This window comes from Glycine soja, chromosome 15 (genome assembly GCF_004193775.1).
Source record: "Glycine soja cultivar W05 chromosome 15, ASM419377v2, whole genome shotgun sequence".
In the NCBI taxonomy this organism is placed as follows: domain Eukaryota; kingdom Viridiplantae; phylum Streptophyta; class Magnoliopsida; order Fabales; family Fabaceae; genus Glycine; species Glycine soja.
Window position 1 is genome coordinate 7,982,966 of NC_041016.1, and position 72,089 is coordinate 8,055,054.

General features: G+C 32.7%; 7 protein-coding genes and 1 pseudogene across 9 annotated transcripts; 1 reads left to right on the plus strand and 7 right to left on the minus strand.

Moving 5' to 3' along the window:
- Positions 1 to 1,172: 1,172 nt before the first annotated feature.
- On the minus strand, positions 1,173 to 4,186 carry LOC114387936 (guanylate kinase 3, chloroplastic-like). The gene is made up of 2 exons (XM_028348221.1): positions 3,106 to 4,186; positions 1,173 to 1,591 (listed from the first exon to the last, which is right to left on the minus strand). Exon 1 carries the CDS (start codon positions 4,012 to 4,014, stop codon positions 3,121 to 3,123), a length of 894 nt encoding a protein of 297 aa, XP_028204022.1. The 5' UTR covers positions 4,015 to 4,186; the 3' UTR covers positions 1,173 to 1,591; positions 3,106 to 3,120.
- Positions 4,187 to 4,792: 606 nt separating this feature from the next.
- Positions 4,793 to 11,054, minus strand: LOC114387935 (mitogen-activated protein kinase 15-like). 2 transcript variants are annotated; one of them, XM_028348220.1, is made up of 10 exons: positions 10,789 to 11,054; positions 8,999 to 9,407; positions 8,781 to 8,908; positions 8,628 to 8,687; positions 7,913 to 8,062; positions 7,674 to 7,829; positions 7,378 to 7,589; positions 6,451 to 6,552; positions 6,144 to 6,304; positions 4,793 to 5,662 (listed from the first exon to the last, which is right to left on the minus strand). In XM_028348220.1, exons 2-10 carry the CDS (start codon positions 9,105 to 9,107, stop codon positions 5,379 to 5,381), a joined length of 1,362 nt encoding a protein of 453 aa, XP_028204021.1. In that variant the 5' UTR covers positions 9,108 to 9,407; positions 10,789 to 11,054; the 3' UTR covers positions 4,793 to 5,378. The 2 variants fall into 2 exon arrangements, with proteins under 2 accessions (XP_028204021.1, XP_028204020.1); XM_028348219.1 differs by having other exon boundaries at positions 10,245 to 11,054.
- A 6,232-nt stretch (positions 11,055 to 17,286) lies between these two features.
- On the minus strand, positions 17,287 to 19,674 carry LOC114388559 (40S ribosomal protein S15a-1). The gene is made up of 4 exons (XM_028349103.1): positions 19,536 to 19,674; positions 18,852 to 18,989; positions 18,602 to 18,762; positions 17,287 to 17,596 (listed from the first exon to the last, which is right to left on the minus strand). The coding sequence occupies exons 2-4, from the start codon at positions 18,982 to 18,984 to the stop codon at positions 17,498 to 17,500; spliced, it is 393 nt and encodes a 130-aa protein (XP_028204904.1). The 5' UTR covers positions 18,985 to 18,989; positions 19,536 to 19,674; the 3' UTR covers positions 17,287 to 17,497.
- A 4,385-nt stretch (positions 19,675 to 24,059) lies between these two features.
- On the minus strand, positions 24,060 to 24,590 carry LOC114388130. Its single transcript, XM_028348462.1, has one exon. It carries the CDS (start codon positions 24,588 to 24,590, stop codon positions 24,060 to 24,062), a length of 531 nt encoding a protein of 176 aa, XP_028204263.1.
- An 8,794-nt stretch (positions 24,591 to 33,384) lies between these two features.
- Positions 33,385 to 42,975, plus strand: LOC114387497 (mediator of RNA polymerase II transcription subunit 33A-like). Its single transcript, XM_028347696.1, has 12 exons — positions 33,385 to 33,722; positions 34,865 to 34,975; positions 35,353 to 35,700; positions 36,018 to 36,337; positions 36,435 to 36,526; positions 36,691 to 37,054; positions 38,308 to 38,518; positions 39,100 to 39,214; positions 39,343 to 39,504; positions 40,308 to 40,962; positions 41,184 to 41,390; positions 41,646 to 42,975. The coding sequence occupies exons 1-12, from the start codon at positions 33,475 to 33,477 to the stop codon at positions 42,761 to 42,763; spliced, it is 3,951 nt and encodes a 1,316-aa protein (XP_028203497.1). The 5' UTR covers positions 33,385 to 33,474; the 3' UTR covers positions 42,764 to 42,975.
- Positions 42,976 to 50,197: 7,222 nt separating this feature from the next.
- Positions 50,198 to 52,605, minus strand: LOC114385709 (pentatricopeptide repeat-containing protein At5g19020, mitochondrial). The gene has a single exon (XM_028345748.1). It carries the CDS (start codon positions 52,511 to 52,513, stop codon positions 50,363 to 50,365), a length of 2,151 nt encoding a protein of 716 aa, XP_028201549.1. The 5' UTR covers positions 52,514 to 52,605; the 3' UTR covers positions 50,198 to 50,362.
- A 1,278-nt stretch (positions 52,606 to 53,883) lies between these two features.
- LOC114387104 (uncharacterized protein At5g19025-like) lies at positions 53,884 to 59,762 on the minus strand. The gene is made up of 2 exons (XM_028347236.1): positions 59,103 to 59,762; positions 53,884 to 54,141 (listed from the first exon to the last, which is right to left on the minus strand). Exons 1-2 carry the CDS (start codon positions 59,711 to 59,713, stop codon positions 54,096 to 54,098), a joined length of 657 nt encoding a protein of 218 aa, XP_028203037.1. The 5' UTR covers positions 59,714 to 59,762; the 3' UTR covers positions 53,884 to 54,095.
- Positions 59,763 to 63,656: 3,894 nt separating this feature from the next.
- Positions 63,657 to 68,368, minus strand: LOC114388272 (annotated as a pseudogene). Its single transcript, XR_003661474.1, has 6 exons — positions 67,938 to 68,368; positions 67,315 to 67,478; positions 65,832 to 65,943; positions 65,574 to 65,748; positions 64,335 to 64,574; positions 63,657 to 64,162 (listed from the first exon to the last, which is right to left on the minus strand). The product of XR_003661474.1 is annotated as a probable serine incorporator (transcript).
- Between the last annotated feature and the right edge of the window lie 3,721 nt (positions 68,369 to 72,089).

Here is a 72,089-nt window from a genome sequence, read left to right on the forward strand (position 1 = left end):
TATGTTCAATACATTTGCCACAATAGTCAACGGATATAAATTACCTAAAATTAGAGAAAGGAAGTTTTTTTTTTAATAATAGGAAGTTTTTCTTTTACTCAAATTTTTTTCAATTATATGTATTAAATTCCTTATGTGTTACATATGTGAAATTTTATAAAAAGAATTAGTAATATTTTTTGTTGTTGTACTCCTCCCCCTTAAATTAAAGTTCTGGTTCTCACCTTAAGCAAAACAATTCGGGTCCATAGTCAAGCCTTATTGACACATCATTCGAACAAGAAAACTCCTGTCAAGACAATAACCTTTGCAGTTTGCACCTGCAAAAAACCAGAAGAACTATTGTAGAAGTTGCAATAAGCCTCATTTATCCAATACGTTAGGAATGTGATATCAGATATCAGCTACGGTACTTTAAAATTAGGATGTAATATAATCTTTTACCAACCCACCTAACCCTTTTTTTGGTGAATATGGGAAGTAGGTAACTACACGACACGCCAAGTCAAATTTGCATTCCATCATTTCCTAATTTCGAATATGTGGAGATTCTGGAGAAGACTCACATGCTTGAGCAAAGTTTTCGATCCTATCCATTCCTCTAATAACTTTTAATTTCAACAAAAATCATCTTCTACCATTTCAATTTGATATGAAGTCACGACTTCTACGGCAAAAACTTCTTAACAAAGTGAAGACGGTGAGGGAAAAATAATAAAACTAGCAACATTCTATAATTACAATAATTTATACAGAGGATTTAGGCCTAAAAACTTGGACAAAATACTCAATTTTTACATCGCTAACACGTTTTTAGTAACTTCAAGAATTAAACGAAAAAATAGGGATAGGATCTTCAACCCAGATCATATATGACTCGGGTAATTCACGGATTAGATAAGAGCAAACTTATACCAGTAAAATAGAAAATCGAAGAAATAATAGCAAATGTGACATAAGAACGACCAGGATCTTTATCTCATCGTTCACAAACTCTAAAGTTGTAAATATACAAAGAAAAGATGGAAAAAAATTCATAACCATCTTATTTTCCACTTTCTTTATTAAATTAGAACAAGTATAAAAATTGATTCATTCCTATCTGTTCTCCAAGCACACCTAAATATTGCAGTTTAACCAAGAGTAAATGAGAGGAGGGGAGAGAAAGGAAAAGAAGTACAACCCAATATAATGCATAAAAACCTATTGGGATTAAGTTTGAGCCACTGGCTTTTTGAATCAGTTCATAAGAAGGATTACACGAGGTATCAAAGCTATCTGTGTCAGTTCAGTTCACTGTTTCATCCACTAAATTCAATTTGCTTCCTACATAACTATTTCCAACCAGATCACCGAATAAAATAAACAAATGATATTTGGCATTGTAATTAAAATTTCTATTCACCAAGAACAAACACTTGTACTTCATTTAAGGCAGTATTGGAAGAATCACCACTAGAACCATTACCCCCAACATGTCTTCCCATGATGACATCAGTCGTAGGAAATGAGCATCAAGCTCGTCACTGGCAAGCAGAGCTCACAAATAATATTTTTACGATCATCCCCAGTTTATCATCCATCATAAAACCTACAGGGAAAAGGCAATATTAACAGTATAGTCAGTTATGCCATGCAGGTTGCAAGTTAGAAAGCACAGATACAACATGATGCTGACACTGAAATATGGCAAATTTAAAATTATAGGACGAGTATGACTAAAATACAACAAATAAAATAGTTAAATTTCAATTAAAAAATCAAATATTAGATCAACAGAGATAAACGATGTTAGAATAAATCATTGTTAACATAATAAAATATTATCATTTGTCCAAATATTGTTGTAGTCTTGTCTATATTGATATAGAAGTTAAAAAAATAGAACTGAAAAAACTGTAAACCGAAACTAGGATTATCAAGTATCTGTAAAGTATTGGTGCTTACCTTTGGTTACAAATACCAGAAACACAAGGTTCAAGTCACTTATGTTAGCCCAGAAAATAAAAGGAAATAGAAATTCACGAAATATTAATGATTAAGCATATAAGTAAGTTCTTTATAGTACAAAGAGCTACATAATCAACACAATATCAAAATGAAAGGAAAAATCAATTTTATTAAGTAAATAAGTAAATATAGAAAATACTGTTACTTATAATCAAGAATAAGTAGATCCAGCAAAAAATAAACTCACCCCTGTATAGCACGCATCTCCATAACAAAAAGAATCTCACTCTGAACTGAGACAATCTCAACTTTGAATTCATAATGAAGTGACCTTCTCCATTCACAAACTATGTGCAACTTATAACAATCCAATTTTAGTGAATGTAGCATGCCCCCAAATTTAATCTAAGTCTGTCAACTATCTAAACTTCACCATTGTACAAGGCGCATAAGCAAATATGATGCATTACCAGGTACACACGCTCACACGAGTACATGCCTAATACCTTTTTGTTTTGCAAATTTCACTATCAAATACCTTTGGGCACAATCTCAATCAAGCATTGCAATGGGCTGATATCACTCACGTACAAGCTAGTCCATGCAAAATACTGAATTTTGTTGGTACATTGTATGGATAACTACTAAATGAAACAAACAGCTACTTCATATGTTGTGTGGATATCCCTCTTTAGATATTTTTGCTTAATTGAGATATTTTGAGTTTTGAGGAGAACTTAGAACATAATAAACCATGGTTTGAATATTATCCTACGATTCAATTCATTGTCAATGTTCTGCATATTTCAATATAATATATCCTGCAGTATGTCAATCTCAACACAATTCATTTTTTAGCACAAACTACATATTGGGATTAATATTAACAACTTAACATGTTAATCCAGAGTTAGTATGATGTGAAGGACATTGACATGTTACTCCAAATTTGTTTCACAAAGAATGGATATCGCAGGTTGCAGAAACACCAATCCTTTCCACAACGAAACACACATTAGACAATTTCATCTTCAATGACCTCACCGATAATTCAAATCAGTCAAGTGCAAACAAATCCATTCAACTGAGCACGAAAATTTCACATAAAAAACGAGTCCTCAATAGCAAACCCAGAAAAAGATAAGAACAAATTACCATGTTGAGCGTCCATTATAAGTGAGGAGTCCTCTGAGAAACCCTAGCTTTCTCGGCATCAATAATAGACTCCATCAACTTGACCGCATTATCAAGCTTCCCTTTCGCATTGACCACAACATAATCAAAATTCTTGACATGCTTCATCTCCTCCCTGGCAGTACCAATCCTCACCAGCAACGACTCCACGGTCTCCGTCTTCCGGTCCACCAGCCTCTCCACCAACGCCATCTCGCTCTCCGCCGCCACAAATACAAACACCGCCGACTTCCCGAGCGCCTTCTTCAACGTGGCAGCCCCCTGAATATCAACCCTCAAAACGACGTCGCAGCCTTGCGCGAGACACTCCCGAATCTGCTGCTTCGGCACGCCCTTGTAGTCACCGTAGACCAGCGCGTACTCCAGCAGCTCCTCCCGCTCCACCATCCCGAGAAACTCCTCCTTGGAGACGAAGATGTAGTCCTTCCCGTCGACCTCGGCGGGGCGGCGGGGGCGCGTGGTGGCGGTGACAACGAAGTGGAGGGCGCGGCGGGAGTCGCGGAGGCGCGCGATGAGGGTGTCCTTGCCGACGCCGCTGGGGCCGCTGATGACGATGATTAGAGGGTTAGGGTTTGGAGAGAGAGGCTCGGAGCTGAAAGGGGAGCCCATGGAAGCTTCTAGGGCGCGGAGGAGGTCGGAGCGTTCTGCTTTTTCCAAAGTGGGGATTGGGACGAATAAGGGTCTTCGCGCGTCCCCCATTTTGGAAGAGGAGAAGGATTTGATGGTTTGGGGAGATAAGGGCTTTTGTTTTTGTTTTTGGGTGAGTGAGGAGTTGAGAATGGTTAAGGAGCTTGAAGATTGGGGTTTTGAAAGACGGGGAAGAGAGGTGCAGAGGAGCCTGCGGAACATGGAGCACTCGCTTGTCCACATGAGATAGATAGATTGATGAGAAGAGGTTTAGTAAAATAATATTCAAGACCATACTTTCTACGTCTTCATATTTATACTCATACAGCTATTCTCCTAACACATCGCAATTTGATCTCTCTTCATTGGATGATATATACAACACAAGAAATGGAGAGAGACAAAATGTGATTTTGATACAGACATACAGGATACAGGATACAGGATTTTATGTCATCAATTAGTTAGAAATCAGCCTGAACAATAACTTATTAAATAATTACACTCAAATTCAACAATCTTATTGAATTGAATTACAGTATGAAAAACCTTAATTATAGTTGAAAAAAATGGCATTTGACCAGTCAAAGTGTGAATGTTTTGACTTTTGAACTTAAACATGACTTCTACTCGTGAAAAATATCTATTGCTTGCTGCAGGGCATCGAATGAAATGAAAAGTTTACTTCTTCTATTACTGTTCTTGTCTTGGTTTAAGACCTCTTGGCCAATAGAGTCTGGTCAAAAAAGATGTCATGAATGAGACTGATGAGTTAAAGTGCTATGCAATGCATTTGAGCAACGAGTTTGCTGCATTTGTATTCTAAAATCTGAATGGCAGAGGAACTGAACCCCTCCATCCCCCAAATAGGGCCTGCATAAAAAACCATCTCCTTATCTCTTGCATAAATTAGTGTGTTGTTTTCTGTGAGACGGCATAAAAGTGTGCACCCACGTTCACCCATAATAAGATACGACAAGCACTTATGATTCATAGGCTGAGGAAAATACTTGGAGGAAAATATCAGAGTGCACACGTGGAATTCAGTAAGCAAACATGTGAAACAAGGAGTTACCATTCATTGGGAACCAACACTTCATTTCTTTTGTTACACCAAATTAAGTTACTAACCCCAAAGATACCCCATGGAGAAAGGGACAAGAGAATATGACTTTGGCAGTTTGGCTATAAGTTCTTTTAAAAAAAAAATACATTATCTTGGTATTGGTACTCAAGTAATACTATAGGGTAAAAGTAACAACTTCCCATTCTGCAATGAAGCAACTGGTGGTCTGCCTTCAAGTTCATGGCTTTTCAGATCTTTCATGTACTCTGTTATTAATAAATTAGAGTGCAAGAAAATCATCAATTAGACCACGAGAACCCTTTAAATTTGACCATGCAAATAGCGTGAATTAGAAATCATCCTCTAGATACTTCAACATTAGGACTTGAGTCCCTTGAGCTCTTCCCTTTGTTACTTCGAATGTGAAATTTCAGTTCAGATGATCAAGATTAGGTGTAGCACATGAAACTCGGGTATTATCAGAGTTTCATGGCACAACACAAGGCTCTTGTTGGCCACATAGATTCAATGTAATTCATTATCAATACCACTGACCACCAGGTCCAGCTTGAGCAGCAGCCACTTTTCTTGCCATGTACTTTGGCTGCAGTCCATTTGAACCTTCAATCCCATCATCCTCTGCCCCCCTCTCATTTTTATAGCCTGGGTTTCTCCTAGGATATGAACAGCTCGATGCTGCATACTGAGCTGAAACAGATGGATTCCTGACCACCCTCCGCTGTTCAGCCTCGGCCGTCACTGCTACCCCACAGTTGTTGTAACGCATTACTGAACCAACAACCTTTCGGGGCCTTGCAGCAACACCTACAGAAAGTGAGCCACAAATGTAATGTACATTGGATTACAATAGCATTATGATACTTTAAATCTATAGGTAATATTAGAGGAGAATTATATTGTACTACCTTAAATCTATATGTAATACTACCATATTCTATAAGACAGTTTTTTCTTCTTTTTGGAAATAACAGTACATATATGCAGCTAGAATAAAGAATATGATGACAAAAAACATCAAAACAATTAAAGAATTCCACAGCTCTATTTCAGAATTTCTTCTATACAAACTTGTTCCTATCAGCCATTCACACACAATTCCCACCATGTGGCTGAAGAAAGAAGTACATGTTTGCAAAGATTAAAAGAGATGAATTAAAATGAAACAAGCTTCAGGAAGGCACAACACTCTTTATCAGAGAATGTCAGCCATGTGTATACCATAGATAAGAAGAACAAAAGGGAGACAGAGAAGGGGCAAAATATATACGAAAGTCAATCATCACACCTTGAATATTTTGCGGTGCTTGTAAAGGAAGCCTAGACATAGGGATAGCACTACTCCTTTCTATGGGTTGTTTCTCAACTTCTTTGATGCAACATTTGGATAGATCATCTGCAACCTCAGATGTGTTCTGCATTGAGTGGTCTGAATACAACACACAAGGTCTGCATGCACAGCAACAAATCAGCAGAGTTGGCAATTCCAAAGCAGATAAAGGGATTTTTCTATATTGGAATTTGACAAGATAAAAGAACAATGGACAAAGAAGAAAGGAACAATTCAAAAAAATAGTAACAGAAAATTGGGATACCTCGGTAATGATGCATGTTGCCTCTCAGGCGGAGCAACAGTTCCCCCTTTGCCGTAATGCTCCTCAAGATATGCAAATTGTTTCTTGAAGTGATCCACAGCACTATTCAAAATACAATTTGGAAAAAAAAAACAAGGGGGAAAAACCAAAAGCTAATGTTACACCTAACAGAAATTAGAGTAACAAAACTAGGCAATTCTAAAATACATCAATTAAAATTAAATATGCTTGAAACTCACAAATTTACAATCCCATAAATAATGAATTTGTAGTTAAAATTACATCTCAACAAACATATGATGTAATTTATTTCAAAAAAAGAAAATTAGCAAGCACACCAAATCGTAAGTATCCATATATCAATATTTTTGTATATCTATCTATGAACTTAGAGGGCGAGCCCTGGTGCAGCGGTAAAGTTGTGCCTTGGTGACTTGTTGGTCATGGGTTCGAATCCGGAAACAGCCTCTTTGCATATGCAAGGGCAAGGCTGCGTACAATATCCCTCCCCCATACCTTCGCATAGCGAAGAGCCTCTGGGCAATGGGGTACGAAGTTTTTTTTATCTATGAACTTAATATGAAATTTGAAAACCATGTGGCTTTTAACCTTGAGAAAAAAAGCCATGGAGATTGTTTTGTTCATATATGTTGAAGCTTGTCATGGCATTTTCTTTTGTACTTCTTCAATAAATTTGATAATTTTAGCCATAGCTCTACATTCAGAATATAGGAGTTACATCTAACTAAAAAGATACTGTATATATAGGCTCCTTAATGAGCAAAAATGAAAATTGTAAAACCAACAAGTGTCCAAATTTATGAACTGTGAAGTAACAATATCAGGTGAAAGCAACAACCAAATATGTTGTTCATGAAGTGCTAATGCGGTGCAAAACAAAAATTTGGATAGAGATTTAGACAATACCTTGGATACATGAAACCTGTTGGCTCTGCTCCTTCTAGAAATTCCTTCAACATCTTCGGATGGTACTCCAAAGTCTCTCGGTATATAAGCTCTCGTACATCTTCCTTTGTTATCCGGCGTCTCTCAAATTCAAACTCCATCTTGGTAACTGGCTGAGCAGATGGTTCTCTCTCAACCTTTGCCAAGCCTTTAAAATATGGATCCGCTAGAGCCTAACATTATTATACACACGATAACCTATTAACCAGATGTAACAGAGAAAGTGAACAACAGATAGATGGACATCAAGATCTAACCTCTTCTGCAGTAGGCCGATCCTTAGGCTCAAATGCCAACATTCTTTCTAACAAACGAAGAGCACGGGGGTCTGCATGAGGAAACTTCTGCGAGAAAGGAACTGGCTTCTTCTTTCGCATGCTGCTCAAATATCTCCGAGCTTTCTCATTTCGTACCTATTAGTATATACCAAGGTTTCATTAAGTAACAAAATAGAACAAACAAAATTGCTAAAAGGAAGGGAAACTGAACAACAGACCCTAGCAATGGCTTCAAGAGATGGAGTTCCAAGAAGATCAGTCATAAGGTCTAGTTGATGAACAACATTCTTCCCAGGGAAAAGAGGTTTTCCGGTCAAAAGTTCAGCAAAAATGCAGCCAATGCTCCATATGTCTATAGCTGGTGTATACTGAAAAACAAAAGTTTATGACCAAATATATTTACAAAGTCCAGGATAAGATAATAAATCATTAAGGTACACAGAAGCATAGAAGCATTGTCCAACTTCATTTCACAAACAGGATCAACTTCCTGGCTACTGCTTTAAAATATGAAATAAACAATGATAGGTACTGATTCCTATTGTATATTTAAATATTACAACCAACCAGAATAGACTTTATAATGTAATTAAGAGTAAAAAATGACCCTAAACCAGTTGCTGATGTCTAAAGCATCAGTCCTGTATGAAATAAGAACCATTAAGAAGGATATAAAGGTCAACGGCTTGCCTATAGACACAACCCATAATAGAACATTACAACATCATTTCATCTACGTGGCCAACCTACTTAAGTGAGAAAAAGTGGTTGTACATATATTATTTAGTACAGTTAAAATTTAAAATTGCTATTTGAAACATTCATCATGAAAAATCAAACTTTTTAACTTAGTAAATCATATCAAGCAGGGGCAAATCATATTGGATAAAATTGACCAACGATCTTAAATAATAGTCATAACTTATATTGCACCTTGGAAAAAAAGGATCCACACAACTCAGGAGCCCTATACCACCGTGTTGCAACATAATCCTGCAAGCAAACAAACGGAATTAAGAGGTGATGAACTGAGAAAGAGAGCTATGTACAATTGAAGGTGATAGTTTCAGGGAAAAAGATTCATACTGTCCAGAAAATAGCAGTGGGAGTATCATTGAAAGCCACTCTGGCAAGACCAAAGTCACAAATCTTCAGTTTGCAGTCAGCATTTGCTAAAATGTTTTTTGGCTTTAGATCACGGTGAAAAACATTTGCTACAAGTCCATTAAGAAATTCAAAATCAGCCACAGTGATCATATAATATATGCTACAGCAAGCAATCTAAGAAAGATTCCCTAACTAACCTGTGTGTATATACTTCAAGCCTCGTAGAAGCTGATACAAGAAAAACTGGTAATGTTCTGGTGTCAGATCATCATTAGCTTTGATGACCTGATGTAAATCAGATTCCATGAGTTCGAAGACAACATATATATCTTTGAATTCCCTTCTAGAAGGAGGCAACAGAATATGTTTGATCTCCACAATATCTGGATGGCGTAAAAGTCTAAGAAGCTTAATCTCGCGAAGAATGCGAGTGGCATCAGAAACATGTTCAAATATGTCATTAATTTTCTTTATTGCAACCTTTTCTCCAGTGTGTGTATCATATGCAGAGCAGACAACACCATAGCTTCCTTTACCAATTACTTCCTCTATTCTGTATCTGCTCCCTTCACCGTATTCAGTAAAGAAGTCCACCTCTACAGATGACTGCAAAAACACAACAAACCAAATTATTCTAATGAAGATACTAAGCAAACTCAAAGCCATACGTATGGTTAAAATGATCTGCAACATCCATATTTTTAATGAAGGAAACATAAGATTAGTGTCTAATGTTTGCATCCAACCATGAATAATAGAGGATAAAGGTAGCTCCAAGTTTTTAAAGATGAGACTGTTACTTTACCGTTAAACATAAGATAAGAGTCGTATTACAAAAAATACGGAATGTAAATTTGACTTGATCCTCTCTAAAAGTAATGAATCAAAACAAACATATTTTTGGAGGTTTTAAATCCCACATGTAGAATTTGCAAGGTATAATTAAATTTCAGAGGGATAAAAGATGAATTATGAAAAAAGACACGAAATTCGATATTAGTAATTTAGTAATATTAAAATGAAATGAAACACAAAAGGGGAGATGCGGGGGCTAAAACAATCAACTGCAACAGTCTGCAGACACCATGGAAACCAAAATAGTAGACAACCAAATCTTAAACGACGGAAAAATTTCTGCAGAGTCTCTCACAAACCAAACACTACAGACTTAGGCATATGGCAGAGAAATATAGACATTTGCAAGACACTTTGTTTCTTCTTAACTAGAAACGGTTCTCATATCCACAAGCAAAAAGGAGAGAAAAAAGTAGTGTCAGAGAAGAGTAAGAGCTCCACACTCGATGGGATAAGAAAACAAAAATTTTCAATCATGAAGAATACAAACACTATCCATATCTTATAGAAGCAGAACTCACAACAAAACACAGATTAAGCTACATATATACACACACATCTACATGTACATCAGTTAAGTAACTTTACCTTTTTTCTCTGATCAGGAAGCATCTTTGCAACTAAGCATAAAAACCCTTCAAATGATTTAAGCCAATAGGTGCATCCAACAAACCCCTTACCTCAACTCAAAACCCAGATCACCCAAACTCCCACTTCCACTCCGAAATCCCCAAAAAGAAAACACTAAAACAGAGAACCACACAAACACCAGAACGCCCCAGATCAAAAGGGGTGCTCAAAATGCAAAGCAAGAAAAACCAAATCAAAATGAACAAGTAAAGGAGAAAACTTTCAATTCAAACTTGAACGAAGCTCAACAAAAAAAAAAAAAAAAAAACAGACCCAGAATAGTTTAGCAGCGAATACAACAACTGCAATTAAAACAAAAACAAAAACACGTACTAGGATATCACTGTATTAGAATAAAAAAATAGGGAACAAAAAACCCCCAAAAAACAAAAAGGAAATGAAGAAGCTCTTGAAATGTAGCTGAAAAGGCCAAAGTCACAGATCAAGTTGGGGTGTGAATTGGTACAAGGCGTTGAGCTTAGAATCAGCGGAAAAAAATAACCTTGGAGAATTTGCTGCGGCGATAATCACTAACTCTGCCAAAGAAGACGAATAAATAGAGACACCGAACAAAGGGTGGAGCTTAGGATTTCAAAGCAGAATAAGAATCTTGAAATTGGGGAATTGAAGAAGCAGATTATGATGGAAAATTGAGAGTGAATAAAGGAACATAAACTTTTGGATCCCACACAAACCGCATACTTCGAGTTCAAGTTGAAGAAGGTTGTGGTGCAGAGCTTTAAGAAAGTGTTCGAGACATAAAAAAGGGATGAATAATAATATAGAGGAAAAATGAATAAATAATAATAATATTCTATTATTATTATTATTATATGAGAGTAATTTTAAAGGAAGGGTATTATTGCAGAAAAGTTTTTTTTTTTTTTGGGTGCAGTATTGCAGAAAAGTATGAATGTGCCCTTGCCACTCAATTTTCCACTTCTTTTTTCAATGTATTTTTTCAATTTTTAGTTTCCTCTCTCAACGAAAGATATCGGATAAGATATTATGTGGAAGAGGGAGGAGAGTGTTCCAGCTTGTGGCATTTTGTCTCTCAAAGTCAATAATTCTTGCTTAACTGGCTTGTGATTGATTCATTGAAAGAAAACATGTGGCTTGTGATGGTTAATTAATAAATAAATGATAAATAATGTAAAAGAAAAGGAAATTAAAATAAATTAAAAATAATGTCTTAGTTAATCTGTAAGAAAAATTATTAGTGATGGCATTAAGATAATTAACTTTAGCCATGAAGTCATGGGTTTAATTTTTAGTGTAGACTTCTGTGGTCATTATATATAAAAAATAACTAAATGGAAAAACTTATTATAAATTTTCAGTAATAATTTAAGTAGATTTTTTTAAAAATATATATATAAATAATAACAATATAAAAAGTTATAATTGAGTTCACTATTAACTTCATTTTATATGGTTGACAGTATAACTGTTTTTTTTTTTCGGAGAACAACAGCGTCTCTTTCCTTAGAATTGAGTCTTGGATGTCTTCATCAAAGTCATTTTCAAATTCATGTTGCAAACTTATGAAAAATAATAATCATAATCCTACTTATTAGAAGTCAAATGAACCAGCATAAATTTATGCTAAAAGTGATTTTCTTTTCATAAAAAAGTTTAACAAACAAAACTATAGATATTATTGAATTTCCGAAAGAAAGTACCAACAACGTAGGAGTTGTATTAGTGCATTTTTGGAATGTTGCATGTTCAAAGTCATGTTTTTCTCAAAGCCTTTGAATATATTAAAAAATTAAACATACACATACGTATATAGCATATGAATGATAAAAAAAATATATAGCATATGGAATTACTATGGTCACTGTTATATGTAGCGGAATTACTTTTTCATTCGTTTTAGTTTTAGGTATAATCTCTACTTTGAAAAGGAAAAAAAAACATGGACTAATTTAATAAAGATATCCTTCCATCCGAGGCACCATATTTCAAAGCGAAAATTGGAAGTGACAAATAATCGGGACGAGAATATTGTTGAAGGCCAATATATATATATATATATATATATATATATATATATTGGGCATAAGGCTAGTGTTTATCCATTTGATCGATATTCATGTTAAAACATATGTTAGGATTTACTAATTCCAAAGGGCATGTGCGTCACATGGGTTGGAGAGTTCTCTAACTGCGAATCGGTGCTTTTATTTTAGGTATAAAAAAGTAATATGGAGACTCAGTTCTGCCAAACTTTATCTTTTATACTCAGCTAAAATGCCTAAATCCAAATAATAAATAGGATTTTTACCTTTTTTTTCTATTCGTGTGTATGTTTTAACCGAACTTGGGTGACATTTTTCGCCAAGTTATTGACTTGGATCCAAGTAGCTGATAAGTTTGATCCTAATGAGTGATGGTTTATAATACCAGAAAAAAACTTATTTATTTCTACATAATTAAAAATGTGTACTATTACTTTAAGTGTGTATTTAACTTGGTTCACTCAAGATAATTACGTAAGTTTTTCGATAGAGATTAAAACGCATTTGACTATTTGCATAGTTATTGGAATTGTGATCACGTTCAATTCAATGTACTTCCACTGCAGAAGTAACAAAAAGTATACTTCTACAAATGATTATTGGAATTACAGAAACCACAATCTAAACGCACACTTAATCTTGGATGATATGGAAGTAGGTGATAAAGAAAAAATGTTTGTTTATTCTGCCCAAAAAATTGTGTCATGTTCGGTTATTAGTTCCCAAAGCACCAAAAATCTTAGCGGAATCATAATGGCTATCAATTCATTTAGTCAAGATTTTTCTATCAGCCCAATCCTTAAGAAAAACTTTAAAAAAGGAAAGGAAAAAAGACGGCCAGAAATCATTTTCTGAAAAGAAAAAAGTTTCTGGTGGGGACGAAAATATGGGTTTCTTCTTACGCACTATGGTGTTGCAAGAGATGCCATGGCATAGTGGCAAATTCCCTAGGGAGAGATCAACGGATTGGTGAATTAGTTAGAGCCTTAGAGGGATTCCACGATTCCTACAAATACAATCAGGTACACCATCACTATTTTTTTCTTACTATTTTGAAATGTATATTAATTAGAAGCATTGTGAAGAACAACATAATCAATTTAATTCCAAAGAGAGAGAGGACAAGAAAGAAGTTCATTAAACGGTGATACCTGGACAGATTTAATATATGTAGAGATAGATAAGATTTCCCATGCAACAATGATAAATGTTTGTATTTCCGTTTGTTTCACATCATCTTTTATGTTGAACTATTTTGGAAAATGAACTACTAGCAGAAATCAAACAAATTATGAATGTCTTTTGGAAAATTGTAAACCAACATTGAACATGCACGCCAGTTGTCTTCAATCCAACACTGATGGCATCTCTTTGTTTGCTGTTTCTTGGAATTAGCAAACAGATTTTATTTTATTTTTTGCTTTTAAACAGTAATATTAACACATTTTATGTATACAGCTTTTTCCGGCTAAGTTTTTTAAGAAAATTTGTCTTTTCTTTCATTTATACCACCTAAAATTTGGGTAAATTTTCTTTAATTTATAATATATACTTAAATGTTTTTGTCTTCATTAGAGATATTTTTTTGCTTTAGTGTTTATAAGAAAATTATTTATTTTCAGACCCCAAAATTTATAAAATTCATTCACTTTTAATCTCTAACAAAGAACTACGATATTTGTTAAATGTAAGAAATAAAAATAAATACATTTTTTTAAAAAAAAAAAGCTTAAAAGATGTATTTTTAAATACCAAAAACATATTTCTACCTTTTATAAGAACATATTGACTCCCTTAAATAATTTCATGTGTTTAGTCCCATTGATAAGAATAAAAAAATGGCTAGCTCTTCCCTGCAATAATGTTTGTTATTTTATTTGGTCAAAGTATTAATGTTATTTTAAATTTGCCAAACTGGGTTCAGATTTATGCGTACAATGGAACGTCGTGATCAAGTCCCCACAATTGTATTTGTAGTTTGAAAAAATATTCGTATCATTTTCCTCCATTGATGATAACTCTCACGTGCTCTCCCAGATCCCTTTTTCGGCCAAATACTCAAGATCCCATGCATAATGAAAACTATAATTATTATTAGTTCCCAACTTGCTGGGTATATATATGTCAAACTTTTAACCAAGGCCAGAATAATAAAAGAAAAGGAAAAGCTTTTGAGTTGGACGTTGAAACATCAAATTAAAACCAAAACTCAAATGTTTGTTTTGTTTTGATTCTTCTTTTCTTGTTTTTGTTTTTGCCGGAGCCAAACAACATAAGTGATAACTAATGTGCACGGTTTTGTATAAATCCTCGTACATTCCATACGCATATTTTTGTGAATTGAGAAATCATATTGCATGTCCATAGTTTAAAGAGAATTTCTTGAATTTAGCATTAAGATTAAAATGCAAAGCCTTTATATGTCTCCATTCGACTCCTTATTTGCATACTGTGATCCTCTCTACACATGAAGAAATATATTGAGCTTTGTACTATTAGCAGAAATCAACTGAACAAGGACGTAAAGCTATATTATCACTTAAAATGTATACTTGCACAGATTACCATTAAAATAAGTTATAGTTAGATCAAAATATATCATCCATTCACTTGCACGAGAAGATAATTTCTAAAGACCAATAGTTCAATATATTGTCATTTACCACATGATTTGGATGTGAATGAAAATAGAAAGAATCAAAATTAAAGAAAAAATGGATAAATTTTATATTATTTAAAATAATAGTTTAATAGTTATATATCAACCGGGTAAAGTAGTTTTATATTGTCAATTAATAATAAATTATCATTAATATAATAATAAATTTATCATACATAATAATTTAATTTTCAATATTATATATATATATATATATATATATATATATATATTTGAATTAAATTATTTGTTCACATATTTAATTAGAGAGAGAGGAGAAAATAACATTTGATTATATAGATACTTTTTTATCTAAGAAATAAAATATAAATGAAAAACAATTAGAGACACATGAAATATGAAAATTTCCATTATTTCTCTTGGAAAAAAAAAACAATTACAGAGCAGGTCAATTATTTTACCGTATTTCCTACTTTATTTTTCTTTTCTCTCCTCCTTGCTTGCCTCTCTTCACCAAGAGTTCCATCATTTAAACATTTAAAAAAGGTTAAATTATTGTTTTGTCATTTAATTTATTTTCAAAATCTGATTTGGTCATCTAATTATTAATTAATTCAATTTGATTATTTAATTCTTAAAAACGATCCAATTAAGTCCTTCGATCTAATAAATGATGTTAGAATCTGGATGTAACGTCATCATACTTAGTGTTCATTTTAAAAGTGTCATTAAATGTATAAAACCGTCACCATAATAATATTTATTTTAAAAAAATATAATTTTTATATTTAGTGAGGCCGTCTCCCGTAATCTTATTTAATTGATTTTTCTAATTCAGCTATGAGTTCAATTTGAATTATAAACACCATGGTAGACATTAAAGTTCGTGGTACTTATCAAATGTGTAAGATCCTATTCAATATCAAGGTTTTTAAAGTTGGACGGGTTGGTTCAATCGATTGAACTAGGAACCGTAATCTGTTGGGAGATTCTAAAAAATTAGAACATTTCAAAATTGATAGAAATCAATCAAGAACTAGTCAAACAGGTATAAAATTAGTCAAAATTGATATTGAACCGGCATAAAGAATTAGGGTTGAATTGGTGTTTTTAATTTTTTTTGTTTTTTAAAAAAATATTTAATCTAAAACATTTGTAAGATAAATAAAAATATACTTAAATATTTCACATTATTAGTTTTTATTTTATAAAATATTGTTTTAGATCCTAACTTTTTTAATTATATATTAACTTATAACTTAATTATTATATAATCTTGTATATATACCTTCACACGGGTTCTGTTTTAAAAGCCTTGTTCAATATATATGATGTTGATTATTAAAAAAAAACGAAATCATGTTCAGAATGACATTGCATCCATCCCAAATTTGTAAAAGCATAATCATGCAAAAGATGTTCCTCACATAATTTACTTCGTACAGAGATCAAAATTCCTGACCCCACAAATATACAATTGAAAAATGAAAACAAACTAAATCTTATAAACTGAGACACATTAGAGAAACAAAGAACTAGAATTGACAATCCTATTTTCCCATATGTGAACTCAAACTCAAACCCTATCCCATCTTTGGCCATCGGAATAGACCTTTCCCATCGTACAAATTGATCGCCGACGAGTTTCTCGAGGTTGAAGCAATGGTGATGGATCCACAGAGAAGCCACGGTTGGGCTTTGGTAAAACAAGAATGATCATATCTACAAAAAACAGAAGACAACCATGTAAACATTTTTCTTAAATCTTCAGGATCTTTTACGAGATCTTCGTCAACGCCGCTGTTGAGTTCCACCATCAGGAGAACGTCAAGATCCGAGATTTGCGTTGGATCTAGTAATATAATTAGAAGATCAAATTAAAAACAAAAACAATAATTTAATCTTTTAAAAAAATCTTATATATAACTGGATGAGAGGATTGCAAAACTAAAGGAAAAAACCAGTTATGGCTTTTGTTTTTTGTTAGAGTTTAACCTCGACATCAATCCAAATATACTGTTAGAGTTTGACCTAATTGAACCTCATAAACCTCAAAAAAAATAACTTATGAAATGAGAATAAGTTTCCACTTATAAAATACTATTTTATATCACTACTCTATGAAACTTTCAATACACTATTTTGTATCAAGGATTAAACATCTCAATCATGAAATTTCAATCATGAAATTCGTAACGATCCAATAATAGTTGGCTAAATAGATCCAATAGTCAGATTTTAATATTATCTTAAAATTTAAACTTGATCTAACTCAACCCATAAGTTAGTTTATGGAATGATAGTTTATGGAATGAGTTATCTCCCACTTAGACTTATTCAACCATAATAGCAAGACTGATTCAACCATAGCTAATACTGCCACGATGAAGAAATCCGTTGAAATTATGGCGACCAATTTGGTTTAGCAAACAAAACAAAGCACACCAGAAAAACATCTCCTGCTAATGCTATACTTGATAAACTACGGGTCTAACACATTGATCATTACAACCGGTGAGTTTCAAGAACTGAAATCAGAGCAAAATCTTCAAAGGAAACTAATTAAACTAGTAAAAGAAACCCAGCACTTTCCCACCAACATTCTTTCTCCTAGCTTCTTCATGATCCATGATGCCAGCTGAGGTAGTCAACACAATATACCCAAACTGCAACATTTGTGTAAACAAAGGTTAGGGTCAACAATGGAAACTGTGTACAAAGCCTATACCATGATTAAAAAATTTAGGATACAGGCACCAGCTTAATATCGTATCTGTGAAATCATATCAGCGATGTCTAAAACAGAAGAAACATTATACCAGAAAATGGTATCACAACATGAAAATCTATTGGCAAGCTGCCATCACTTTACACACAAATTTGAGACAGAAACATGAAACTGGATGAGAGGATTGCAAAACTAAAGGAAAAACCAGTCATGGCTTTTATCTTGATTTAGGATCCTACACAGGCTGAATTCGTATGTTAGGAGAATTTGAAATGAAATCACTATTCATTTTTTGTGGGAAATAGATTGGGCAAAATACAAACCTGCAACCTGAGGCTGTTAGGTTTGAAAAAAATGTTGTGATTTTATTTTCTATTCTCACTTTTAATTACAAAAAAAGTTCACTCGTTTCCACTTTATTCTGTTTTCAAAAGTTTACAAAAAACTAATGAAAACAACTTTGGATTGTTATGTGTTTTCATTTTTTGTTCTCACTAATACCTATACATATTGAAAATAGAAAATATTTTATCAAACCAAACAACACTCAAGTACACAACTCTTATTGTACAGGATGCCTATATAATGGCACAATTTCTGAAGTGCCCAACCTTTCTATGCACAAATAAAACTTTGAACAAAGTAGTGCCTCCACCATCTCAACAATTTTTTCATAATTCAGAATTTTATTAGCTGAAATTATAATGCCATTTAAATTCTCAAATTCCTATCATTAGATGGTTAGAGTGTTAAGTCAAAAATTGAAGACAACAAATAAGGCTTTTAGAAGATAACCTATTGCAAAGTTGGGACGATATGATTCAAATATGGGATGATATAACTCAAATATGTCTTTTCAAAAACGAGTTTATGCTCTTCTATAACAAGGACAAGGAAAGAAGATCTCTGAAATTTGACAAAAAGAAAAGGCTTTTGAACTGACCTGTCTTGAGGGGAGCAGCCTAGCAGTCCAACCTTCAATCTCTTTGACACCAACATCAAAACGCGGACTAATAACCCCACATTTGTTCAGTCTACCATTCAATTCAACAACAATTTTTCCAGCTCTGTGATCATCAACGTACTCAAACTCTCCAATGTACCCTAGAAAACACAATCAAGGCAAAAACAGATGAACCAAGAGTAACCAAATTGAGCTATTATTAAAAAAAAGAAGATTAACAAACAAATACCATGCTTTTGCATCACCAAAAGGAATTTTATAATCACTTTTGAGGATGGCCTAATCATGACCTGGCGCTTCCCCCGTTTCTCAGCATTGTACATGCTCTTAAGAGCATCATTCAACACACTAACCCTCACCATTGTCACTGTCACAAATTTCAGAAGAATTAACCACACTGACATAAACCAAGATTGTGCCAATCAAATGTAAACAACAAACAATATTTTCCATTTTCAATGGCTGAAAACTTCAGCCCAATAATACAATCGTATTTAAACCCCTCTTGAATGGGGAGACACGTCAGTTGACAATATGAACAAAAGCTGCAAGTTCACCTTAGCTATTACTAACACCTTAACACCCATCACATGTCACACTATTAAACATAATTCAAAACCCCCACAAATAAGTATGTATTTCATCATCATAAAAAAAAAAAAAAAAAAACAGACAACAATTCCTGCGAAAGGTAAAATTTTGTCAAAAGGTCGTCTTCTAATTGTCTATCACAAGATAAAATTGTATACTCAAGGATCACAACATCAATCTAAAAACTAAAAAGGCTTCAGAGTCCATTTTTGAAACATGAAATGTAAGATACGAAGGATAATAAAGCGAATCTAGGAAACCCCACAACGAAATTTGGTAGTATGAACCAACACACGAACACGGGGGAGAAATCAGATCTTACCAAGGTAGCAGAGTAAAAGCACAGAAACGGCGCGGGTGCAGAAGAAGACTAAAACGCTGAAGGGACACGAGTATAAAACGACCGTGTGTACGTGTGTTTAGGGTTTGGAAGCGATTCAAGTTTTTGGGCCCACAACAGTTTCTCCTTGTTGGACTTTCTGCGCTCCCTTTCATGGCCCATACTTGTATTCCCACTCATTCACAATAAATTTCTTTTCACCAAAAAATAAATTTGATAGGAAATAATAACAAATAATCTACATATTATAGAAAAAAATTGTTAAAAGAATTAAACAAACTGAAAACAAAATTTCTATTTTATTAGTGAATTAATATAAAAAAAATATTAAAAACTCAAAACAAAATTCGATGATTTTTTATCATAAACCCAAAATATATTTAAGCAGTACTTTAATTATTAAATTTAATTTTGTATTAGTAATTTAGAAAAATATTTGATAGAGATTAATAACATACCATCTGCATATTATAAGATTAAAACAAAATTTTATTAAGAGTCAATGCAAACAAAAATATTATAGACTCAAAACAAAATTTATTAATTTATTAGATACTTAAAATATTTTTATTTATTTATTTAATTATTAAATTTTTTTTATTAGGATATTGATGTGAAATATCTACTAATTTTATGATTAATTTCCATTAGAGAATAAATTTAATTTTAACTAATTTAAAAGAACCTAAAATGAGATACTCAATGTTAAAACAACAGGGTGACGTGTAATGGCTTCCGGGTCATTAAGCCCTTCCTACCCGGCCTCACTAAAACACCTACACTTTATCCTTCCACCAATAACTCAACCTTGACAAAATCATATTTTAAACATGATTTGATAGTTAAAATTTTCGGAGTTTACAACTGCCATACATTATGTTTTTAAAACCGTCTAAAATACATTGTTAGTTACTTCAACAAATTTTTTAATAATGTCAGCTTCGAGGACCACAATGAGTTATGTCTAAATTAGGATAAAAAAAATTCACTTCTAAATTTGAAAGGAGTAAAACATTATTTATATTTTTTGACTAAAAAAATCATTTTTAAATATATGAGAATTAAAATAATCAGTTTTAAATTTATGAAATAAAAAAAATCATTTTTAAATTTGAGGGACACAAAACTTATTAATATTTTCACTTTTTCCTTTATGAGGAAATCTTATGTTTTAACTAACAAGTTGAATTTGGACCCCTACGAATTATAAGAATTTTTTAAAGTCAGCATGCATTTTCAAACTAGCTGATAGTTGATGAGTTGAGTGCACATAATTTGTATTATATGAACTCTCGTAATTTAGGGAAATCTTATTAATAGAATCCCGAACACAATTCTCTATTTTAGACATGTTGCATTTGGCTTAATATAAACCTTAGGTATTAGAATCAGTTGGATTGCATGAAACACTTATAGATTAATACAATATGTGCTTGTTAACTTCCCTTGTTTGAATCTGTTTTGTTTCATGAGTACCCATGCATCTGGTATACATGTTTGCTGGTTGAGATCTTTCATGGTAATGTAGATCTATTTGTCTAGTTCAAAACGCAATCGATCACATAGCGTTCCGAGTTTTATGTTATTTATAATGAATTTTACACTGTGACAAGTGTTTTTTTGCGATTTAAACTGGATAATAGCCATGTTCGTGAATTCTGTATTGTTCTGATTATGTATGGACTTGTCTTGTATTTTTAGATTGAAATAGACATGTTAACTGAATCATGAGAGTTGGAATCATTTCGTTTGCATTTATAGAAATTTTATTATGAATGCTGAAAGAATGAGCTGGGTGATGAACATGGATGCTGAAAACTATGTTTTAAGCTGTGAAAAAGGAACTAGATTTGAAGCCTTTGTGCTTGCTGTACTTGGAAAAATTCCCTTATGTTTATGCATGTAAGAAGTGAACCTCTTCCGGTTATTATACTCAACGACTGAAATTTCTCTTTTTGAATTTTGTCCCTCCTAGACTACTCAATTGAACTGTGCTTAATTCTTAATTAACCAGTTATTCTGTCAGGTACACCAATTGTATTTATCAATTTAGTTAGCAATGAAATGGTTGCATTCTCCTTGTTAAAGTGTATTTGTAAAACCCCACTCCTTTCCTTATGGTTCTATATTCAGTTCATAGGTTTTCCATTCTTAAGATATATACTAGCTCGTTGTGTATAATTTTGTGTCAATGTTGTATTCAAATTTTCAAATTCTATGATTCTTAGTGACTCCATATATCTATGTGTGTGTGTTTATCCTCCAAATATATGTGTCCGTTTATGGGAAAGATTTGTTATTCCTATATAGAATGCATACCCACCCACAAATCGGAGAGATGATGTTCCCAAGAAGCTAAAGGTACCCAAACGCAAACACATAGAAATTGAAAAAAAAAATAACATAGCAGAACCACCAAGGATAAGTAACATACAATGCATGTGTATAAAGAGAGGATTATCTAACCCTCCTGTGATTTGTAGCTTGTTGTTGAGTATGATAAATGGTTATAATACTATTCCCTTCTTTCTCTATGTTCATGATGAGTAGCAAGAGGAGTAATTTAGTTTGTTATATGTACTAACTCTTGCAACCTCAAGGCCCCCCGTAGCCATGATATATTTTGAACAACTGTCTATCAGGTTTCCGAGAGCTTTAACGACTAATATCTTGTTTTGAGATTTCATTTAACTATAAATTACTTTGAAATTATAAACAGACAACTGCTTATGAGTACCTGCAGACAACCATTCAACTTTTTATACTTGCAACTGCTTATCAGGTGCCTGTAGACTAAAATTAACTGTAAAACAAAATTTTATAAGGATGGTTAAAATTATAAAACGGGTATATTATAAGAAAAAACATATTTAAATTTAAAATTAAATTATTTTAATTAAGTAATCATCATTTAAAATAATAAATAGATCAAATTTATACAAAAATCATATAACTATAGTTTTTATACCATTTTTATCAGTTAATGATCTAAGCATTAGTTTTATTAAATACTTCATATTATAACAACTAATTAATCTTTATCTCAAAAAAAAAAAATACGAACTAATTTATTAGCTATAAAAAAAAAATTAACAGAGCCTAAATTTCGTTGTTTGCTCTAGTTATTTACCTTTTGAATTTTGAGATATTCAATTTGTTGTTATGTACTCATTTGAATTTTGTACCTGAAATTTTGATTTCTTTTTCGATAATGCACGGATAATTTTTTACCTTTGATGAAGATTAATATTTTAACTATGTAAATGAGCAACGAAGCATCTAATCCAAAACATATATATTCTGCTGCAGAGACAAAATCCGACGATTTTTCACATGAATATGAATATGCATACAGATTCAAAGGTTAATTAAAAATCAATGGTTCCCTAATTCAATAGGAAGGAGGGTGGGCGATGGGAGAAACACTTCTTTTTGGGGCGGATAAGTGGTGTGGATTGTGGAGATAACAACCTCAAGGAGTCTTTCCCTCTGGCTATTTCAAATAGCTGTCAACAAACATGCCACCATTAATTAATATGCTTAGTTTTTTCAGAATGCATGGCTCTTCACGATGGCCTTTCACGGGCTTTTGGAGAACAAAATCTTTTTGCATGGGTGGACTAGGAAGAACTTTTTTCAGATCTAAAGGTCTATGTAGGTGTATGGGGTTTACAGGAAGGTCAGAATAATGATGCTTGGTTTTGGAAACCAAACCCTGCAATATTTTGACAAAAACATCATTTTAATTTTTTTGAAATCTTAAATATAAAAATTTTAATTAACTTGTAACTTCAAAATTTTCTTAAATAAAGATAACACAAAGATAACAATATGGTATTTCGTCCAATCCCCAACTCTCCATACCTGGAACATCCATCACAGAGTCCTTTAACGAAATCCTTTTGGAACGAAATCAATTGCCCCATCGAAAGTTGTAGTGAATTTCTTCTCATCTTGGTACAACAATCCACTAGGATGTTTATAAATACCACCTTCTTTATTATAAACATTTTTTGTAATTAGGGGATGAAGATATATTATATTTTTTGTGGGCTCATCCATCTACTACCGATAGGTTTTGGATTTAGACTCTTAAGTATATAGAGCTATACTGTACGTACACCTTGTATAGAACTTTGCACTGTTTCTTACTTTCATCAATGAATATATGGCCTTTCAAAAAATAAGATAAATGGTCTTTTTGACAATACATAAAAAAAGGTTTGAATTGACCAAGCATTGAAATGATAGCAATGCCATATCATCACTTAAGGTAAAACTAAATAAAATAACACTTCAATCAAACTGAAAGCAGAAAATTATAGCATCTGAATTACAAACTTAGACGGTGGAAATTAACGACTATTAGATAGTCTCTAGCTAATTAGAATTTACGACAAAGAATTAATCACATTCAACTACATATCATGAGTTTGTCGAGATTAATTATTAGTTGAAAACATGATAATCCTGCACTATGTAATAATTTATCGGTAACAAAGACGATCAAGAACCGAACCACTCAGGAACTAGCTGCTTGCAGAGGCCCATGTAGGTAGAATAAAGATTTCGATCCTTGGCGCCAGCTCGATGAATGTTAGTATGCTTGAGGAAATATTTGAGCTGTTTAAGCGTGCAGCAACCGAGCATTTGACCTAGCAACAAGAACAACCAATTAATGGCCTTTTTCTTGGTTCCTGCAAGGGAGGGTTGGACGCTGTTTTCTTGTCCGCAGTGTTGGCATTTTGGCAGCACCGGTTGCATCCAAACCTTGGGTTCCCTATCATGCATGCTATCTTTCTTCTTCTGAATGAAGCTCCACAATTCGGAAAACTTGCCCTCCAGATCAAGAACCATCTCGAACTTGTTCTTGCACCTCTTGCACTCCACGCTCCCCTTGATTTTCACGATCTTGTTCTCCAAAAGGTACTTTCGGGTGTGCACCGTGGCGCGGTGGTTCGTGGCCCAAGGAAAGGGCGGAGGGATGGTTTCGCGCGGCGCGGCGGCGAGAACGTGACGAAGAGGGTACTGGAGCATTTACATGCACGTGATCAACAGCATCCATGTTGTTGTGGTTAGAAGCAGTGAAGGGTACCAACATGGGGTTAATGAATGGAGTTTGCATGGTTAGGGGAGGAGGGTTTGTTGGGAAAGAGTGTGTCTCTCTCTTTGGACGATTGCATGAGAGAGAGAAAGTGAGCAAATCATCATCATCTTTGGGGTTGGGGTTCTGCATTTCTTGGCTTAGAGCTTTGAACAAGGATGATGAAAAAACTTATCTCATTTTTTTCTCCTATAAGTGTTTCCAGAGTAACTTATCCAAATAGGTCCTTAGGCCTTGAATTATGCATTCGCACAATTCAGTCTCTACATTTCAAATTTTAAAAAGGTGCACGAAATAATTATGGAGTGCAGGAAGCAATTGTCAGTAGGGCCACTGAGTCCTTGCTTTTTTCTTTTAGGCCTTCTGTGGCCTGTGTCCTTCTGTACTGTTGACCCCGGAAAAAAAAAAAGGTGAGCAAATAGTTGTTACTTCCCTTTTATTCTGTTATACAAGTTCTTGACTGCAATGAATCAAATGTCATAATAGTAAATAGTAATTAAATTATAACTCGTAACATTACTCTTTTAACTGTAAAAAAAGAACACTACTCTTCTATTGTTATATATATTCTTTTTATACTAGCTTGCGTTGTGATTGTGACAATAGGATTAGGATAATGTGTAGAGGTTCAAACTTCATTGATTATTGAATATTTGTAGCAGTCATACATACCAATGGGGAAAAGGACATTAATTAATGTATGAAAATTTAAGAGTGCGTTCAACTGGAAAATTTTCCAAATTTCTTCCGTAGAAAATGTTCCAAGATTTTCAGAAAACTTCCTTAATTTGCTGAATGCAACCATGTTACTTTGTCTGATTAAAAGACTGATGTTGACTGATATGTATAATTCTCATTTTGCATCAGCTAAGTGGGGGTGAAACCTGCGGCTTCTAACTCTCTTTTTGTAGCATATTTTAGCTTAGCTAATGCATCTGTAAGGAGATGTTTGATATGTCACTGTGATGTCAAAGCCTTTCAAGATGGGAAAAACTTTGTATTCAAGCTTGATGAAGACTTCTAGTCATGATTACTTTATTAATGCTTCAAGTATTATATAGATATGTCAAATGGGGCATCAAAATTTTGTTTATTATTATTATTATTCTTGTCGAAACATGTTTAGTCTTCCCTTCAAAAAAGAAACATGTTTATTCTTGACCATCCCTAGCATGGCATCTTTAATCAGGTCTTATATACTATTTTAAATTATAGTTCAGTACTATGCATTTTTTAAACGGTTGCCATAATGGCCAAGTTATTCTAATCATTAAAAATTTAAAGTTCTCCTTTCATGTGTGTGTGTGTGTATATATATATATATATATATTCCAATCACGCTTAATTCCCTCCCTTTCTCTCGGCCAAAAGATGAACATGAACTGAAGCTTTGCGCGTCTGTCTGCATGTCTGATTCAAAAATAGAGTAAGATCCTCTTATATTCCTTGTAATGCTAAAAAAGTTCATAATAGATGTTACCCAAATAACAATAGGTTTCATTATAATTATATTTGCATATGAAAAGATGGAAAATATAAATTCAAAATTGAGAGGCATGCGAGACCACAAGGACATTTCACTAGCACACCCGCAAGTGGCTGCTGCTGCACATGAATCCTTGGCGGTGGCCTGCAAAAAGTTAGGCAGGACTTACAAGACAGATTATGATGCAGGTTTAAGGATTAAAATATGGTACACTTGTAATAGAATATTTGTGTCCATAAAAACTCTTGTATCTAGATTATTTTTTTATTAATAGAAATAAGTATAGAGAATTTTATAATTATTCATCTTTTATATTCAACGAATTGAATTGTACTTATGATTACTTATATCTAGATATATACATACTTGAATACTAACTTTAATATGTTAGTGAAATAGTGAACCCTTTCTAAAATCCTTTACTTACATTTAGATATATACTTACTAACTTTAACTTTAATATGTTAGTGAAATAGTGAACCGTTTCTAAAATCCTTTGTATACATATAAACGGGTAGTATCTAATTGTTACACGGTTGTTTAAGCATAGCAATTGGACCAAATTTATTAGGTATTTATAAAAAAATGTTCGCAATTCCATAAGCACGTGCAAAGCTTAGTCCTCATTATGAATTGCAAGAATTGATGATTTCATTTTCGGGTCTAACTATAACTTAGCTAGGGTAGTACGTAGTTGGTAGCCTATAACGGTGGAAAAGAATTCACTCCTTTGGGCCACCGATTGCTAATTTGATATTGTTTTCAACTGAATATGGACAACAAAGCGTAAAATCAATTTTAAAAATCAAGTCAAACCAACATTAAATGTTGAAAATTAACTAATCAATTAAATTATTCATCTAACTAATAATCGTTGTCTACTTATATAACTCAATCAAATCTTTATAAAGGACCACTTCCTTAAATGTCCAACAAATTTAGACTTTCCTAGCTTTTAATTTAGTGGTCCCTCCATTCCTCAAATTCGGCTTTAAGCGGAAGTTTTCGACATTAATATACGTGATTTTTTTTTCTTTTTTTTTCATGCTTCAAAACCTAAAAATTATTTTTTTAAGTCTATAAATAATTAAAGTAACCTTTATGTTTATTAATAATTTTCATACACCTACGTAAAAATTAAATTCTACTTAGCAAGTTTAAGAAATTGAAATCTAAAATAAAAGATCCTAGCAATTAAAAAAAAGGAATTAAGATATACTTGTTTAAGTTGTTTTAAGTTTAACCCTCGAGACTGCACGATGAAATCATTTATCAATTGGGTTTGTGTTTTCTAACTTTGTATAGATTTTTTTTTACAGCAAATAAGTTTTTTTAAAAAAATTAAATATATTTTTATTCATTATAATTTAACATTTTTTCGTTCTAGCAAAATTATTATTATTTTTAATTTTTTTTTAAATGATGTTTGTTTTATTTTTCATCTTTAAATAATTTTAGATAACACTTTGAAAGTAAAAAAATGATATTTAAAATATTTTAAGAATAAAAAATAAAATAAATATAATTTATCATAACTAAAAATAAAAAAAATATTTTTACAAAGAAAAAAACTCTAAATTGTAAGTAAGGAATAATATATTTTAAGAAAATGGATAGGCAATCCAATGAAATGACACACCACCAAGTCTACGCCTTTGTTAGGAGTTGCTTTATATTAGACCACATTAACATTATTGATTATTGAATCGGGTGACATGAGTACACGCTCTCCCCCCCATAAAATCCCACCAAACTCCTTTGTCCAAGGATATGAACCTACTTCCCAATACTTCTTCCCAAGCAATTAAGTAATATTTTTTTTTTTAATCTTCTAATTTATCAAAAGAGAAATAAATCCTGATTAATTTAAAATTTGATTTAAAAAAAATTAATCAATTTTTTTTAAGGATTGAACTCGAATATTATTAAATGATTAAACCTTAATTTTAATACATTAATCACTTGATTAGTAATTAAATAATATAAAATTACTATCAAATAAAGATTATTATATTAATTAAAAAATTATTAATTAATTTTGAAAAAGAATATCCTTTTATCTTTTTAAAATAATTATATTATACTATTATTCAAGATTGAATTCCGTCAACTTTATGTTTTTGCTTGTAATGACCTTTTTTTAGTGAACGTTTAATCATCGTAAAAAGCGATGATACTTAAGCGTTTAGATAGCTTATATCTAAAAAAAAAAAAAAATTTCTAAAAGAAAATGAAGAAACATTGTTTTTTCAACAATTAACATGCCTTCAATAAAAAATGTTTATATTTTGTATTTTTTATACGCGTGTTTTTAAAAACATCATGCTTTAATATTGTAGATTTACTTTGTTGTACCATGCATGTCCTAACCCCCAAGGGACTAACGCCCTAACTAATAACATATTTTTTAAACACTCTAATTTGTTATTAATTTAAATTTATTAAATTATGTGTCAAATTTATTCAATAAAATCTTATTATTAAAGTATATTAAAAATATGTGAATTACATTTCTTATCTCATCACAAGTTTTATATTGTACTTTATAACTCTTCTAGCTTTCACATCTTTGAATTCTTAATTAGAATGCCACTAAGTCAAAGATAAGTGAAAGAACATCAATTTCAGCAATGTCCTTGCCAAGTCTTTACGATAATCAATGTCGCACCCGAATTTGTAAATTAGTTCCGATCGAAGACATCCACTCCCCAATCATCAAGCAACCTCTTGGCAATTCAACTGACGCAACCCTTCTTTCTCCCCTTTTTTTGGTTGAGATAAGATATTACGAGCTTTCCACGCACAAAAATTTGAAGGGCAATGGATTTGTTTTACACATTAAATTGGATTATATCTGACATCACTCAATTATGTTTGCTTGCCTTTGCCGTCTTGGCTTAGGTATCAAGGCTCATTCGGCATCCTTTGAAAGTCATCTATAATGGATCCAAACAAGATCGAGTTAAAAAAAATCATATCAGAATCGAGTCATTTGTTTTATGTTCCTCCTAATAAAGTTGGGACTAGGAATCGTGAAAATTAATTTATATTACATGCTCCTTTTTTTTATATTTTCTATGATCTATCTATTATTTGATTTAAAATTGTCTCATCTTTGAATCAGATGATATCAACTATGGCATGAAGATAATGGTATAATTAAAAATGATACGAACCATTTCACTAAACTTTTTATGTTATTAGACAAGATACACATAGACGTGTGATTCTTCACCAATGACTTTGTGTTGAAAACCTAGTTTAACTTTACACATAGACAAGATACTAGCTTATCTTTGGTGAATTTATCACTTAAATATCACACTAAACTTGTATCTTTCATTTGCCAGAAGCATAAACAAAATCATTAAAAGATGTAATAATTAAATATCTCTTAATATAATTAAATATTTTTTTATAATTTTAAATTTTATAAAGGAGACTTTATTGTGTCAATAACTTGATATTTTATTATTTATAATTTATTATTATTATTATTATTTTAAATGTTATAAACTTTGAGAATTTATGAGAATTTGAAAAATGACAAGGAAAAATTATCTAATAAGACAAAAAAGTATTTAAATGAATGAAGAATATTAAACCTAAACTCTAACTGCTAAACATTACTTAATTAAGATTAAGCGTAAACTCTAACTCCTAAACATTACTAAATTAAGATTAAATCTAAAGTTTAATTTAATAATAACAGTTTATCATATATTATAAGTTATAAATTATAATTGGATAATAATATAAAATTATTTATATAAGAGTGTATGATTTATTTTCTCGTTTAAAAACGAGAAGAAAAATAATGCTATAAATAAATATTGTAAAAAAATTTATATCGATATTCAATTACAATTTATCATTTATGATAATTACTTTAAAAATTATATTAATAATAAATTATAATTTAATAATAATATAAAAATATTTTACATATTTTCACGAACATTAAACTCTTAAAAATTATTATATCATGTTTATAAAGAATCTCACTATAACAAAAAAAAAAAATGCTAAAATCTTTTAATTTCCATCTCATTTATAAACTTGTCTTAAATTTCTCAATTATGGAACAAGACAAAACTACTTTCTCCTAAACTTTTTCTTCTCTGCTCTGAATCAGCTCTAGCTTGTTTGCTTGGATAGGTGTCGTGGTCCCATACTACTTTCCGAAAGTGCTAACTGATGAAGGAGAGACCATATTTTCTACTTATGAATGATTCTGGAGTTTGCCCATTGAAGACTGGGGAATGAAGAGGGAACCCTTTCGCACTCATCTTTATCCAAACCCAACAACCACTTCATAATATGTTCTGGACCCACTTTCTGTGGTGGGGATAATACAGCCACCATGTCATCATCCCTACCTAACCTAACCACTTTCGAAAGCTCCCTCAACGTAAACAAAATATATACGAGTATAACTAATATAATGGAAGCTACAACCAACTCAACGAACTAGTTCGTCGCAGTAGTTCAAAATTTAAACCCGTTGTTGAATCCATAAATATATTGGTTTATACTTTAATAATTTTTATTTTTTATCATAATATTAATCCTGGAGGTAATGATTAATTTTCCTTCCGACAGAACTAATCTCATACCCAATGAACCCAATGACCAATTGGCATACGATCAATAATCATCTTTAACTCAAGACATTAATTCAAAAATTTAAAGAAATTGTTTATAAAGATACTTTTTTTTTTTACCACATTTATAAAGATATTATTAGTTCATCTTTACGTAATTTTTAACATGCTGTGATTTTTAATAAAAATTATTTATCGATTTTTTATTTCATAAACATTACACTCATTAAAAGAAATATATTTTATTACTTTAATTCTGGTTCAGTTAAAATTATATATATATATATATATATATATATATATATATATATACCTATTAAATATTAATAGTAAATTATAATATAAATAAAGTAATAAAACAGCATATATATTTAAATTCAATTATAAATTTATATGTTTATAATATTCAGAAATTTACTTTAATTTAGTAAAAATACGACAATATTTATAATGATACTATTCAACTTTTTTTTTTTATAGAAAAAGCTAAAAACAATATCTTATGAGCCAATCTTTTTATAGCTTTGATTGGGTATCTTCTAAACAAAGTTTGGAACAGTTTCAAAGACAAAAATCTCAAAGAAAAAAACTAATTGTTGTCGAAGAAATAGATCGAATGTAAAGTTTGAAAGTATAAAACAGACAGAAGCTTAGTTGGGTCCTCTACCTGTTTTTTTTTCTATTATTAATCCAATTTTATAAAATAAAATATACTTAATTAATACGTTATTACTTTTGTTTCAAAAAGGCTGGTGTAATCCCATTCCCATTTTCACGTTAATGATAGACAAAATAGCATATCAATTGCTCTATTCCCTCCCTACAATCTCATAATAGGATTAGCATTAGCCTATAATGTTGCATTAAGGAAATGCCATGCCCCATGCCGTGCCAACCTACTAACGCCAAGAAAGAAAATTTCCAACCTACGAAATTACAATCCAACCCTTTTAGTACAACGTAACATCATATCATCATTTCAGTTAGATAGCGTGGATATGAATAGTGAATCCGCCTTGCTCAAATGATGCTCTCATCAAAATATAAACCTATATATAGAGAGAAGGTGAATCAAGTTAGTCTAAGAGTAATTTATATAGAATTGCTCTTACTTAATTAGAATACAAACTAAAAATCGCAGCAACTATGTTAAGATTATTTAGAAATAGAAGTTTGTCGTTTGTGATACTATTCTCTTTACTTAAGCAAGATATTATCTCAAAAAAAAAGAAGCAATAACCAAGTATATACATATTTAACTGTATCAAAGTCTTAATCTCATGTCCATCAACAAATTTACAAAATGTGAGGAGACGACAAAAGAAAAGTTAAATATATATCTATGTGAATGACCATTTTTCAGACACATCATATCAAGGTAATATACCAAATTAATTTATAAAGGGGTTTGATTTGATTGTTTTCTGTTTTCATTTTTACTAAAAAAAGAAAATGATGATGGAAATATTTTTTCAAACGAACCAAAAATTAAAAATAATAAAATCTCGCTTTCAGTATTTTCAGTTGAAATTAGAAATCTCATTTGGTAAAATGAAAATGCGATGACAAAGAATTTAATTTTAAACAAACCTAAAAATATATTTCCTTTTGAAAACACATTTTCGGTGTTTTTATTTCTTGAAAGTAGAAAATAAGAAATCAAAACAAATATATTTTCAGAATTCTAATCTTTTAAAAATAAAACAGTTTTCAAAAAATGAAAACAGAAAATAAAAATACAAACCAAATATACCCTAAAATTTCAAATATTAATCAATTCAATCTTTAAAATCACAAAAATATCACTTCAATAATTAAAATAATCAAGTTTTCAATCATTATGATTTTTTTTATATGATTTCAACGATTAAAACAACACTTACTTATAATTTCAAAGATTAAATTAACCAATATTCATAGTTTTATAAATTAATTTAGCATATTAGTCTTTTGTTAAACAGAATTAACAACATTTTTTTTTTCAAAACTATTTGATGACATACGCTCATTTCAATTTCCACTAATATTTTTTTTCTTAATTAACTTAAATATATTTTTATTCCTAATAAATATTTGATTTTTGTATTTGTAACCTAATAAATTTTTACTTTACATTATTTTTTAAATAAAATAATAATTTTATTTTTAGTCTTTGATCAATTAATAAATTATGTGCTTATATAATAAATTAATGAATTTTATTTTAGTCCTAACTATTAAAAAATAAAAATATTTATGAAAAAGTAAATATAAAATTTATGAATTTATCAGGAATTAAAAAATGTCAAAGACAAAAATAAAATTATTATTTTATTAGAAATTTAATATAGAATAAAAAATTTATTAAAAAATAAATAAAAATAAGATATTTAATAGAAATAAAAATATATTTAAGTGTATTTAATTGAGTAAATTTGACTCGAATTTTATTATTTGATAATAACAAAAGAGGAGGAGGCCTCAAAACGACCACGCAGCATGGCAGTGTGCAAAACTGAAGGAGAGGGTGTTGTGTTGTTTTGTGTGTGGGCGTTTACTTTTTTGTCACGATCCCCGAGGAACTAGATACCCGAAGCCGAAATTACCGAAGCACCCCTGGGTGGTTTGACTTAAATGACAAAAAATCCGTTGCATTATTCATACATACTCATTCGAGGGAGGGTGGCGAATCTGAGCTCGCAAATAAAATATTTCTTTCGATGTTGGGACTGAGCTGAGATTGTGGGGATGGAGTGTGTGGCGAAGATGACGAAGGTGGCGCAGCAGAAGGGTAGTGATCCTCTGCTTTGGGCCTTTCAGATGTACTCCAATTTGAACTCCGCGGGAGAGTCTCTTCCCTCCCTCGAACTCGCCGAGTTCTTGGTCTCTTACATTTGCTGGGACAACAATGTCCCTATTCTATGGAAGTTTCTCGAAAAGGCATTGACGCTTCAGATCGTTCCTCCTATGCTCCTCCTCGCTCTCCTTTCCGTCAGGTCCTTTTTTCTTTCTACGTTCTCTGTTCTCTGTTCATGGAGCTCTTTCTTCTTCCTTTTCTTTTCTTTGATTTATTCCTATGCCAAGCCAAGCTCTTTTCACGTTTGATTCTATCGGCATAACTATTTTTGTTACTGTTTTTATGAGCTCAGCAGTGCCTTTTTTTCCCTAAGATTTTTACTTGGCAAGTCCATAAGTGTTGCGGAATGAGGAGTGAGGTTTTGGTGGATATTTAGCACTCATTTGTCCTTGCAACATCTGATCGGACTTGGGGTGTTACGAAATAATTATGATTCTGTAAATGGATGTAATTATGAATCTCCGGTTTCTATTAACGCCCTGGTACAATTGTTGCTATATGAACGGACTTTTGATTTGTTAAACGCTACTTAAAAGTGATATTTTTCTTCTTCAAGTTAATTCTGCATACAGGGAAAATCTAGCTACTGTTGTTTGTTTTTCACTTTTCCATACTATGACTTCCGAGTCATAACCAACTCGCATCTATTTATTTAATGATTTTTGCAGTGTAGTTTCTCTTAACAGATACAACCATACCTGGCTCCTGCTATGTGGGGTTAGGCTATATGGATTTTAGTACACTAATGTCTGTGTCATATATTCATGTAGTTTCATGTACCCTAAATATTTCTTAATAGTCTACCATCATGTTTGCTTTTGTCTCCCTTTTTTTCTCTTTACTGGAGCATTATCTTAAATTTTTTGTGTAGGTCCTCTTCTTTCGTGACCAAACCATCTTAAATGGTTTTCCATAATTTTTTTACTTTTAGAAGCCACTTCAACCTTCTCCCTGTTAAACACATTCTTAGACTTACCCATTCAGATATGCTCAATCATCAATTGCAACAACCTCATTATTGTAACCTTCACCTTTTGCTAATGACTTCTGTTCACTACTCAGCATTTTGATCCAGAGCTTTAGGTTGTCTAATTGTACTACATCATGAACAATAGACCATTATTTTTTATAGTTTTATTTTTTGATTAATTATTACAGTTTGGTGTTGATAAAGACATGTTTTTTCTGCAAAATTTGGAACAAAATCCATATGCTTGTGTTCCCTGATGTATTGCTGTTTTGGTGTGTCAATATATCATGTATCTTTATTCTTTTTGGCAGGGTTATTCCATGTAGACATGTCCAACCTGCAGCGTATAGGCTATATTTGGAACTCGTCAAAAGACATGCTTTTGAACTTAAATCTCAGATAAACAGGCCAGATTATCAAAAGTAAGCTTTAATTGATGTAACACTTCTGTTTCAATAAATTTTTGCTTCATCTTGTTTATACCTTTCAAGTTACATATACTGGGTGATTTTAACACCTCTATCATGTTCTTTTCTTTGACATTTTATGTGATTTTCTCTACTACATTTATAATTGATAACTGAAAACTGTTCAGTAATTGAATATGCTACTACACTGTATCACTATCACATTAGATCCTTTGTTTATGTTGATTAAAATTATCAGCATTTTTACTTCCCTAATTTCTTTATAGTATAAATGAATGGTTGAGATACATATGAACTGTTAATTTTAATAGTTTATTGTGTTAGTGGTGCGCTTTGGTCATTTGTTAATTCTTATGCTTATACTTGGACAGGGTCATGAAATCTATTGATGCTGTTCTTCATCTTTCCAACATATTTGGCATGTCACAAAGTGAGCCTGGCATTCTGGTGGTTGAATTTATTTTTTCAATTGTCTGGCAGTTACTTGATGCATCATTGGATGATGAAGGTTTACTGGAATTTACTCCTGACAAAAAGTCTAGATGGGCTACACTATATCATGACATGGAACTGGATAGGCATGATAATTATAGTGAACAAAGGACTGAACATCATGAGAAATTGCAAAATGCAAATACACTTATGGCTGTTGAGATGATTGGGCAGTTTTTGCAGGATAAAATCTCTTCAAGGCTTCTTTACTTGGCTCGCCAAAATTTGTAAGTATTTGCTATCCTTTTATTTGTTCTCAGCATTTGCTGTCAACTTTTACTAATAACATTGCCAATCAGAATATATCTGTTCATTCCAAAATTTCCCATAAATTTGGTTTGATATATCATTTCCTATTTTTTCATTTCATTTTTTTGGGTTAATAAAATGAATTCAAAGTATTCATGAAATTCTATATTCTACAATTATAAAGGAAGTGATTTCATGAGGTTTTTTTTAAAATATGTCAGCCTATCACATCTGATGGGATAAGGCTTGGTTATTGTTGTTGTATTTGCTCAGCAACTTTCTTCTGTTTTATCAGGCCGGCACATTGGCTTAGTTTTACTCAGCGGCTGCAGCTGCTGGGTGAAAATTCATTAGCATTGAGAAAATCAAGAACTCTAAGTCCTGAGGAACTTTTGGAATTGACTTCAGATTCTTGTATGGTCTTGTCTCGGGAATGCAAAACAAATTCACAGAAAAAGTTCCAAACAGTTATGTCTTTTGAATATCTTTCTTCTTCTGCCTCACTATGTCATGGTGCAAGTCATTCTGCTCTCTGGATTCCTCTTGATCTGGTGCTGGAGGATTCCATGGATGGCTATCAAGTTAGTGCAACAAGTTCTATTGAAACAATTAGTGGTGAGATTGAGAATAGTTATCAGAATCTGACTGAAATAGTTGATTTTGTCTTTTCAAATTTAATTTAGGTACTTGTCACATGGAATTTTTTGTGTAGGTTTGATAAAGACCCTGCGAGCAATAAATGGCACCTCTTGGCATGACACTTTTTTAGGCCTTTGGTTAGCAACTCTTCGTCTTGTTCAGAGGGTATGACTCTTTCTCTGCAACTCAATCTGTTTTCCCTTGAAGTTGTGGTTTTAAATTTATCTTGTCCATTGATTGCTTCTAGTATTCCGTTACCATACACTTTGTAATTAAGGAATTTGCATAAGCAGTTTACTCCTCCAATTTAATTGTTGATTTGTTTATAGGAAAGAGATCCCATTGATGGCCCAATGCCTCATCTTGATACTCGCTTATGCATGCTCTTGTGTATCATACCTCTTGTTGTTGGTGATCTTATTGAGGAGGAGGAGGAAAGGACACCAGTTGATGAAAAAGACAGTGGACTTACAGATTGCTGGAAAGAGAAAAAAGTTGCTGGAAAATGTCATAATGATTTAGTCTCGAGTCTCCAGGTATTGGGTGATTATCAAAGCTTGCTCACTCCACCTCAATCTGTTCTTGCTGCTTCAAATCAAGCTGCTGCAAAAGCAATGCTATTTGTTTCTGGCATCACAATAGGGAGTGCATATTTTGACTGCCTCAACATGACAGAGATGCCAGTTGACTGCTGTAAGTTATATTGCTTTCAAAGTCGAATAGAAATTGTATATGGATCTTCAAAAGTTAGAACAACTTTTCTAAATTTCAGCAGTGCATTATTGAGGATGTTGTTTTTATTTTCTGATTCTCTGTGATTTTCTTCCAAATTTGGAAAAGTATATGCCTCATATTTCGCATGCTGTGATGAAGTGCAACAACACATCAATGTTTCTGATTGCTGCTAAAATAATCTCTGTTATCTAATTTAAGTAAATCTACACTTAAAAAATTATACTGATTATAAAGTAGCTGGAAAGTATCAAAAGCAGGAAGTTGTGCAATGACACACATTTCTTTAACATAATGCTTTCAATCTGCTATTTGTAGTTGAGTCTGATTTTGTTTTTCTGATTCTGTTAAAATTGCATAAGGTTTATAGTGACCTGCTTTCAAAGTAATTTTAAAGGAGCTAATTGTCTATAATGCTATGTGGTCTGATTACCTTGGTCACCCTCTTGTAAAGTCAAATAGATTATGTAATTTGAATCTGGGAAAACTCTTCAAAAGTAAACGTTGTCGAGTGAACTTATACAATATACTCAGAATACCTGTTAAAAAAATGGTGAAGACGCCTCCTTGAACACAGAATATCCTATTTCATCACTTGCAAATTATTATGAGCCTTTTAAGACACTAGTGAGGATACATATCAATGAGTCTGATTTCTACTATATCTGTTGGACTAATTATGAATTTTTCTTTGCTGATAGCAAAACAATTGACTGTATAAAAGTAGAGATGATCTTATTTGGCTAAAGATTGTAATAAGCAAAACCATTACATAGTTGAATTATGTAAAATATGACCCTCTCTCTCTGAGAGTTGTTCCATTCCTGTATTCCATCAAATTTTTGGTCTAGCAATTCACTTTCCTGTAATTATTGATTCTGTATTTGATATTTGGTAGTTAATTTTGGAAAGAACATATATTCTTCACCTGATGCTTCATTCAGAAACTAAAGATTTTTGCAAAGATTAAAATAAAAATTCTTGGTAAAAGTATTTTTCACTTAAGAACTTCTAGCCGCCCTACAGATAACAAAATTCAAAGAGCAGTTAATGTGTAACCACATATTGACCTAATTCAACCATTTGAGTGGTTACATTTTCCTAAATTGTAATAATTTTACCAAGAATTTCTTGTTTGTAATTTTCCATATATATGTGTGTGTGTATGTGTATAAAAATATAAAATTAAATCAATTAAACTATTTCTTTTTCAGCTGGAAACATGCGTCATCTGATAGTTGAGGCTTGTATTGCCCGCAATCTACTGGACACATCTGCATACTTATGGCCAGGTTATGTAAATGGATGTATCAATCAAATACCTCAGTGTATGCCAGCTCAAGTACCTGGCTGGTCATCATTTATGAAGGGAGCCCCACTTACTTCAGTGATGGTTAATGCTTTGGTTTCAAGTCCTGCTACAAGGTATGATCTAATTTTGGCTTATTCAGTCAATTTGGTTCGTGTACATTAGAGAACCTGCAATGTTCTAATTTTTGGCAAAGGTGTTCCAGTATAGTATTTATTGTGCTCCCTCTTTGTAGGTACATAGCCACAATGCTATGACCTTTACCAAACTATTTTTTGGAAGTTTTATATTTTAAACTCAGTCCTAAACAGGCCATAAAAGAAATGCCGGCAGTTGAAAATTGTAAGCTTTTTCATGTGGCCAACCTCTACAAATTTCTTTTGGGGATATCTATCATACCATACGAGTGATGAAGGTTTTGTTCCAATCTCATCTTTAATGCATCCATCACTGTATGGACAAATTAACATGCTGAAACATGAGATCATTTACTAAATGCAACAATAATTCATCATAAACTGAATTTAGAACATAACAAGGGTGGCTATAAGTGGGTAGAATTTAAATTCATAAAATTTGTTTGCCTGGTCTTCAGTTTTTCTTTTTCTTTCCTGAAGCCAGGTATGTCAGATGCTCTTTTTTGTAAATTTACCAAAAGGTAAAGCAACTGAATTTACGCTCCTGGATTTGATGGAAGCTTAGCAGAACTGGAGAAAATTTTTGAAATTGCAATTGGGGGATCAGAAGATGAAAAGATATCTGCTGCTGCCATTCTTTGCGGGGCATCCCTAATTCGTGGATGGAATATACAGGTAGTGAAGAGTTAGACAGTAGAGCATATAAAAGCTAGTCATTTGCTCAGTTGTGTAAACTGTAGAGCACATCCTTCTTTCTAACCACCTTCTTATCCTAATAGAATTTGGATCTCTATTTAATGCAGGAACACACTGTACATTTCATTCTGAGGTTGTTATCTCCACCAGTTCCTGCAGAAAACACTGAAGGAAACAACTATTTGATTAATTATGCTCCAATACTGAATGTACTCTTTGTTGGAATTGCATCTGTTGATTGTGTTCAAATATTTTCGCTCCATGGCTTGGTAAGTTTAACTCAATCCCTAATTTAAAGTGTTATTGATAGGACTTAGAATTTATATAAATGAAAGATGAAGACCAGCTACTGCAACAGAAGAAATCCTTTGCAAACAGAAATACGACCAAAAAAATAAAGTTAAGAACTTCTGCAGAAGATAAGATGGCCTAGAGGACTGTCATACACAAACCCTAGTAGCCTAGTACCACGCTCAACCTTTCCACTAATTACTTGAATTTTTTCTGTCTTCCTTCAATTGGCTCCTTTTTTTAATTCCCATCTCTGAGCCTTGTCACAACGGTACAATTGCTCCTTGGTAATCGATGGGTCATGGGTTCAAATCTGGAAATAGCCTCTTTGCATAGGCAAGGGGAAGGAAGGCTGCATACAATGACCCTCCCCTATACCTTTGTGAAGCGAGGAGCCTCTGGCACTGGGGTACATTATTTAGTTGTTTTTTCTCCCTTCCCTCTCTCCATTCATCCCCAAGTCTTTTCCTCATTCACACCCAAATATTTAGTCCCTTTACTTTAGTCTCATGCCAGAGCTTTGTAATGGGTTACTCCCTAATCTTCTCCTCCAGGCTCCAACTGCATCTGGCCTATTACTAAACATCCCAGCACACTTAGCTCCCATTTTCCTGCTATAAACTTGGTTAAAAGGCAGCTATTTAAGAAACATTCAGTAGACAAATTGATTGTTTATGCCTTATATAGATGTTTACCTTGTATAGGACCCTTGTATATGTACATGAGCTTGGATTATTATTATTATAATTTGAATTAATGCATTTCCCAATTCTCCAACCAGGTTCCACAGCTTGCATGTTCATTGATGCCAATCTGTGAAGTTTTTGGGTCATGTGTACCAAATATCTCATGGACACTAACATCAGGGGAAGAAATATCTGCCCATGCTGTGTTTTCAAATGCATTTATTCTTCTTTTAAAGCTATGGAGATTTAACCGACCTCCTCTTGAATATGGAATTGGAGATGTACCCACTGTTGGTTCTCAATTAACTCCCGAATACTTACTATTAGTACGTAATTCCCACTTAATGTCAGCTGGTAACATCCACAAAGATCGCAACAGGAGGAGACTCTCAGAAATAGCAAGTTTATCATCGCCAAATTCTGTATTTGTTGACTCCTTTCCAAAATTAAAAGTGTGGTATCGGCAGCATCAAGCATGTATAGCTTCAACACTCTCCGGTCTTGTCCATGGAACCCCATTTCATCAGATTGTTGAGGGGCTTCTTAACATGATGTTCACAAAGATTAATAGAGGAAGCCAGACAACTATTACATCTGGAAGCAGTAGCTCTTCTGGACCTGCAAATGAAGATACCTCTATAGGGCCAAAGTTGCCTGCTTGGGATATTCTTGAAGCTATTCCCTTTGTAGTTGATGCTGCTCTTACAGCCTGTGCTCATGGAAGACTGTCTCCACGTGAGTTGGCAACAGGTATGTGTGTTTTGATCAGATAAAATCCAATGGAACACACCAAATAGCTTGTAGAATTCTTGATTTCTAAATTACCGAAGAGAATTCAGTTAGTTTCAAAATTCTTGCTGATGTATTTTACCTCTAAATATAGAGCAAGAGCAACCAAATTCATGTTCATATAGACGTTCCTTGATGCACACAACAATATCATGATACCAAAATGCTTTTCTTAATACCAGGGCTTAAAGATTTAGCTGATTTTCTTCCTGCATCTCTGGCAACCATAATAAGTTACTTCTCTGCTGAAGTAACTAGGGGAGTTTGGAAACCTGTATTTATGAATGGAACAGATTGGCCTAGCCCCGGTGCAAATCTACTGAACGTTGAGGGACAGATCAGGAAAATTTTGGCTGCAACTGGTGTAGATGTGCCAAGCCTTGCTTCAGGTTTTCTCGTTTTTATGACCCTAAATTCTATATACTTTTCTAAATTCCTGACTTATAATGCATTTTCAGGAGAGAAAAATTACATTTACAACTCGTGATTCATTGCAATTTTTTCTATTAAATTTATCTTTTACACGACTTGAACGAGTATTCAAACAAATTCAGTTTAGGAAATGTCTTCCTCCATCCTCCTTTCTCTTTCAACATTATTATTAAGTTGTTATTTAGTATTGTGACCAATGGTCATTTTAACAGGAGACAGCTGTCCCGCGATACTTCCATTACCCTTGGCTGCCTTCACAAGCCTTACCATAACCTACAAAGTTGATAAGACATCAGAGCGTTTTCTTAATTTGGCTGGCCAAACATTGGAGAGCCTTGCTGCAGGTTGTCCATGGCCTTGCATGCCAATTGTAGCTTCCTTGTGGACCCTAAAGGCAAAACGTTGGAGTGACTTCCTTATCTTCTCAGCATCTAGAACTGTCTTCCTCCACAACAGTGATGCAGTAGTTCAACTTATAAAAAGCTGCTTCACGGCTACCCTTGGCATGAATAGCTCTCCTATCTCAAGCAGTGGTGGTGTTGGAGCCCTTCTTGGACAAGGATTTAAGTATCATTTATGTGGAGGGCTTTGCCCTGTTGCTCCAGGAATTCTCTATTTACGTGCGTATCGGTCAATCAGAGATATTGTTTTCTTGACAGAAGAAATTGTTTCCATCTTGATGCACTCTGTGAGGGAAATAGTATGCAGTGGCCTGCCAAGGGAGCGATTGGAAAAGTTGAAAGCAACCAAAGACGGCATAAAATATGGACAGGCTTCACTTGCTGCATCAATGACTCGGGTGAAGCTTGCCGCTGCCCTCGGGGCCTCTTTAGTATGGATATCAGGAGGCTTGATGTTGGTTCAATTATTAATAAAAGAAACTTTGCCATCCTGGTTTATATCTGTTCACAGATTAGACCAGGAAGAAAAGTCTGGTGGAATGGTTGCAATGCTTGGTGGATATGCACTTGCTTACTTTGCGGTTCTTTGTGGTGCTTTTGCTTGGGGAGTTGATTCATCATCAGCAGCTTCAAAGCGACGTCCAAAGGTTTTAGGTACCCACATGGAGTTTCTGGCAAGTGCACTTGATGGTAAGATATCACTAGGCTGTGATTCAGCTACTTGGCGTGCCTATGTGTCAGGTTTTGTGAGCTTGATGGTAGGTTGCACACCTAACTGGGTGCTGGAAGTAGATGTGCACGTGTTGAAGAGACTGAGCAATGGGTTGAGACAGTTGAACGAGGAGGAGCTTGCTCTTGCTTTGTTGGGTGTTGGTGGGGTAGGTACAATGGGTGCTGCAGCTGAGCTCATTATTGACACTGAAATATAAACATTTTCGCTATTCTGAGGGCACCTTTTCCTTTTAGGATGACTTGTACATTAGTTAACTTTCATGTTTATAAAGTTGTGCAGCATGTTGAATTAACAGTTTAGTTTGGAAAGTACCAAGCATTAGAATGGGAAATTTTGTATGTATAACGTTCATCTAATGTTAGTATATCCAGCAGCCCTAATCGATGCATGTCCTCTGTTTAATGGTAAGTTAGTACGAGCTATTTCATTTTATAACATTTTTTACAATTTTTTTTATCACCATTACATTACTTATTTTATTTTATATTTCTTTCTTTTCTCTTTCCATATTTTTTCTAGTTATAGAGAAGCTAGTGAAACACAAATAGGAATAAAATTGTGTATCAGGTGGGAAAATAATAATAAAAATATTCCATAAAAATTATAAAAATGTCTTGCAAAAATAACATCAAGCTTTTTTAGATGGGGTCTTATATTAAGGATCGGAAGGAGTATTTCCTTACTTTGAAAATTCATCATTTTACATTAAGCTAGTACATTGTTAAATATTTTACAAATCTTTGCATGTAATGCAATTTATGGTTAAATCATAAAAAAGCCTCCCTAATAAAAACTTGATGGATGATGAAAGATGAAATAAGTTGGTGGTTAGGACATCCCAACTTTAGCAAGGAGCGTGAACTTTTGGTGCGTTGTGTGCTTTTTCTTTTTGAAGCATCTCCCTTTGTTTTGATAGACACAGACAAAAGTATGAGCAGATGTACCCTTCCGAAGGGCAAAATAAAAATACAGTGTAGAACTTGAATACGTACACGAAGATGAATACATGCTGTTGTCTAAGCTCTTACCGGATAAAAAAAAAAAAAAAAAAAAGCTAAGGAAAATTTTTGATATTTCACATGGAGCATGGAAGAGTTAAATTCTGCCATGCAGGAAGCAACAATGAGAAATTCTTACACATGATATCGATCACATCAACCATTCAAATCATTAAATAATGTGTAAACATTATAGAAAAATACATTTGTAAGATAGACCCCATAATCGCTTCAGAAATGTGAGCAGAAACAAAATAATTTACAATTCATTCACATGTGGGCAGAAAGAATAGCTTTGTTGTTCCAGCAAGAAGAAGACAATGTGATCAGGTTACTTCCACATGACCCATCTCTCATCTCTGAACACCAACAATAATATCAAAGCCCCCAAATAATTTACTCCTCTCCAACTTACATCATTGTGATTTCAAATCATCTTTTTTTTTTTTAAAAAAAAAAGGAAGCAGCCATGTGAAATTATTTATAAATAAACAGTTGAAAAAAAAAAGGAGAATCAATCACATGGAGTGTGAAGAGGAGGAGAAGGAGGAAGAAGCTGTTGTTGTCTTGAGCTAAATCTGGAGACACTTCACTCTCTCTCCTTGATCGCTTGCACGTCAACCTTAATCATTTCCAAGCTCCCTTTCAGCGATCGAACCACCACCAAAATGTTATCCAACTGAGCCAACTCGTTCATGTCAAGGCAGGGGCATAATTGAGCTACAATTGAAACGCGTTCATGTCCTCCATGGCATTGGACGCGAGATCCGTGATGTCCGAGAGCGATGTGTGCAAATGCTTCTTCACGAATTGGGGATCCACCACTAGGGATTTCCACCGCTTGCACACGCACCTCAATTGCAGCGGATTGCTGACCCTAATCCAAACAAGGATCTCGATCATCAGACCCTCCGGCAGGCCGCCGTCACCGCCGTCATGCGCCGGCGCTTCCTCGTCATCATCACCATGGTAATGATGATGCAGGTTTCGATTCTGGCTTCCTCGTTCCTGGATCTTGCTCGGTTTTTTCGTTTCGCTATTACATCGTGTGCGTCGTTCAGGTGTTTTGTTTCGATCCGGGTCGGAGCTGTAGCACTCTCAATTTAGGGCTCCGATTTTGATGCTTTGGGAATTCAAATCGTCTTGCTCAGTTACCAAATAGTATGCTACTACTGATAATTAAAATCATTAAAATCATCCGATTAAGTTGATTTTCGAGATTTTGGAAATTAAAATGAATAGTATACCATGTAGATTAAAATGGAAAACAAAATGTTCTCCCTGTCAACAAAGTATACTTTTTATAAAGTTTGGTAGATTTTTTTTTATGATAGTATTGATCCGAAATTATTTTCATCAAAAGGTGGATGACAAAGGTTAGAAATCAGAAATTAATCAAATTTATTTAATATTTAAAAATTAATCAAAATTTAAATTTTAGATCGCTTCATTAAAATAGATACATATACAAAATTTAATAACATTCTTAATACTAAGGATAAAATATAATTTTGATCTTTTTATTTGATTTTTTAAAATTAAAAAAATCACTTTAATATTTTAAAGTGTTTCTATTAAATCAAGTGTTTTAATTAATTTATCATACTAACTTAATTAACTTACTAACACATGATTGCGAGAAATGTTGTCATTTAGGTGTTTAATAAAAAGAAATTGACAGAATGATAATTTTAATGTAAAAGAGATACTTTAAGATATTAAAAAAAATAAACTTAGAAGATCAAACTAAAACAAAAAATTTAGATGAGATATTAAAAAAATTAAACTTAGAAGATCAAACTAAAACAAAAAATTTAGATGAGAGACTAAAATTAGTGGTGGTTCTGAAATCTAGGCCCGTCAAGGTGGAGTATTCAGCATTAGCTAAAATTTATGACGGTTTGAATAGGTGTTCGTGTTTTTATGTAAATCTCTGTCATTGTGGTTTATGGAGTTTGCTTATTGCATCTCATTCTTTGTTTTTTTGTTCTTTGCAAAATTTCAAACCTTTTTCTGGTGATGAGTAATAAATGTTAAGATTAAAGTGTTAACATATGACACGATTTAAAAATAAAATAAAATAACATTAATATGCATTTGAACTTTGTAACTTTCAAATCTGATTTATAAATGAGAATGATTTTAATATATATTTAACTTTAAATTAAATAATAAAATCTTATTTAAAATAAATATTAAATATAAAAATGAAATATTGTATATATTTATTAATTAGTGTACTATAACTGTATGAGTTTGAATTTTGTTTTTTAAACATATTTTATGAACTAAATATTTTTTTATGGAATAATTAAAACTATAATTCTTTTCACTAATTTATATAGAGAGAAAAAATTATAAATTATTTATAGAGTCATTCAATCACAAACTATCATATATAATAAACTTATTAACTTTTAAAATAATTATTTTAAAATAATTTAAACAATGTTTTATAATTAGAAGATAATATAAAATTAATTTTATATTGTTTATATATATATATATATATATATATATATATATATATATATATATATATATTATTCCTTCCTTGGCTATAGTATAATATTTAACAAATACAACATTGCAATTTACTACTTTTACTTATATATAAACAAATAGCTTTTATAATGAATAATTAAATGGATAAGCATAACACAAGGGCTGCCAAGCGGGGTAGTAGCTAGTCTTCCTACTCCTCCTGCCGTTTTGTTGTTTATTCATCTAGAAAGTCAGCGCTACCTCACCCCATTCGTCAGTCATCTCATGATTCATATGGTCATAATGGAGTAGATTAATAATTCACAAATTATTTTTTTTTATTTTAAATATTTTATCAATATCTTTTTTATCACATTATAAATTTTATTATATTTTTTTCTCTTGGGATAGATAACATTTTATTAAACATTTTCCATCATGAAATAAATTAAACTCCCTTATTCCCCTAGTCACCAATCTTGTACTTCAAATCCATTGATATTCATTTCTTCCCACAAAACCCTCTGGACCCAAAAGCCCACATAATATAAATTTCCCCCTCTCTCTCAAAGCCAACATCACCAAACACAAATTAACTCATTCACACACATAATTCCTCTCAATTATGAGAACTCTAGTGGGACATGTAGCTCCAGGTTTGGATTTCAGGCTAATAGGGCTATGGCACCTCTTCAACCACATCAAGCTCCACGCCCTAAATCCAACCTTCTACACTGCTCCACCATGGTTCCCAACCTCCAAAGACAAGTACCTTAAACTCTTCCTCATCATGGCAGCCTTAATTAATAGCCTCCATCTCCATGGAACTCTTCATTGGCCTAGGCCACCACTAGACCTTTGACCCTGACCTCACCATCCCCTCCAATCACCTCCATAACTTTGAACACTCCATCCCTCTCGCCTTCCTCTCTTACGTCGCCTTCGTCCTCGTCCTTGACTGCCTCCCCTCCCCACTTCCACCTCATCTTCGCCGACCACAACGGTCCTCAAGGACAATACCACTGATAGTTACATAGAAGTGTTCTCAACACTTATAGTGAAAAATTAAGATCTATTTTTCTTCATTTGTTGTATATTTTGAAAAATAGATTTGTGTATCTAGATGCGCATTCTTGAAGCAACAAAAGTTTTCTTCAATAGTGTAAAAATTCTACATGTATCCACATCAAGACCAATATCTACTCTCAACTCTTCTAAATAGAACTCTAAAGAGCAAAACTTTCTTCCTACTTTTATGGTAGAAAAAACCAAACTTAACTTTTATAGATTGTGTCTGGTAGACTATGCTCTTATGTAGATGATTCTATTTATAATGTTAAAAGATGTGGATTTGAGTCTTTTTCAAAAAAGAGATATTTTATTTAAAATAATTTCATATCTCTTTGTTTTTATATTAGAAAATAAAAACCATTTCATATCCTAAATAATTACATGATTAATTACGATAAGTAATCACATGATTGATCCTAATATATAACAATAAAATTTTATTCTTATTTTATGGACAACTTTCACATTTATAAAATAATATTCTTTGTTTATATTAATAATATTCTTGGTGCTAGTAAAGAATATAATAATATTTCACTAAAATATTTATTTGATTAAGTTAAATTCTCTAATTTAATTATCAAATAAAATATTTTTTTTTGCAAAGATTATAACACTTGTTTGTGAGTAATCTCGTAAGTTTAATGCTAAACCGATAGTAATTATTCATAATTAATTTATTAATCATAGGCATCTAGTAACACTCCTTAACATCCGGATGACATGAAGTAACATTTTTTACTTTCAAGAACCAATAGAAGAATAATTAAGTATTTTCTTTATTCACAGCTTAAGATTAACTCTAGAGTATAGTATTACCGTCAAACTCTAATAAGTGAACACATTATATTTAATCAATGAATTACTTAGGAAACTTTATCGTAGAGCTCAAACTCATTAACTAGAATTGATGGATTCTTTCTTGATTAATCATTAATTTTATAAGTATTTAATCACATCCAATATTGATTCAACTAATGTTCCAAGGCATTAGGTGTCTGAAATTAAAATATAATAACTTGTTAATTATTATGATAATCTCATGTTAAAGGAAAGTGTTATATTTCTTTTTGAGAACTTCCTATTGACATATCAAAGTGATATTAACTATTAGAAATCCTCAATTGAGTCATTCAATGATGACATTCACATGTACATAATACATACATGTAATTTAATAAATGAGATATAATAATCTTTATCCAATAAAAGATCATTATATATATATTGATCTACTTGAGTTATTGATGTCCTATTCACAATAATCTTACGATTAAGAATAATTTGAATTAAAATTATAAGAGACTTAATTCTCATTTTTATAATCTCTATTATGATAAAAAAAATCTTTAATTTTAATCAAAGACTATCAAGTCAAACTATTTTAATAAAACAGTATAAAAAATAATAATAAAATAATAACACTTTATTATTAAAATTAAAACTTGATTACATAAATTGAATCTGAATCATACGCAATTATTTCGAACATCCACTTGCTTCTTCAGCTCCCTTATCTTAATCTCCCTCTCCACTACCCTCTTGGGAATCCCCGTGCATTACAGCTTCTTGGTTAGCTTCGTTCGTTCTCTTAGTATTTTCTTTCAGGGTTTATGGCTTGTGGTTATGGGCTAACAAGAGAGATATTGAACGTTTGATACGCACTGTGGTACAGGATAAAAAAACAGGACCAGCCAACTACCTAAGTTATTGGACAACTTTTTATTTTATGTTATTTGATGAACTATGTACAACACAAATATAATAATATGAAATTTACCAGCATATCCTTTTTAATTTATCAAAATAACCTTGCGAAAATCTTGGGACAAGAATATGCTAATTTTCAGTTCTATATTCTCGGAAACTTTTAGCGTGAAAATGTGCAAGGTAAGGGCTTCAAAATTACTTTCCACCGCGGCATAAATTATCATTCTGTTTGTAATTGTTCCCTCATCTCTACGTTGCTTCTATTGTTGATTCATTAGTTGTCCCATGTTTTCTCTTTTGTCCTGTTAAACCATTTTACCAATCAAATGCAAAACAATCATTTTTGTTCTGTCTTATCCCTATATTTTAACGAATCAAACAAACTCTTAGTAACTAAGCGTTCACCTCAGACTTGCCAAGAAGCAAAACATCCAACAATTTATGTTATCATGCACATGCCAACAAAATCACGTTTTCAGACATATTATTATCTTCAGTTTCATATACACATTCTAACAGGTATAACGAATAAGGCACACCGCGTCCAAATTCACATTCTTCCTAATTAAGTTAAATTTGGACACAAAACAAACTACTAAATCTTCAAGCTAAAGCTTGTAACCTGGACAACTTCTGTATAACATTTTGTTTCATAGACCCTTAGTCATCTCTGAAATTTTCACCTTATCTAAAATGGTGTAACTGACATTTAAGTATCATTGCACAATGCCACGTCTACACTATGTAAATTGTAATATAAACTACTATGCCACGTGTACCAGATATGCAGGGCATTAACTTGAAATTTCAATGGTAAACATATTCAGATCTACCCCTTCAAATTTGAGCACGCGTGCTTACCATAGATTATACAAGTCTTCTGATTAATAATATCTTCAACACAAACATACACTGAAGACTTCTGCAAACAGCAGGAAAGAATTACTTCATGATCTAATGAAGGGCTTGTAAGCTCGTGGAAGTCAGCCAATGTCTAATGGTAATTTTACACACTAAACAAATTATGTTTCACTCACATCTTGTCAAACTCCATAGCTCCTCAACATATCAAAAGAAACAAAAAAAAAAATTACTAAACGGTCAGCATTCATAAACTCTATCTATGATCTTAACAGATTTTTAAATGTAGATCATTCATAACAGGACCTGTGTATTGCATAGAAATTGAAGATATCCTTGCCCGTTAATAACTTTTCTATTAGTTTCCCATATCTAGTGGATGAAATTGGATCGGGATCCTCCTCATTTTGTATCAACAACCTTGACCATTTTATATTTGGAGTATCAGGATCCTCCTTATTTACGCTATGCAGTTTCAAACAAGTTATTGTAATCTGTAAAGCTCATATAAATGATAAGTAATAGTATGTTTAAAGCACAACTAGTAAAGAGTATTTCTGAATAATTTACAAAATCGGAATACATGATTCTCAAAAACATTTTGTATGAAAGACCAGCATCTTCATCTCTAAATTTAGCAAAACAATCTAAGCGAATTGAAACTCCTTTAGCTACCTTATAACACCACTGCACCCAGGCATTCTCTCCATTCTCTGATTCTGAATGGCTCTTCTAACCAGTGATACATCCTCCCACCTTCCTGCATCTGCGTATATGTTTGATAGGAGAACTTTACCTCCACCGTGTGATGGTGCCAACCCTGCCAAACTCTCTGCAGCCCTCTCTCCTATATTGACATCTCCATGAGTTCTACATGCTGCTAATAAAGTTCCCCATATCACAATGTCAGCCTTCATTGGCATGCTCCTTATCATTTCCTCAGCTTCTTCTAATAGCCCAGCTCTGCCCAAAAGATCAACCATACAGCCATAATGCTTGATATCTGGTTCGACATTATATGCACTCTTCATGATTCTAAATATTCTTCGCCCAGGCTCCACCAACCCAGCATGACAACAAGCACTAAGGACTCCTATAAATGTAATTGGATTTGGTTTGATATTATACCTCTGCATATCAGAGAAAACATCTAGGCACATACTTGCATGTCCATGCGAGGCTAACCCACATATAATTGCATTCCATGGGGACACAGAAAAGGTTTTGTCTCGAATCTGATTGAAAAATTGCAAGGCACTGTTGATGCTCCCACACTTTGCATACATATCAATTAGAGCTGCACGTAAATTGTCATTCAATGGGATGGATTCATTACATATGTATTCATGAGCCCATCTTCCCTCCTTCAATGTGCCTAATGTGGCAATTGCAGAGAATACACTCACCATCGTAACTTCATTTGGTTTGATCCCACTGGCTACCATTTTATGGAAGAGTTCAAGAGCGATTCTGGACTGGTCAGTTTGTGCGTAGCCAGAAATCATGGTACTCCATGAAAACACATCTCTTTCAGGCATGTCATCAAAGATTTTCCTTGCCTGGTCCACCATTCTATTTTTTATGAATCCAGAAACAAGAGCATTCCACGACTCTAGGTGATCCTTTGCGCCCACTTCAAATTGCAAACAAGCAAGGTCCATCATCCCACAAGCTGCATAAAAATGGATGATAGTAGTCTGTATAAAATTGTAACAGTCAAAGCCTTTCTTAACAACCATTCCATGCAATTGCCAACCATCACCAATTGCATTCAGACGACCACATGCTGAAACCAAATTCACAACTAGGATTTCATTAAGTGCAAGCCCACTTCGTAGCATTGCACGATACATCACCAAAGCTTCATGTAAACGATTCATTAGGATATAACCATCAATCATTGTTCCCCAAGAAATCACATCCTTATCAGGAACTCTCTCAAACAACTCCCTGGCCATGTCAACAAGGCCAGCCTTTGCATATCCGTTTAACATTACATTCCAAGAGACCAAATTCACTTCAGGCATCCTGTCAAACAACCTTCTTGCTTCCCCTACACCCGAACAAAGACAGTACGCACGCATCAAATTTGTCGAAACAAGAACCAACCCCTCAACAAACAACTTAATAGCAATCGCATGAATCATTCGACAGTTCAAAATTTCACCAAAATGTGAGCAAGCATATATCACATTTACCAGAGTCAAGTCATTAGGGACCACCCCATCAGACCTCATGTCCTTGAAAACCTCTAGAGCTTCTCGAAAGCATTCATTTTGGACGAGACCCATTATCATGGTGGTGTAGGAGACACAACCTTTGTCAGGCATTATGTCAAACAGTTTGCGGGCATTGTCCAATTGACCAGCTTTGGCATACCCACAAACCATAATGTTACAGGAAATAGGGTTCAACGTGGGACAAGCATCAAACAGCAATTGGGCATCTTTAATTGAACCGCGTTTTGCGTACATGTTGATCAAGCTGTTTTGAATGAAGGTGTTGGAATGGAGTCCGAGTTTCAATACCAGAGAATGAAGTTGGCGACCCTGAGAGGAGGAAGAACAATATTTGAGCGCGGAAACCAATGCAAGCTCGCACTCGTAGTGGTTCTGGTGAAGCCTCGCATTGCAGAAAATGCCAATGAAGTGTTGTGGGTCTTGCACGTGTGGAGAGGCATTGGTGGAACTGGAAAAGGAAACCCATTTTGATCTTAGAATTGGGTTTGGTGATGGAAGCTCAACTGAAAGAGAAAAGGGTAAGGATCGAGGCAAGATTTTGAGTTTGAGTCTGAGACTCGCAGAAATGAAGACTAACAACATGAGACGCGACCATTAGACTCAAAATTCGATCCTTCTCTGCTATTTAGATTTTCACATGTCATCTACACATTTAGCTGAAGAATTCTGGTTGTTTTCACTTTTCAGGCTTAAATACCTTTCTAATTTCTCGAATTTTGACCAATTTTTTCTTCTTCTTAAATTTAAAAGTAATTTCTTAGTATTTTAATTTGAAAATAGTTTGCCGTTTGTTTTATGATATTTTAGTTCCTGATAAGATTCAAAAGTGAGTTATTTTAAAATTAAAATACTTAAAAATCATTTTGAATCTGAAAGACTAAATAAATTTAGTCCAAATTTAAAGGAGAAAAAATATATTTAAGATTTGTTTTTAATTCGCTAAATTATTTGTAGATCACCAAATTTTCAAATAGGTCTTCATGGTTTAAAAGTTCTGAATAAATGTTTCTAAAGAATTTTAAATAAATTGTTACTCACTAAAAAAATCATTAAGACTCTATTATTTCTTATTATATTATTAAAGTATATTTAAAAAATTATATAAATTATGGTTATATTTTAAATGACAAATGACACAATAAATTGATTTTTATATTTGAATAAATAATAATGCACTTATGATATAAAGTCACAAAGTGATGAATAATAAGTTTATTAATTTTTATAATAACTAATTAACTACTTAAATTATAATATCATTATCAACGATTTCATATTAGTTTATAGTTTAAAAACTTACAATGACATTTCATATCTATTAAATTATTTATATTTTATCTTACAATGACATACTTTCATACTTTCTGATACACGCCGTTCCATTAATTGAAATTTACATCAAACATCTATTTAATTCATCATTACTAAATATCCAGTTAAAATATATTTGGAAAAAATAATCCATTTAATTCTGTTTGAATTGTACAAACCTATTATAATTTACATGCGAAGATTGTCTCAGACAAATTTTACTTATTCATCAATAACGGAAAAAGTTTGTCCATTTATTTAATGTTTATTATGCATAAATTAATAAAGAAAAATGCAAACAATACCCTCTATAATACTCTACACCTAAGTCCCAACATACGGAGAAAATATTTTTGTAGGGTTTCGCATTAATAAACAAGGAAATAGCCGAGTTGGTAAGTAAAAACACGGATTCTTGCATGTAGAGGGTCCACATACGGATTTGGCTGTTCCACAGGGGTAATGAAACATAATCTACATTGGGTACAATCACGTTATTCACACCATGAGCTAGTCCATCCATGATCCATGACTTAAAAGACCATTTCAATCCATAATGTATACTATTTTCGAAGGGCTTAGGTGAAATGACTTGAGAGACAATGAAGTCAGCAATTTTAGGACACCTACAATTAATGAAATGGGTCGATGATGAATCACATATTTATTGCAGTTAATTCTGTAGGATCCTTCCAAAGTTTATATAGACTACTAGATAGTGCAGATATATAAGGAAGGATTGTTAAGACCAGATTGCTATTTTTCTTAAAAAAAATGGTTCTGATCAGAAGTTTTGCAGTAAATGATGAGAATAATATAAATGAGATGCCAGCGGTGGTAACATCACAGTCAATCAACGATGATCTCCTCCTCCATTAAGAGTCGCACTGGGTGGGGTCCTGCTCAAATCATTAAAACCAGATGTTCAGATTTACCATTCAAATTTATTCAAGTCCATCAAACAAAACTTCCAGTATACAATAAATTCTACTGGGTAACATTTGGCCCAACTTTTTTTTTAACCCCTTTTATATTCTAGAGTTTCTTTAAAGTAGTGATTAGCCCGACTTTTCTTTTTAAGGAGAAAAGAAACCAAAAAAAGTTAGCTAAATGCTACCTTTGTGGATAAAACAGGAAAGTTTATGACAATAGAATTATCACTAGTCACTACGACAATTCCAGAGAATAATTTACCAAAAAAGTTCAGAGTCAAATGCACTGTGAGAAAACAAATTGAGATAATTCTGTATATGACGGGATGATAGTCAGTTACATAAGCACAACAGGTTGAAAATTGAAATTTATATATGCTGTTGCAGATTCATAAAACACTGATAGTTGAACATGGGAAACACAGTTGAGGCTTCGTGCTTTTGTACCAAAGTATCTGGTGTCACCAATAATTTTTATTAGTGAAAAGATAAAATGATTCAAAATTGTGAGACAATCATATCAAAATTCCAAAAAAAAGTTGTTCACGTTTGAGGTTACAACAGGGGTGGTAATAGAGGCAAAGAGATCAGAGTAGCATTTCATAGATGGGTCAAAGCCCCCATTTCTTCCATAGGGCATGGAAAATAGTTCTTTATGACATTCACCTATGCTACACAGGTAAAGCCCATATGCAAAGTGCTCACAACCAATAGGCACATTAGTCTACTTACCGATAAAGTAATCCACCTATGCAATGTACAATCAGTTATATATATATATACTAAGTTGGCCACAACAAACAGAGCAAAGTAGTTTTATTATCCTAGACATTTAAAGCAGTGCTAAAGTAGATATCTCCTTCGTAGCTTTATTGAATGCAATCCAGTTGAATTAAAAGCCAAAGTGTACCCCTACACTACTTGCTTGTATAGTTGTATTATTGTTGTGATAATTGCAATCTGATCTAGGACCGGTCAAGGTCATCAAAGATTGAATTGTAAGATCAAATTGACTGATATAAGATCCTAATCTTTTGAAAATAAATGTATAAATAATAATAGGAGTAACAAAATCACCATAAAATCGTAAAAAATTCTAAAAGGTTATAGCAAAACACACAATAAGTTAACATTATGTAGCATATAATCATACCTTGGAGCATACTTAAATAAAATTGTAGAATTTTGTAATTAACACTAACAGGCATAGTTTCTGTAAAATGAGATATATCTAGATTGAAAATCTTTTATGACAATTATGAATCCACATAACTCAAGCCCACTTCTACCTCAATCAAACCCATTTATACCACCGCAAGAAACACAATCATTCTGCATGTTAAAAACTTAACATTAAAACCCAGTTTTATTTTTTTCCGCTGTAGCCACAGCCACAGATGCCTCTTCCTATTGTGCATATCCAGAATCCAGAATAAAAACAATTCCCAGCTTTAGTAAAGGCAATCACAGACCCAGACCAGAAGACAAATGGAGACCAGAGACAGGGACACAGATCAGGAACAAAGAAATTGCAGACTGAAAAAGAAGGAAAAGAGTCACAAACCAGAGAATGTTGCAAGCTGAGTTGCAAATAAAACATGTGTAATGATTTGGATCATGATTCAGAATTGATCCTAATCTATTTGAGTCAGACATGAGATCTAACTTGGTCATTGGTTACAGGACATGAAATTGTTCTATCATAGGAAGGGAATCATAGTTTGGAACCATGATTGTCATTTCTAGTTAACTAAATTGATTTAGAGATTAGTAATATTAGAATAAATTTTTAAGAAATTAGTAATGGTATTTAACAAGAGCGCTGCATGCTTAGCAAGAACAAGACAATTTTGCTATAGGAATATACACCTAACTACTCTGGTAATCGTCACCTTTTCTGCTACCAATTTTCAACATTTTTTTCCAGCCATTTTGACTGTAATTGCTAAACGTAAGAAATTCTTAACCCAACACTTGAAACAAAGACTAAAAAAGGAAACAATTATGGACAAAGATTGGGAGAGTCTCCCAGCCCTATCATATATATAGAAATACTGTAGTGTACAAGGGGTTTCCAATAATTAGCGGAAGAATATTACAAGATCTACAAGATATTCAGCCTAATTAATGTAATTATGTACAGCAAATAAAAGGAAACAATTACAATCAAAGCAATAAAATATTCTAGCACAATATCCAATATCTCATAAGATCTCAATACAATCTTATCGTAAATTCAATACTCCCCCTTAAGCTAGTGTGTATAAGTCGTGTGCATCCCAGCTTACTACATATGTATGATTTCCTCAGTCCACAGAGACTTAGGGAAGATGTTTACTAGTTGATCATGAGAACCATGTAACCAACAAATGATGCAGTCATCTCCCCGAAAATAATCTTATCACAAATAAAAAGACAATCAATCTCAAAATGATTGTTTGCTCGTGAAAAACAGGATTGAAGCAATGTGCAAGGTTGCTTGTTTATTACAAATGAGACTCGTGGGGCCTACCTTACAAAATTGTAACTCTTGGAGAAGTTGCTTCAAACATATGAGTTCACATGTGATAATGGTCATGGCTCGATACTCTATCTTTGCACTAGACTTAACAACATTATGCTTTTACTCTTATAGGAAATAAGATTACCTCCAATTAGAACACAACAATCAGAAGTAGATTGTCTATTAGTTGCACTAGATTGTCTATTTGGCCTCGTCATGGTTAGGAAATTCAACTTCCCAATCAACCTCCAATATTTCCCAGTAAAAGATTAAAACTTGGGTAAATAGAAGTGTCAGTTGGCTTACAGTCCAACATAACAGTCTCATCCAAAATACCCATTTCCTTCAAGATATAGCAATGCTTGCCTTTGACTGAGCTACCTTAATTCAAAGAAATTACTAAAACAATCCTAGATTCTTTCTTTAAAAATGACAAACTAACAACTAAGTGTTGTTTGAAGTCTTCAATAATGACAACATCATCAACATAAACAACTAAATAAATACCATGGTTAGATGAACATTTGTAGAACACAAAGTGGTCTACTTCACTATGAGCCATACCAAACTCCAAATAACTTTACTAAATCTCCCAGACCAAGCATAGAGTAAGTGAGTAACAACAATCGTAGGTGTGACCAGAATGCTTACAATACGTGCATCTAAGATGTGCCCCATCACGTTCTCCTTGACCACCATGACCATGTGTGGTTATGTAATGTTGTAGGTTTTGATGATGCCAAAAAGCAAACGACAGGCGAAAGCAAAATAATATGAAAAATCTTGAACACAAACAAGTCAAGCAATTAAAAGATTCAAGACTTAGGTTAAATTGTTAAAAGATTTTTCCAATAAGCATATTTGACTATTTGATTAATTTAAATCAAGTCTTCAAAGTTTCTTTTAAAAGCGTTAAAATTATTTTTCAAGTTCTGGAATCAATGTAATCGATTACTAGAAGCAACGGTATAAAAGTTTTTTATTTCTTTTGCCTATAAATATTCATCATTTTAGCACATTTATATATATGAGAAACTTTTGAAAAGATCATGTTAACAATCATTCTCAATCATTAAGTTCTTGATAAAAAACTTGGCCAAATATACTTATTATCAAGAAACTTTCTAGTGCTTCAATTTGTAACATTTCCTCTAAGTCAGAGAATGAATTCTTATATTCTTTGTCTAAACTTTTGAAAAGGGTGAGACATCCCTTGCAAGAACAAGAGTGTGGTATCTCTTGATTTTTGAGAGTCTTGAACACAAAGGATGAGGGATTCCAATGTGTAAGAGTGTCATGTTGTTATAAAAGATTTGAAAGATAGTGAAACTCTCAAGCTTGGAAACTGGACGTAGGCACAAAAAATTACTGAACTAGTATAAACCGAATTTGCAATTTTCTCTTCCCTTATCTCTTTACTTTTATTGTAAATTTACTGTATTCATTTATATTGGTAGAGGTCTTACTTACTTTTTCTCTTCTTAATCAAGGTTTTGATACATTATCATATTTATCATATAAAAAGGAATTAGAGTGTATTAACAAAGAAAAAGTTTATAAACTCAATTCACCCCTCCCTCTTGAGTTCATTGAAGCCACTTGGATAACACCAAGTCCTTCACAACCATGACTTGTGAAGAAAGAAACTAAAGTTGAAGATTCGGCACCTATCTATGAATCAGTTCCTAGTCTTGCCTCTAGAGCAGGAATTCTAATTAGACAATCAATAAGATCCTCTGCCAAACCAAACTGAATATCAGAAACTGTCAAGATTTGGTTAGGCAGTGCGTGGATCTCACACTGGTGAGGGACAAAACAAGCAGCCACCTGTTAGTGTGTGATGGCAGCACAAGCAACTGCACTTTGGGGGATGGCCAGACGGCAGGGGATGAGACAAACCTGAGTGATATTTGGGACACCCAATAACCACGCAGAACTGTCGAGGACGGCAGAGGCTGAAAAAACAGAAGGAAGACCGAACCAGAGAAAACTTCCCTGGGACTGGGAGATAGTCTCCCAGCCCTATCATATATAGAGAGATACTGTACAAAGGATTTCTCATAATCAGGAGGGAAAGACTATTACAAGGTCTACAAAGCATTCAGCCTAACTGGCTCAATTTTTGTACAGCAAATAAAATGAAACAGTTACAATAAGGTCAATCAAATATTCCAGTGCAACTTAAGCCTACGTCTCATATAATCTCAAACTATTTTCATCCTAATCTCAATACCAACAATTAGGGGGAAAAAAACCAAAGCCACTCTAACAACCCTCACAGATCTTTCACTTAAATAAAATCCTGAATAAGGCAAACAGATATCCACAAACTGGAAAATCAAACACTCGAAGAATCCATTACTTCAACAAACAATTGATCAAAAATAGATCTGACAATTATAAAAAGAGAAACTCAGAAACTCACCTCTTATGGCGTTTGGCCTTTTTGGGACCAGAGGCCTCGAGTTTGGCGACGGGGCAGCCGCAGGGGGCCCGGAAGAGAAGAAGCGCGCGGCCGTTAGGGGGAGCCATCTTCCTCAGCTCGGACCTGAGGCAGTCGTAATCGGGGTTGGCCTCAGTGCCGCCCTTCCAGGGGAGCTTATCGATTTCGGCGGAGGAAGGCACGGAGGAGCCGAAGCGCTGAATCTGCAAATCGAACTCCATGGCCTTCTTGAGGCCCTTGCAGCCCTGGCGCTGGCAGCGGCGGGATCGGGCGCCGCAGCAGAAGTCGGCGGTGGCGAGGGAGAGGGCGAAGAAGAGGAGGAAGGGGAGGAGGTAGGAGAGCGGCACCGAGGGGAGGAGGAGGGAGAGGGAGTTGAAGATGTAGCAGAGGTAGGAGGAGAGGAGGAACGCGCCGGAGAAGAGGACTAGGAGGAGGATGAGAAGGTCTAAGGTGGCGGAGGGAGAGTGCTTGCAGTTGCACACATTATTAGTGTTGTTGACATTGTTATTGTTGTTGCAGTGAACCATCATCCCTCTGTTCATGCTCATGCTCATGCTCATGCTCATGCTCAATGTCACCTTCTCCTCTTGCATTGCACCATCTTCGTCTTTACCTTACCCCCCCTACACATTCTCAACCCCCTCTAATTTAATAATAATAATAATAGTAAAACTCGAATTAAATAAGGGAATTATAAAATAATAATCATGTAAAAGTTTTAAGATTTTCAGTTACTTAGGTAATAAATTATTAATATAAAGGAAACTTTAAATTTGATGAAGTCATGAATCAAGAATGAACTTCAATTCAATTCAAATGATCAACATTTGTACAAATATTTCAGAATTTTATATGAGTTAAATATGCTAATTATGATAACTAAAAAATTATTTTTTATTAAATAATAATATGTTTTTTTATTAATAACATATTAAAATTTAATTATTATATTGATTTTACTTAACTAATCATGTTAAGTTTGAATCTTGAGTAGTGTTAAATATTTAAAATAAAAAAATTGTTGTTTAATAATAATCATACCTAAGAGTAATTTGAATACAAATGAATAGGATTGCAGGAAAAATACATGTAATCTTTATGTAAAAAACATATAAATTTAAAAAGAGGAGCATATGATAAAAGATCACATTCAGTGAAATGTTTTATTTTAAAGTTAAGGACCAACATAAATAGAAGTAATGAACATTTAACCTTAACGTGTAGTCCTATTAAGATGTACTTCTCCGTGTGGTATGAGAATATGAGATCACTCGATTGAATGATTTTAATGAGGTATTGTAAGAGATATTTATATTTTTGTCAAGAGCCTTCATAAATAGGGTAACAAAGGGTCTGTCTTCTCACGAGTTTTAATAACAATTTATTGTGGTATTTATGTGACTTAAATTCACCAGTTTTTTTTAAGAGATTTTTCAATACTGTTAACTGAAGGAATCTACTGTGTGTGTTTTAAAGTTGGTTCTTTCCGTTCATTCTGTGATTTATTTTAGCTCTGACAAAGTCTTCTTAAACATCTTAAACATTCAAGATAACAACTCCTCGCATTTTAATTTTAAAAAAATTGAATAGAAAATGTCATAAGAACACATTATTTTTATCTTTTTCCGGTAGGTAAGAACATTTATTCATTTTTGTTTTTTTGGTACAAACATTTATATTTTTATTAACTATTATTACGCTAGTTTGTTGGAAAAAAAAGTTTTACAAAGAAAAATATCGAAGACACAGAAGGGTGTGCTCTAAATCACTCTCTCTCTCTCTCTCTGGATTGTCTATGGCGGGAGGAATCGTGAGATGCATTGCATGACCTTGTATTAGGAGCGTTCCAAGCATTGGTAAAGTTATTTTTAAAAAAATTGGCTTGTAAATTAATTTTGGTTAAAGTTGGTTTGAAGTGAAATAATTTATTTTTGAATGTTTTTACTATAAAAGTAAGTTAATAGTAAAATTTAATGTAAAACTTTTTATATATCCAACACAAAAATTACTTAAAATTATTTTAACTTAAAATCAATTATTACAGTAGAATCAATTTCTCAGCTTATTTTTTAAAGACCAGCAAATCAACTTTTTTTATTAAAATAGCAAGCTGATGTGAGTTCACAAGGAGTGATCAAAAGGAAATAAGGATGTTATCTTCAAATCAGTACATAATGGTGTTACTATCCCTCAATAGAATAAATAATCATAAGCAAGCTGATTCAACAGACAGCAGCAGGGATTAACCGAGGCAGAACCATGATATCTCCATTTGACAGGACACACATGATTTAAAATAGATCTTGTAAGCACAGACCAGGTTCCGCATGACACCGATAAAAGGACCAACCAGCTTTCTTATACTTTGCATTTATCCAATTCCATGAACGAAGCTTCATATCCTCAAATACTTGATTAGTACAATTTCTCAACATGATATTAAACATATGAAAAATTACTTAAAATCACATAAATTGATGTTTTAACGTGATTCTATAGAAGCCAACATGAAACCAAAGTCTAACTCACAAACATCCTCACCGTGAAAAATGTTTTTCATGAACATAAAATATAAAAACTCTATAAATATGAGCTAATATGGATATTGCATCGTCCTATTATGTCTATTACCCAGGAATAAATGTGGTTTGTATCGATAACTCATTAACATTTGTCAGATTGATTAAAGGTATATTTAGATATTCATTTCAGCAGTATTGAACAGTAGTTTCTTAAATTCCAATGAAAAAACACAGATTGATTGGCGTTACGTTGAATGAAACGGATTGACAAATTTGATTTAGTTAATGTTTGAAAAACTGTTCTCTAGCTAGTCTCTGCATGTACGTTGAGTTTCAAATATACAAAAGAATTGATTATTTGAATGTACATTCAACTCCTTGCAAAGAGAGACCCAAGCATGCTATTAGTAAAATAGTTCTTTCCAGTGCACATTAAACACAGTTTAGAATTGGTTTACACATCTTGCAAGATTAGGATCACTCACAGTTCAAAATAAATTACACAACATCTCAATCGTTAAAATTTAAATTCGTATTGTAAAGAAAGACAAAAATGTTTAAAAATCATTAAGACTTACAAAAGAAAGTAAAAATATCTAAAAGCAAAATACTCGTAACATTTAGATAATTATTACATTTTCCCTCAGACTACAAAAACTGATTAACTTCGTATTCTTCGCATATGGGATCTGCATTTCTATTATGGGTGTGTTGGTGATTGCTAATGGGTTAAAGAGGTTTTCAACTCCTTTGCTTTTTCTACCAGTAAGTTGTAACTGTACGAGTATGGATTGAAGACGAGTTTTTGTGTATTATGGTTTCTTTTCTTCCTCTGTTTTATTATTTTGATTATTATTGGAGTTGAGGGTCTGTTCGTTGGCTGAGAGTGAAAAAGAAGTGAACTAAATAGTAAAATGAGTTGGGAGTCACACATTTACACTTTATTTTAATTTAAAACTTTCATTTCAATTTACTTACATTTCATTTCAATCCACCATCCTTAGAGATTGTTTTCAATGCTTGGTAAGGAATGACGGGTGGTTGAGAAATTTATTCATGATGATTCTTGACTATGATGGGAGGTTCAAAGTGATAGTGATATTTGTGATGAAGAGCGTGTTATGTCCGTTTGTTGCAATTTTCAAATATAGTATTCAGCCACGGGTTTGTGAATGATATTATTTTGATTTGGTATGCGCGGTGGCTATAAATGCAAAGGCACATAAGATCAGGTAAATGGAGCAATGCCACTAAAGTGTGGGGCGGTGAAAGCTCTAAAAGGGATGTTCTAAGATCGTGATTGTGATTATTTGGCTTTGTTTGTGACATCGTTTTTTAATCTAGACAGACCATTCATGTGTGAAAAGTGAGTCCCGAATTAGCCATTTTAAACGTTTCAACTTGAACAAAGGTCTAAATAATGAATGCCAAGAACCAAGATACCATTTCATTTTCGTTGAAAATTAATTTGTCGGGCATTCCTAGTTTGGTTAGATTTATTTGAATAGAAACATTTCCATTGTTTAAAGAAAAAAAAAAGAATGTAGAACATTTACTGGTGATGCCACGATTCTTTTTATCTTAATGATGTTTATTTGCAATTAACAACCAACTCTGGCATTTCAAACTTTGGTCAGGAATTATTATATGCGCCTAAAAGGAAGTTCCAAACCACGACATTTTTAAGTTGATATATTATTACTGACATTTTGGTGAGGACCTCGAAGTGTCTCGGCAAGTAAATCAAACATAACATAGTGGACTTTAGTTTAAATCCACGGAATCTGCAATGAACCATAAGTTCCTTTATTTAAATTTTATTTTAGAAGACCATATACTCCTTAATTAAATAGAAAGGAAAAGTACAAAAAGAGCTCGACCAAAAACTACCAATTTAATTTTATATTCACGGATTTAATTCAGCAGTGTGTATGATTAAAAAACAAGATAAACTTTCGAAAATGCAATATAATATGTACAATGGAATAACAAGATGTAATCTTATACGGCAATGTATTAAAATTGAATTGTTACAATTTTATTTTAATTATATTGGACAAAAAAAGTTATCAAACAGCAAAACTATGGTAGATATAAAATGCATTACATCTCGCATGAAGGGGGGGATCTATACATAATATCATGTGTTGCAAGCAACACACAACATTCCAACATGTAGACATTGAAGGTCATACATAACTTACAATGCCAAAACACCAACCAACAAGAATGTCATAAAATACAGTAATATGAGAGAGCTAAGCAAATTCACGATCCAGATATACAATCCAGCAGTGACCCACTCGGTGCCGATTCGAACCCAAACTGAGGTCCAACCAACATCTATGAGATCTTAGCTCTCAGATGTACTGGTCCATCCAGAAAGAAGCATGGCTGAATACATGCTAGCCAGGGCAAATATTTGGTGGAAGAATGAATACGAATAGATAACGGGTTGTGCTTCCTTTTCCTCCTTTGCCTTTCCTTCTTCTGCTTCTTCAAGGAGAGGTTTGCTCCCAACTGAAATATGTTGTAACATGCAAATTGAGACAACGGGACTTCCAAAACTTTTATCGACTCAATTTCTCACTAGGGTATAGTATAAAAAATAAGCTAAATCAAACTCGCAATTCAAAATAAATACATATCATGAGATAAGAGATTATAATGGATTTCAAACATCTTTTATTACCCATTCTAGGTGAAGATTGTGGTGATAAGAATGTGGTCGACTATCCAGCCCGAAGAGCAGAATACAACACCGATAGCACTGTTGTTAGCATGCCAAGAACGAGTGTACTTGTACTGACCGCTCTGGACTTGTTGAGACCATTGCACTCATAGTCACGAGGTTCACTAGAAAGCCCCGTGTAGAGCACACATAAGCACAGTAAAGAGAAATCACAGCAGAAGGCAACAAGCTCCCATTCACCTGTTTTTGCACACCAATTATTATTTATTTTTTCAATAATAAAACTAAATCAATACACAGGTCCACAAGGACAAAACCAAGTACCACACTTTCTTTACAAACCTATCAAATATAATTCCCAAGGCACCAAATAAAATTGAGGAATAGAAGGGCATTATTCAAAGTAATTTGCTGACCTCATTTCTACTTTTGGTCTACAAGTTATGCTAATAAACAATTCTTAGGTCCTACAATGTACTCCAATAAATAAATATGTTAACAAGGTATTACCTGCTGGTAATATCCCTGACCAAAACTGATTATATCTGTTATTTTCCAATTTTACGTAAACAGCATACCAAAATACCAAAAATCCAGAGAATTTCATTTAAAAGGAAAAAAGAGAGGGAGAAAAAAAAAGTTGAGTTTTAACCTTGTAATCATTCCTACAAATGTTGCTAGGAAGGAGGCAGGTATGAGAGCTACTCTGGGTTAAGGATTAATTAGTTTGATACATATCAAGATAGTAAGCACAAAACCACAGAAAAATCTAAATATGACGTGAGTTCATAAAAGAGAAAGATATGTGGCATTCATTAAAAGAATTATCTTTCAGATGATGTTTCTTTCATGACATTTCCTCTTCAACATTAAGCTACATCTTCCAACTTTTTACCACTGCATCATTGCTATATGTAGATTTTTGTTAATTGTCATTTAACAACTCATCCAGAAAATTAATAATTTTCCTTTACTAAGAGAAATCATGTGTCCCACTACCAAACTTAAGTTTGAGATATGACTACCAGTAAACTAGCAGAAAGCCACAAGCATCTTCTACATTGTCAAGGAAGCCACCAAAAGGCTACAGGATTTTAGGACTTTATTAAGCATACAATACAATATATTATTGGAAGTTGCAGAGCCCTCAGATGTTCTCTCATCACCTAGCAATTCATATTGCACAAGAGCATTGAATATAATGAGTTTCAATTACTTAAAGCTTTATCTAGTCTTTACCTGAGGATGTAAGGCAATAATTGCAAACACAAAAGCAAGAATCATGGTCATGACAAAGAAGAAGATATTGAGGCTACAATCATATCCGGAAGGGTTGAACCAAAAGAAAAGGATTCCTGACCCTGTAAATGCTGCAATGTAGCATCCAACTGATACAGCAAGTAAAGCAATATACCTAAACAAACACAATTATTAGAACAACAATGGAAAAATAGAAATTATAAGAGGGGAGAGAGGGGGGAGATTCATTCAGCATACCATTTTTGTTCATCTTTCTCAACCCATGCATCATTCCAAGTGTGAGTAAAGTCAAGTAAAATTATCACTTGAATCAATAAAAACAAGCCAGCCCCAAATTTTGCTATGAATCTTGTAAATATTACAGATATGCACATGTCAGTTTTAAAATTAAGCTTTAATTTCCATTGGGAAATTTTTTTTCTTAAAAAGAGAATTCATTCAAAAATCAGACCTCTCATACAGTTCTATATAGGTAGGGTATGCAATTAGACAGCAATATATACCACACTACAAGAAGATGAAGAACATTAAGAAAAAAAAATCCTTTTGATATATTAACTTGTGATATCATACATCCAATAGTAAAACCAGAAAAGGACATTAGTTTGTTGCTATTAAGATGTCCCACATTGGCCACAAATATGACCAAAATACTACTTATAATCCTTGGGCAATCCTCCCCTCTTGAGCTAATTTTTGGGGTTGAGTTAGACTCAATCCATTTTTATGTAATATCAGAGTCTGTACAGTCTTGATGCTGAACACCTGCCCATGTCCAGTCTTAGGCATAAGGGTAAACAGGGTTTTAAATAGCATGCTATAGCACTGCTATAGTGGCGTAGTGGCCCCTGCCCAATAGAGGGGTTGCTGTAGAAGAGTGGTTTAGTTTAGCAGCCAGCCATAGTGGACCAAATAGTGGGCTGAATAATGGCCGTAGCAGCAATATAGCTGCACTCTGTGTTGATTCCAAAAAGGTCCTCTTAACAAAGAAGTTAGGGCTTTTTGGGATTTCAATTTCCAAAAATGAAATCTACAGCTGTAATACTAGTGAAAATTTTAAAGATGATTTGGATATAGAGATGATGATTGATGATTCCAATCTAGGAAACTAGTATTTGACTTTTGTTGGTATTTACTTGTATGTTGTAAGACACCTATGACTTTTTATTATTAATTATGAATGTTGTTAATTTTGAGTAATTTTTATCATTTTTGAGAATTTATATGTATATAGTATACATTATATAAACTATAAAAAGTTTCAAAACAGCAGCCATCCTGCCATAGCATTTCTGGAACCAGCCACTATCAGGACTTAAAACTATGGGGGCAAAGTGTTAAAATGTCTCACGTTAATTAGAAATATGGTCAAAATACTTCTTATAAGACTTGGCCAATCTTCCTCCTTTGAACTAGCCTTTAGGACTGAGTTAAACCCATTTCTAATAATTGCAATGGAAATCTTATTCTCCTTGGAATGAACCAATTCAATGCATCAAAATGAAAATCAAACAAAAATTGTGATAGGTGTTGGGGAAGGCGGGGTATAAACATCTTAAATTCAATTTCAGAGTCATCAAATATAGCCAGAACTTTGAAAACTACTTTTCAATGAAAAATACAATCTGCACGAACTGAATAATTCAAGAGTCGAACTGCATATATATTCACCAATGCCACTAAGAATTGATAGAAAGAAAGTAAAGCCTGAAAAACATACCATATACTAATATTACGGCATCTGGAAGGAAGAATGCAAGGACCACAAGCAAAAGCCAGATCACAATTTTTGCAGTCCAACCACCATGGTGAAATTTCCCAAGCTCAGAACTGCTTGTGCTTGATACCATTCCGTTGTGTAGGTATCGGATGTACCACCTATCCCTGTATTTAAGAATTAATATACTATCACGTTAAAAGGGAAGAATCCTCAAATGCTAGCACAGAAAAAGGCTTCCAAGGATGCAAGACATTAATTCATTCCACGTACCATGTACCATTTTTTTTTGGGGGGGGGGGGGGGGCGGGGGTTCAAAAGACCTTATAATAATACTAAAACAATTTCTCCTTAAAATATCTTCCAAACCAAACATACACTTGATAATTTTTTTTCCACATGTTTCTCTTAGACAAAAATTTCAACCTTTCTCCTAATAACTTGAATCATACATCTAGACATGTGGTAAATGAGGCTGCCCCCGAAGTCAAATTCAACCTCACAAATACCCCAATGAGGAAGCTAAGAGTAATCCAATTAATCTCACTTCACCCGTGATGAAGACAAATACCCCAAAGGAAAATTAAGATGAAAATTGAAAGCTTTAGGGAGAGAATTGAAAATACAAGGGAATTTCTCCAAAAGGGGTGCTCCAACTTCTCTGAGGATCCACGAAACGACGAGAGAGACACCGAAGAGACCACATAACCGATTCTAGCGGATTTTTGGGAGATGCAAGATGCAAGATGCAGTGGAGGTGCAGAGACCACAGGTCAAAGACGCGCAGCAAGATAAACAACAAGACATGATTATGACGATGATGCAGATGATTCCTCTTCTTCACACTTTCTCTCTCCTTTCACTGTGTTGATCGAGTTCTATAGCGTTGAACAGACACTGCTTCTGTTCATAGCTTGCTTGTGTCGTTTCACAACTTCCCTTCGTCGTATAAGGAAACACTCATCGCTTCTTATCCGCTCCGAAAGATTTCATTATTCCACAACAGAATTTGCTATTCTCGACATCAATTTTATCTTTACTCTACACATGAAAACGTCGGTAAAGCTATACAATGCAAAAAGTTAAATTGAATAGTTTTTGTCCAGCTTTTTTCTGGTTTCTTTCTCTTTAAAAAATAGATTTTTTTTTTATCAAACATATTTAGAAAAAAAATTCTAAGAATTTAGGGGATTATTTTTTATAGGAGTAAAAAACAAATACTTTTTAAAAATATAATTAAAATAAATTTTGAAATTAACCTATATACTTTAAATGAAAAAAATAAACAAATTATTAAATATTTTATAAAATAAAAATATTACAATAATTAAAATTAATTAATTAATTAATTTTATAATAGATACTTAAACAATTAGTTTTTCTGAGGTAGTAATTATAAACTAATCATTATAAAGTGGTAATTATTTTGAAATTATATAAATAAAATTTGCATGCCATTCAATTATGCAATATTTTCTAATTTGCTCTTCTTATCAAAATTTGTTAAAAAAAACAATTGAATCATCCATCTAATGGGTCTAAATCTTTTAGACAACTTCAACATATTATAGCAACAAATCATGGAAGAGGAAATCATGAACAACACTAGAGAGGAATGTACGAGCTTAATATTTAAGAGGTAAAAGTAATGGCAAGTCAATGATTCTATTAGGCACACGTGTACACGAACGATAATAGATCGAAATTGTAAAGAAGGACATAATATATTTAATAATTATTTTTATGAAAATCCAACATATATAGAGCCTCAATTCTGACTAAGGTATCAAATATGAAGATATATGTTTATCTAAATTGTAGAAGCCATTAGTAATTATGATAAGTATTTCTAGATAAAATTTAATCCAAATGACAAAACGAGTCTTCCAGCATTGCACAAATGCTTTATTGACATATGAATCACATACTTAAATTCTTAGTGAGTTTACTATTAAAATAAAAAATTATTAAAATTCTTAAATATAATATAATAGAGTAAGTCTCACTTAAAGTTTTAAAAAATTATCAAAGTTCTTAAATATAATATAATAGAGTAAGTTTCACTTAAACAACTTTAATGACAATTGACTAAGGACAAACAAAAACTTTTCACATTTTTTCTTAATTCTCTGGTCCATAGGAGGGAAAAAATGTTAATTAATTTAAATTTCGGCCAAAAAATTATTTTAGTTAAGAATGAAAATATTATTTCAAACGAATTGGACCTTATATTCAACATATTAATTACTTTTTTTCATGTTATTCCTACAATAAATTAAATTGTATAACAAATTTTATAAGAAAAGAGAAAAAATAAAAAGAAGTATAAGATATAATAAATAATATAATAGAAACAAATAAAAATATATTATTATATAAATTATTGTATAAATAGCATATCTTTCTTATTTTATTATTTTCAAGTTTTTTTTCTCCTAACTAATTAGGAAAAAGATAAGAAAGAGAATATGGTGGCTAGAGATTATTCAATACAGAATCACTGATCCATAGCCCATAGGTGATGTGATCGTAACAATCTAAACTTGAGGCTGTTCATTTGCAACGGAACTACCTTGTTTGTTATTTCTAAAATTTTAAATTTAAAAATCTAAAGTATCACAGCTACAAAAATAACATATTAGAATGTGAGTTCTGAACTCGGTTGTCTTAAAAACAAATAAAAAATAAAAAAGATAAAATTTAATTAATAATGAGAAGATTCTAACACAAACAATATTCTGCTTATTAATTCTCATAATTCATTTTAGATGTAAAGATATACTCTTTTATCATATTTTAGTGATAGTTGTTTTTAAACAACTAATCTTTGCTTGTTACTCTCTTGATGACTATAAAAGTTTTGTTTCAAGTTAGGCTTGAGCTGTAATTTATAACATGGGTCATTTTGGTCCAAATATTAGATAAATTTAAATTATAAAAGATTAATTGAGATTAACATCACTCGAGCACAAGATTTTTAAAGTACACCTATATTATGCACACTAAACCATATCTTAACTAAGAGTAAAGTTATGTTATGGTTACATCAACATGGCAATATTATTTTTCTTTTGAGAAATATCTATTGAATTTTTTGTTTGAGAATTAATGTGTCTAAGACTCTAATATAAATATATTCAACATCAATGTAGTAGGTAAATACTAATTATATATTGTTATTTCAATGAAACTATTAACTCAAATGTAGGAGTGTTTTTTATAATTATTTTTTTCTTAGTTCATGATGTTTCAATCGTAATAGAAAATTACACCCCATCATAAGACTATGAATCTCGGTCCACACATAGAACACACTTTGGCCAACATTGCTCAAGGTTTGATCAAAATGAATAGTCTCATCTAGAGGTTTAAAACTTGACTCAAATTGGTTTGTTTCCATATAGGACAGATAACTAATTCAATTTGATATTTGGATTAGGCATGTTTGTAATGAATTTGGTTTCTCTGTTGTCCTTTACTGTGTCGCCCTTGTGTTACTCTTTAAAACTATACACTTTTCATGATTTTTAAAATTAAATATCAACACAATTGTTATGCATTGTTATTTTAATGGATAACACATGAACAATATAAAAAAAAAAAAAAGAGAAACCAAGTCCGTTTCACTCAACTAGTATAAAACTGGATTCAATTGGGGCAATTTAACCTGTGTTGATCATTACACAAAGACTTATTAGGTTGCTATGCGTTCCCTACACACGAAGACTTGCTCCTTGGGTTTTGCATTTGCGCCAATAGGCACAATGCGCAAGCCGATTTGTGTAGTCAATCACTCATGTCGATGGACCAACCAACTCTTGACAACAAACAGCAGTGTGTTTACCAAGTTAACTAGCTAGTTGTTACATATTTAACAATTTTAATAACGTTAATATTTTCTAATATCAATATTATTACATCTTTTTATGCTATTTATTGACTCAACCGTCCAACTAATGACCAAATACATTTGTCAAGTCAATCATTGATGATTTTCCTTATCAACAAAAAACCTCAAACAAATTCTTAAGATTTAATCTATATAATATTTTTTTAAACTAATAACATTATACATTTACATTACATAAGTAGAACAATTCATATTGAGTGTCGTTATTTTTTTTAGAAATCACATGTATATATCTTTTACTATAAATAATTCTATTTGTGTCAAGTAAAATTATTATTATTAGTGACAACTTTTCCTTTAAACATTTATAATGCAATTACATAGAAGAACTCAAATTTAACATCAGTCGTTGGGTTAAAAACACCTCATGCTACTTGAACAATGCGTTTGGTGGTTATGTTACTACTAATTATTACAATAAATAGTCAATTGCGAAGATATATTGCTATAATTATTGAATACTATTCTATTAATTGAGCAAAAGACCTTCTTGTACTGATCAACAAAATACCAATAATTGAATATACTCCGACAATATAAAAATACCAAAGTACAAAAGAGAACTTAGAAGATCTCACAATTGAAAAACAAATTTCAGTTATCCTAGAATTGGAAAAAAAAGTTTAATATTATTCGCGATTTCGGTTGGTAAAAAAACCAACTCATATACTTAAAAAGATATGGGTTCCATTTTTGAAATCTTATTGATGATGATTAATCTGTCAGTATTTCTGTAAGTGTTTTTTGGAGCTTTGAATTTTACTTTAATCATAATAAAATTTTTGGATTCAACTCACTTAAATATTTTTTTATACATCATACATACAGTTAGTGTAAATCTCTAAAACTTATTGTCAGCCGATCCTAT

Coding starts and splice junctions, on each gene's coding strand:
- LOC114387936 (XM_028348221.1), bottom strand. CDS start 4,014: ATGTGGACAAGCGAGTGCTCCATGTTCCGCAGGCTCCTCTGCACCTCT.
- LOC114385709 (XM_028345748.1), bottom strand. CDS start 52,513: ATGTTGTTAGTCTTCATTTCTGCGAGTCTCAGACTCAAACTCAAAATC.
- LOC114388559 (XM_028349103.1), bottom strand. CDS start 18,984: ATGGTGAGGGTTAGTGTGTTGAATGATGCTCTTAAGAGCATGTACAAT. Junction 18,763..18,851: donor TTTGGTGATGCAAAAGCATG/GTATTTGTTTGT, acceptor TGTGTTTTCTAG/GGTACATTGGAGAGTTTGAG. Junction 17,597..18,601: donor GGCTGCTCCCCTCAAGACAG/GTCAGTTCAAAA, acceptor CAAATGTTGCAG/TTTGGGTATATTGTGTTGAC.
- LOC114387935 (XM_028348219.1), bottom strand. CDS start 10,268: ATGCTTCCTGATCAGAGAAAAAAG. Junction 7,830..7,912: donor CTCTTGAAGCCATTGCTAGG/GTCTGTTGTTCA, acceptor ATATACTAATAG/GTACGAAATGAGAAAGCTCG. Junction 6,305..6,450: donor CAACATGCATCATTACCGAG/GTATCCCAATTT, acceptor CTGTGCATGCAG/ACCTTGTGTGTTGTATTCAG.
- LOC114387497 (XM_028347696.1), top strand. CDS start 33,475: ATGGAGTGTGTGGCGAAGATGACGAAGGTGGCGCAGCAGAAGGGTAGT. Junction 35,701..36,017: donor TACTTGGCTCGCCAAAATTT/GTAAGTATTTGC, acceptor CTGTTTTATCAG/GCCGGCACATTGGCTTAGTT. Junction 39,505..40,307: donor TATTTTCGCTCCATGGCTTG/GTAAGTTTAACT, acceptor TTCTCCAACCAG/GTTCCACAGCTTGCATGTTC.
- LOC114387104 (XM_028347236.1), bottom strand. CDS start 59,713: ATGCAAGAGGAGAAGGTGACATTGAGCATGAGCATGAGCATGAGCATG. Junction 54,142..59,102: donor AAGGCCAAACGCCATAAGAG/GTGAGTTTCTGA, acceptor TGATTTGAGCAG/GACCCCACCCAGTGCGACTC.
- LOC114388130 (XM_028348462.1), bottom strand. CDS start 24,590: ATGCTCCAGTACCCTCTTCGTCACGTTCTCGCCGCCGCGCCGCGCGAA.